This window comes from Ischnura elegans, chromosome 13 (genome assembly GCF_921293095.1).
Source record: "Ischnura elegans chromosome 13, ioIscEleg1.1, whole genome shotgun sequence".
In the NCBI taxonomy this organism is placed as follows: domain Eukaryota; kingdom Metazoa; phylum Arthropoda; class Insecta; order Odonata; family Coenagrionidae; genus Ischnura; species Ischnura elegans.
In genome coordinates this window covers 554,561-626,649 of record NC_060258.1, presented here as the reverse complement: position 1 = coordinate 626,649, position 72,089 = coordinate 554,561, and the positions used below count along the sequence as shown (strand labels likewise).

Sequence of the window (72,089 nt, the reverse complement as noted above, 5' to 3'; positions counted from 1 at the left end):
TAGTGTTATTTCTAATAGGTCGAAATTAAAAATTTTCGTGAACAATTAAAACAATGTTAGAGCAAAAATTTGAAGCTCAATATAATAGAACTTACTTATATCAAAGAATTCCTTTCCAAGTTTCCGGAGACCAAAAAAATAAGAATAAAATAAAATCATCGGTAAATTAATTACTAATGAAATAGAGGATGTTAAACAATGAATTAGTGGAGAAATATTGAAAAAATAGAAAATAGAGACATTATTTACAAAACTAACAACACAATTAAGAGAAAATTACTTCGTAAACCACAGCGCGAACTTTCGGAGGGCGCCAGTGATAGAGGATAGCTAAAAGCCAGATAAAACACGAACCGTAGATGCCTGAGAACCTACTGCCGACGTCATTGAAGATCCGAGACCACTAAGCAAAGTGAAAGCTAAGAACGGAGCTTTCAAGAATAAGGGCTCCGAGCGCAGTCAGCCGTCATCTATAGATGACGCTCGGATCTGATCGGAGTCCGGCGCGTCATTTATAGATGACACTCGGTGTCAAAGTGTTAACCGCTTGATACAGGGGGGCTATGCTCGAAATTTTAGTCGTGCACGACTTCATTGTCGTGTGCGAGTCACGTGGTACGGAGCCGAGCGCTCTGGCCATTTGGTATGCTCGAGCTCCTTGGAAACGAATGCGACTGTCCCGGGCACGACTCCAGCCGAGCGCGGACAGTCGATTGGTCGGCACTTACCCTTCGAGTGCAGAGTGAGCTCATCATAATGAATGTATAGTTGCTGCATGTGCTCGCAATTGGAGAGCTAGATGTGGCAAAATTAGATGCTTAGGATTCCACCAGGTTATATTTCCGTTTTGGAAAAATAAATTTCAATTAGAACACAAGTAATTCGTGCGTTTATACCGGTTGAACGAATAACTTACAACGGACTTAATCGACGGCTTACGAGGTTTTGTGCGGGAATCGCCAAGATCTTCGGCATTGACGTATGAAACAAAAGGAGTGCTCGTAATATATTGTAGAAGATTGTCTACATGCCATTAGCTATGACTTTGATGTGATAATTTTACTCTCCTGCAAATATTTTAATGGGGAACTTGCATGAATTTTTTTTATTCCACAGGCGGACAGAAAATTATTTTCTGAATACAACAAAGAAAACCGCATGTTTATCTGAGTTTTCCTTCGCGAGATATTTAATGATGAATATTACGAATTTTAAAGCGCGGGAAAAACTACCTCACCCCCCAAGCCACTGCCGACGAAGCCTCGATGACGTCAAAGGTGCCTAAACATCACGCGCAGCTATTGTTGTGATTGTTTGTAATAGTTGCCAGCAGTTGTGAGAGCTTCGTTTGTTAGACGTGTTGATCATTTTCTATTTAAAGATAAATATCCGACGATAGAGGCTCGAAAGCCCTCATATTTTGCATTATTTATAATATTAATATCTGAGTAAGGGCATAAAATATAAAACTGGAGCAGTTAAACCAAAAACTTTACAATACCTAAATAACATCGTTGTAGGAGTCTGAGCCACGGCCGTTGGAAGGGGGATACGTTAATTGTAAGTTGATGTTATCGACGGCATATCATTCATTTAAGTATGTAATTAGAACGATTTTGATGTTTACTAATGTCCGCTATGCTTTTATATACAATAACCTCATCCGTTTATTCGTAGGTACCGGGGAATTCGTCGTTTAGGACTGTCTTTGCTTCTATTATGGGGTGAGTTCCAGTCAATGCAACTTTTGCTCGCTGATTGGAGACATCTAGGAACATTTTTGTGCCAAAATAGTGTTATTTTCAACGTGACATCTCCCGTTAAGCTACTGCTAATAATCACAGTGCCAGTGGTTGTAATGCACAAAGTTTGACAAGGTTGAAAAATATCGGCCAAGAGTTATCAGTGTTCCATCGTGATTGAATTGTGAAAAGTGCTATTACGCTATCGATAAATGTCTAACAGTAGTGTAAAGATGGTCAGTGGCGTGTTAACCTCCGTTGCTCACCGTAGATATGACATTTCACGATCAAGCTATTGAAATAAAAACTGTGTGAAGTTTGTTATTGCATTTTATTTCAACGAATATTTCCATCATAACGAGCGATTTGCCGCCGACGTATAGAAATAATTTGTCTTAACAAATTCTATGAGGGTCGTGGCATCAATTTTTGGTGTCCTAAAAAAAAAAGCTGGTGTCCTAACACCCCATGCCACACGCCTTTTAGGCGGCATGCGGGGTATTAGGTAGATGGATTTCAGGTGTACTATTCGAACGAGTGGCAACATTATCATCAATTTTTCTGATAACTAAAACATACGAAGTGAAACGCTTGTACTTCATCATCCCGATGTCGCATTATTAATATCCCAAGTAATAATCGTGGCACAATAGCAATAGGAAAACTTGCCCAAGAATAACAGAACAAAATAAAGTGACGATGAGCGGCTAAATACTCCCTCAAAACAAATTTTACATCATGCGCTCAGCGTATTTCCCAACTCCCTACGGTTGTTTAGGCACCTATGACGTCACGCCTGGCCTCGGCAACGCTCGGGTGTCTTCGCGCAGTGGTCGGCTCAGAGAAATTTTTCTCGATTTTAAATGCAATTTTTATATTTCTTTTGATGTTGAATGGAGAAACTGAAGGTATTTTTGCGAGCTAATATATCCATTTTACTCATTCAAAATAGTTTTTAGAGCAATCTACGACCCATGCAAGTTCCTCATTGATAAAACACTATTTCTGAGTTTTGGTCAACATAATTCCAAGGCATTTTAACGCCTAAGGTTTTTACGGCGCTTCGTTTTTATGCTGGAAGACCTTACCAGTCATTCGTTGGGCAGGATGAGTACACTGCTATGCATCAATCTACGGCTGGCAGATACATTACCGAAGTGACTCATGCCATAAGGGTGCGGTTCAAGTAGTGATTATTGTTGGTGGATTGATTTTAACACATATTTATCTTTATGTATACTTGTGATGATAACACGAAAATACTGAATTTAATGCTGGGTACGATGAGTCACTTTCGACCTGACAATGAGTCTACGATTTATGGCATTTCTATGGCAGAGCGAAGTGATTACATTTAAATGGAGAAATAGTTGATCTAAATTCAACTACAGTAAAGGACAGAGGGAATTTCATTCAGCGAAGCGAAAGTCTATAAATCAATGCCTTTAAGGAATATTTTCTCGAAATATATGACAATGTTTAGAACTTTTTGGACCATGCTGACAATTTTAAATTATAATCAAAGACGCTAGAGACTTTGGAGCCACTTAATTGTATGTTCTTTATAGTTAATATGATTGAATAAATACTTGAAACGTAAAAATTACGTAGTGGGAGCAGTGCTATCTTTGCCAATATTACGATATGCATTCAAATGGTGTTGGGTATAGTACATTATCTATATTCCATCATTTTTCCGAATATAACGCATAGCTTCGCTTTTAAATTACCTATTACAAGAGTCCATAGGTATCTTCGGTTGACTCTTAAAGTTTGGTTCCGAAATCAAATTATAACATAATTAAATTTTCAACAGAAGCGAATGGGATGCTAAGTGGGATTGATGCACTATTATTGAAATATGTTCATGGACATTTTGATCACTTTCTACTTAACTTCAATACCCTTCGTGAGCAGCAGAGAATGGGATTTATAATGAAAGTAAAAAGAGGTCAAGAAAAGATAAAAAAGAAAATCTAATGAAAGTAACTTTCCTACCTTCGTAAATGCCCTTTCGAGCATTCGTTCGTGGGCACAGATAGCACCACTGCCATTGAAAATGCATCTTGCTACCACATTTCAAAAGAATGCAAATGACATCACAAATATCCTCACACTCATTGACGCCAGTAACGGTGATCACGAATTTCGTTTCAAGCAATGCTGAATTTATTTCATCATACTAACCAAACACCTTACCGGGCATAAAAATAGGTCGCTTAATTTTAAGACCATTGGGTACGCACCGTGTATTCCAACGGAAAAAAGTGGTACATAAACAGAATGATTGCTCGAAACAAGGAAACATTTAATGAATTATTCATCATAAAACTACACACATTTCATTTCAACACTGGTAAACCTTCATTCCTTCAGCGTATATCACAAATTTACACTGATCCAGTATATTTAGTCCGAGTCAAAATGCAAACATTAACACTTTCATGAACATCGAACAAGAAATTCATATTAGAAACCGTAAAGTATGTCACACGAGTTCACAATCACAACACTAGCGATGATTCCGTCTATGGCATCCGCGTAATTTACGCTTCCGTCAACGAAGGTATTATAAATGGCCATAAATGTGATTTCAAGCAAAAAAAATCCTAATTAAATAATTACCCTTTTGGAAGTCGTGGACTTACGGCGAGCAATGAGGCAAACGATGTAAACAAGCCGTGGCTGAAGATGGCCGTATATTGTTACAATATTAACAAAAATAATTTTGTCACTACTAATCACAAGGGTATAATCATTGAAGGCGTAGGAAAACAAGTAGGTAGAGCACAAAATCCTCTTCAAGACAGTTGTACTCGAACATTCCAATATATTGAGTACCAAAAGTTAGCGATATTTCTCCGTCGACGACTGTTGAACTCTTGACTATAAATGCTTATTTACTTAGGCTCGGAAACATCTAATGGAAAAACGGGAAAATCTCCAAACACGAACCACATCGCACCAACTGGAGTAAGAAATTGAGTCCGCAGTGTAATTAAACATCGTAAATATCTTACTTAACTGTCATCAACCCTTTTTAACTTCTTCCCGGGCTGCCGAGTATTCTATGGCGTTTTCGGAGTCTCATTTGTCACAGAAATTTGCTGTTGCTATTTGAAATTAGCTGTTGTTTACTTCTCGAGCGCTCGTTTCTGCGACGTTGCCACGCACCCTTCGTGTCACTCGAGAACCCTATGTCGCACTCGGCCGACTTCGTCCCAAGCATACCGATCTCCGCTCGACTCGGGATACCACTCGACATCACCACTCGCTTCGTTGCCGAGCGCTCGGATAAGTCTAGAGAAATCGAGCATAGACCCCCGGGACTCTAAGGCTACATTTTCCTCCTGTAATAATCTTATGAGCGAATCTCTTATTTTTAAACTTCACGTCTCCAATACCCGCCTACCATGACTTTACGGTCTCCCCATATACACATAAAAGATTGTCCCATGAGGCCTATTGTATCAGCCATTAACTCTCTCACATATAATATATCAAAAAGGTTTTCTAAAGAGTTTACAAAACTTCAATTTCACAGTAATTCCAACTTAAAAAGCACATACGATTTCATCTCGAAAATTCAAAACACGACCTTAGAAAGATCCGAAATTTTAGTTTCCTTTGATTTCGAATCTCTCTTTCCAAGTGTTTCTATTCCAGATACCTTTAATTTCCTAAAGAAATGGTTAAAACCTTATGTTCTCGCAAATTACATGGTTAACAAATACATCAGTCTAACCTACCTTGTCATCATTCAAAACTATTTCATTTATTACCAGACCCGTTAAAAGCAAGACTTCGGTACCATAATGGGTAAGTCACTCTCCCCCTTTCTAGTTAACATGTTCATTACCTACTTTGAAGAACACTGTCAGGAAACATTTTTCCACTTCCCCCGGGTATGGTATTGGTACGTTGATGACATCTTCACCGTTTATGACTCTGAAGCTCGCCCTATCGAGCAGTTCCTTGCACAACTTAACGATCAGTACCCATCCATTAACTTCACGTATGAAGTTGTAAAGAATCGCTTCCTTCCAATCTTAGACAATGAAGTCTTCCGAAACGAAGAAATCTCTCTCAGCATATACAGCAAACCCACTCACACCCATAACTATATCCACACCACCTCCTTCAGCCAAAAACGCGCAGCGGTCCATTCCCTTAGTCACCGAATACTCAACGTATCTATGAGCAAAACCTGAGAACTCATCCCAGACGGTCGAAAATCTCCGTGTACGAAATATGCCGCCTATTGAAGTTAACTCGCACGGAATAGAAAATGTATTGAGATCGGTCAGTCCAATTAATCACCTGGTCCAGAGAACTTTCCTTTTCGCGTACATAAGGAACTAGCCACAGAAATTGCCCCTTCTTGCAGTTAGTATTCGGTAAATCCATCAAGCAATAATAAGTACCTAATTACTGGAAATTCTAATCCAATACCAAAATTCAAAATTGGAAACAAGTAACAACCATCTAATTACAGATCGATATCTTTAACATACATCCTAATGCAAATTCCTTGAACACATCGTACCCAGCCCGGTATTGTAGCACCTAGAGGCGCAAAACTTGTTAATGCGAAGTCATCATGGATTCAGGAAAAGTTGATCATGCGAAATCCAGTTTGCGATTTTAGCTCACGATATTTTAATCTCTGAAGAGGACAACATTCCAGTGTATGTGATTTTTCTTTATTTCAAAAATTTACTTGATAAAGTACCCCGCGAAAAGTTAATAGTTAAACTGAAATCTTACGGCTTTGGTGAATATGGCATTTCCTGGATAAGAGAACTTTTGAGCAACCGCATGCAAAGAGTAGTATTTGACGGTTCAGTCTCGGTTACAGTGTCTTCTGGCGTCCCTCAGGGTAGTGTCATCGGCCAACATCTATTCCCTCTTAATAAAAACGACATTGGTGAAGTATTACACAGTAAGCTACGATTATTTGCCGACGACGCTGTAGTTTACAGGAGAATCCGCTAAAGCAAAGAGAGGGACGAACTAAGGAACGACCTACTGCTTTATAAGCGTGGTGCGATGCATGGCAGTTACAATTAAATTTGAAACAATGCGTAGTAATGAATTTCTGGATGAAGAATAACTCCCCACAACATAGCTATATCATTCAGGGGACCTAATTAAAGGCAGTTGAATCCGTGAAATACCTAGCAGTTAGACTCATTAATGATCTATCGTGGACAGAACATATTCGGGAAGTAACAGGTGAAGTTAATCGTAAATTTGTTATTTTTAATATATTAGGAAAGTGCCTCGCGGCTGAGCTTAAAGCCACCGAGTGCGTCCACCGGGTTGCGGATGGTGGGTCGACCTTTAGATATAGAGGTTAGCTGCGAGATAAGCGAGTTCTCTCGTCGAATAAGCAGTCGTGGACAAAAAGCGGCGGTGTTCTGAGGGGGTATTGGGCTACCCTTGGGTAAGGTAGGCCCTTTAAAAGATACCAAAACCTGTGAAGATACCGTGACTTGGCGATTGGGGGCCGCCAATAATTATGCCTCTCATCACCCGGGGGAGAGGGCAGCAGCTCTTCTTCACATGTGCGAAGGTGGAGACCATACTGGTCGGTACAGCGACACACATTCCACTACGGGCGTGGTAAAATTTACTTTAACGGCTGTAGTACTGCGATGTGGAAGGCAAGGGGAAACCACCACATTATCATCCCGAGGAGTCGCAGCTACTCCACTCAATTTATATAATGACATGATGGAATTCTCTCGGGTAAAATATTCCGGAGGTAAACTAGTCCCCCATTCGGATCTCCGGGCGGGGACTACTCGAGAGGGTACATCGGTCAAACGAGATAGAATGTTACGGATAGGAACATGGAACGTCAGATCACTTCGTACCTGCGGTAAGCTAGAGAACTTGAAGGTGGAGATGCGAAGAATGAACCTCGATGTATTAGGCATCAGCGAAATGAAGTGGCCCCAGGAAGGAGACTTTTGGAGTGGAAGCTACAGAATGATACACACGGGATCGCTAAATGGTAATGCTGGAGTAGGCATAATGCTTAGAAAGAGCGCCGGGATGCGTGTTAAAAGCTACCTGCAGTTTAATGAAAGGATAGTAATGGTGAAGATAGATACTAAACCCGTAGATACTGTAGTGGTACAGGTTTACATGCCTACGTCAGATTATGAAGACGAAGAAGTAGAAGATGTCTACCAAGATATAGCGGAAGTTATCAAGCAGGTAAGAGGGGAAGAAAATCTTATTATTTTAGGGGACTGGAACGCTGTCGTCGGCGAAGGTCAAGACGGAATAATAACTGGGAAATATGGGTTGGGTAACCGAAATGAAAGAGGAGAAAGGCTACTTGAATTCTGCACGGAGCACAGGCTAGTGGCTGCCAACACTTTATTCAAAAATCCCCTGCGAAGAAGATACACGTGGAAGATGCCAGGAGACCGCAGAAGATTCCAAATCGACTACATTTTAGTGAAACAAAGATTCAGGAAGGTGAAGGACTGCAAAAGCTATCCAGGGGCAGATATCGATAGCGACCATAACCTAGTTATGATGAAATGCCACCTTAAATTTAAAAAGTTGAAGAAAGCCGTGAAAAACATATGGCAGGTTGAAAAATTGAGGGAGGTTCAGCATCAACTGGCTTTTAAAGAGGCTGTAGAAAATAAAATAGGGGAGGATACGACCAACAAACCAATGGAAGAGAGTTGGAAAACTATTAGAAGTGGTCTGCAGGCGGCAGCTGAGGAAGTTCTTGGTAAAAGAAAAGTCGTTTTGAAAAAACCATGGATCACGCAGGAAGTATTAGATCTCATTGAAGAAAGAAGAAAATACAAGGCTGCGAAAACAGAGGAAGGACAGAATCGTTACAAGAGGATAAGGAACGAAATATGTCGTAAAGCGCGGAAGGCTAGAGAAACGTGGATGAAAAGCATTTGCGAAGACGTGCAAAACAATCTTCAACATGGAAAAGTAGAGGCCGCTTATAGGATAGTGAGGAACCACTTTAAGGAAAGGGGCGTAAGATGTAATACCCTTAGGGACAAAAACGGAGAACTATTGATTGAAAACGAAGAAAAAGGGAAGAGATGGAAGGAATATCTGGAAGATTTGTACAAAGGAAGTCGCCTCAGAACGAATGCTATCGAAAACGAGAGGGAAGTGGATGACGATGACATGGGAGCCCCAATTTTAAGATCGGAATTTGATGCGGCTGTAAGAGACCTCAGGATAAATAAAGCATCTGGCATTGATGACATTCCTGCAGAACTAATCAAAAATTCAGGAGAGAAGACGTTGAACCAGCTATACAAAATCATTAGTGAAATGTATACGACAGGTGAGATACCAAAGGATTTCGAGAGGAACATTATAATCCCTATTCCTAATAAGAAACGAGCGGAGAAGTGCGAAGATTTTAGGACCATAAGCCTTACTACACATGCATCAAAGATACTGACAAGGATCATCTGTAGAAGAATAGAACGAAAAGCAGAAGAGTATTTGGATGAGGACCAATTTGGATTCAGAAAAAACAAAGGCACAAGGGAAGCAATATTGGCCCTAAGACTGCTCATAGAGAAGAGAATGGAAAAGAACAAGCCAACATTCGTTGCGTTTGTGGACTTAGAGAAAGCATTTGATAACGTGGATTGGAGCACAATGCTTGGAATCCTAAAGGAAATTGGGGTTCTTTATAATGACAGAAGAATCATCCACAGTTTATACAAAAACCAAGTAGCCGTGATAAAATCAGGGCCCAGCTGTGAAGAAGCAAGAATTAAGAAAGGAGTGCGACAAGGCTGTACATTGTCACCCGTAATTTTCAACGTTTACATTGAAAAAGCCATTAAGGAAATCAAAGAAAAGGCATTGGGAGTGAATATCCATGGAGAAAAAATAAGCATGCTAAGATTTGCCGATGACATAGCCGTTATAGCAGAAACAGAGAAGGATTTGAAAAATATTCTGGTTAATATGGGTAGGGTAATGAGTAGATTTCAACTGAAAATAAGCACGAAGAAAACCAAGATCTTAGTATGCAGCAGAAGAGAAGAAGTCAAGACAAACATTAAAATAGGGAGGCAAAAACTGATAGAAGTGGATGAATTCTGTTATTTGGGAAGCAAGATAACTAGTGATGGGAGAAGCAAGAAAGAAATTATCAGCAGAATAGCCCAGGCGAAGAGAGCATTCCACCAAAAGAGAGACCTGCTTACAGCGGGAAACTTAAATATGGATGTAAAGAAACAATTTATAAGAACCTACATCTGGAGTGTGCTCCTATACGGAAGTGAGGCATGGACAATGACCGCAGCGGAGAAAGCAAGGATAGAGGCCTTTGAAATGTGGTGCTACAGAAGAATGATGAAAATCAAATGGATCGACCGAGTTAGTAACGAGGAAGTCCTAAGAAGGGTAGGAGAGAAGAGAAGCCTCATGAAAACCTTAATAAGAAGACGGAACAACCTTATAGGCCACATCTTGAGACATGATGGCCTGATGAAGACAATCATCGAAGGACAGGTGGAAGGCAAGAATGGAAAAGGAAGACCTCGAACAAAATATATGGAACAAGTAAAGAGAGATGTGAAAGAGAAGAAATACATAGGAGTGAAAAGATTAGCTGATAGGAGAACTGAGTGGAGAGCTGCGTCAAACCAATCCTAGGATTGTTGACCAGTGATGAGGAAAGTGCGACGATAACTTGGGAGAAACTCGGATGTGAATATCTGTCATACCGTAGACTGAAAGATAGACAAAACCTTTTACATAAATTCCAGAGCAGTGTCTTTTCCAACAAAGTTAGCAATATCTTACGGAAGCCAACATACGACGGAAGATCAGATCATTTAAATGAGATAAAAAAGATAGACAGTAGAACAGACAGATCCGGAATTTCTTTTTTCCACGACCAATAAAAGATAATAATGGCAGCGTTAGGACTCATATATAGATTAGATGTCTTTTACTGTAACCTATTAACTTATGTAAAACTTTATGCATATTTCCGAGTGTTATTTCTATTTCTAACAGCGTGTAAAAGTATAAATTGTTAGTATGCGTGACGTTTTTTGGACCGTGTGGTGTGCATGTGGGAGTCCAATTGCATGCTGCATGCTGGTATTGATCATCCCCAGCCAAACACCCTAGAGGTGGCTCGCAGGGTATTATGTAGATGTAGGTTAGAACAAATTTTCAAAAGGAACTGGAATACATAAATAGTATTGCCATATCGAATGGCTATTAATAACAGCTCATCAATAAGATCCTCAGGAAGCAAAAACACAAAAACGTATTCAAGACAGCAAGACACTCATCCCAGCAAAAGACCAAAAATACGAAATACTCCCATATAACCCCAGATCCACTAAAAGACTAGAAGACATTTTCAAAAACAAAACATTAAAACGTGTGATGTATTTAACAACAAACACAAATTTCTCCTTGTGAACCCCAATGACCCAATTGAACCCCTCCAGAAACCCGTAACATGTAAAGTAACTTGTCTTGAGTGAAATTATATCCAATATGGGGCAGATACGGAGGAATTTAAACACGTTTCAAGTAGAACGCTGCGTGCTTTAGACTCGACAACTACAATAAGTCGTATATTGCTCATTCAACTTAATTGGCTTATGATTCTCATTCAATATAACGGCTCTTTTCCACCCACTCCATAACATTCCTTCCCCTCCCCATACCTACACATACCAACGTCTTTCCGCCACCCCACTTCAAATCCCCCACCCCCTGGCAAAAGTCGACCCTTTCCCATTGTTGGATCCATACCTCTCCCGCCCCTGATGCTCAAACAATTGCCTCGACCCGTTCAACCGAAAGTCATTACTTGGCCTAAGTTTTCGAAATTTATTAACATTCTTCTTTGAGGAGGCATACTTGGCAGGAGAAATACCAGGTGTCGGAGATCATTGTTGGGCACATACAACCTATCTACCCATCCCTAACTCCCGAGAGTTTCACAGTCACTGTCGTAAGCGAGAATCTACCGATTCGATCGATGGATTTTTCTTCCTCATAGGAAAATTCACTAGGATTGGAAACATATAATTGCGTTTCGCTTGGTTTCGCTGTTAGTAGGGCCCGCATGCCTTTGTGTCGGTGCGGGATTCCTCGTCCCTTCCCTTCCTTCCCTATCCCCTCCCTGGAGGCGTCGTCGGGCTCTCATTGCGGCGGCGCCTCCTTCCTTGTTCCTTCCAGTCCTCCCCCTTCTGTGGTACAGAGGTAATAAGCTTCAAGCTTCAGACCTTGGCCCAGGAGTGTAACCCCGTGAGCCCACCCTTTCGAGCGTATCCATTGTCCCATTGTCGTAAGCAAGAGCTTCACAAACCTGTGTGTGTGTGTGCGTGTGTCCCACGCGTAAATTTGTTCATTGGAGCAAAACTGCAAGGAACATGAGTGTGTCCGTGAATCTCCTATTCATTTATCTTTTTCTTTGGTGTGAGTATGTCACTGGCGTAAGCGGAGGCTTCGTAAACCTCAGTGTGTGTGTGTGATTGAGAACTACGAGGAAATTTTTTCTCTAGAACAAACCTGCTAGGTTAGCAAGTGAGCATGCGTGATCGTTTTTTTCATTGTCATTCAGTTTTATTTTTGTGTATCACCTCACTGTCATCCCTCAAACCCCCGCTCCCCACCTTTTTTCTAGTGTTGCCGCGAGACTCGAGACTTTCTCGTCTCGTCTCGAAAACAAGACGAGACCGTAGGGTTCGAGACGAGACAAGACCACCTTTTCCCGAGACGACACGATACTACTTCCACGAGACTAGAAAGTCTCGAAATATAGATATACGTCCTTAATTGATATTTGGTATAGTTTGATGCCTAAAACTATATCCTTCAGTTAGAACGAAATATTTTTTTACGTTTTTCATAAGCATTATAATTTAATTACAGCTAAATAATAACTTTTTGATAGATGGTCAAACTATAAACTAGAATATTTGCTGAAAAACCAATTTCTGAATGCATAAGCGACACTTATGGAGCCAAGTAAGGGAGTGTTAATGGCTGACTACTTTTCCTTGTTTCCCGGGATAATTAACTTGGAAAATTGGAGCCTTATTTTAATGCAGAAAAGTTCTGGCTAAACTTTCGAGAGCCACAGACTTGTGTTACTAAAATGTGTTACGTTGGGTGGTCAGCCCCTCGCTCGGTGTCTTTTGTTTTGGGTATTTCCTGCATTGATTTCCTCTTGATTTCTTCAGGATTCCAAGATCTTTCTTCATTCTGCACTTGAGAAAGCATAGGTGTATCGTAAACAAAAGACTGCATTATACAAATATAAAATTAGGACGCATGACGAGACTTATTCCGCGTCGGTAAGTAATACTGTACAACATAGTAGATCCTAACTAGAACGCCAGAAATCGTATATGACTTTGGTAAAATGCAGTTTCCTATATCTTTCTACCGTTTTTTGTAGCAATCTATCGCAAAATTCACGTTTATATTACTTCAGTAATACATATTACTGCGCCCTTCATTTCTAAATTTTTCCTAAGATGGCAACGACAGTATCATTTTTATTACAGCTGAGAGGAATCCTAAATTACCTTATTTCGATCGCTTCAACTCCAATGGTGAAAGGTTTTCACACGCCTTGCAAACTCCAGGTTATACATTAAGTAGGAAAATTATATTAAAATTCTAAAATTTTTGCAATTATTAAATTTCATAAGAGACCTAATTATGTTTATTAAAATTCTTATATAGTTATCCAAACTGAACTCCCCTGAGATCATGCCAACTTCATTTTTTTCTTAGCTATGAAGTCTATGATACTGTCATCGGCACTTAAATCTCAGTAAGCTGAAGAGTCATGGTATCCTCAATTTTTTATCTCACTTATTTGAAGATACTCTGAGAAAATGAAAGCCGTGCCTCAGCATTTTATATTTTCTGGGAGAAAAAATTCGAATCGGTTCATAATTAGTAGAGGGTATTTCGAGGTGGTATTAGTACATTCTCGTATTGCGATCTCATTACCCTATTGGAGTCCCATCTCTAAGGCCATGTCCGGAAACATTTGACCCGCATGTAATTGCAAAACAATGTGGCTCGCGTGGCTGTTAGCTAATAATTATTTCAATGTATTGCATATTGTAAGAACTTATAGAGAGAAAGTCGTCCTTAAATTTGTAATCATTTCAATTAATTTTTAAAATCGGTGGTGAAAAATGTGACCAACAAAGTCATGCCACACTTGTGATAATCCGGGAAAAGCCTGTGGCAATGACAAGAGGCTGCTGTTGGCCACACCGCGATGTACAGGGATAAATATGTCACCATATTTTGTCTCCAGAAGTCGTGTGGGCATATAGAAAATTAAGGATAAATATTTGAGAGGAAAGTGTTGGTTCAAATGAAAAATCATCAACTCCGGTACAATTATTTACTATAACCTGATGCCTTCTGGAATAGTTTGCGTACCATGAAGCTCGCGTAAAACTTCTTTAATTTTACCATCATTACTTTAGCCCAAAAAGGATTTTCCCTTGCTATTCAATTAACATACCATTAAGATGCCACCAAATAAAATCACAATATTTTCATTAGACATTTCTAGCTGTCTGCACTTCGTAGAAATATCTGCTTCTTCTGCGTAGCTTATAATTGCCTTCTTTTATTTCCATGAAGGTATCTGTTATTTTCAAATTATTCTCACTTTTCCTTCCTCTTTCATCGTGGCACTGATAGTGAAGGCTTGGATTGTCCAGGCATTGTCACTTAATAGTTCTCGGAACCTCGAAGACTTGCCAGCATCTGGTAACTTATTATTGACGTTGGAAGATGAGGGTTGGAGTTTTTTTACGCTTACGTTTGCTTTGGTGGTTTTATTTTTTTCGGCCTTGGCCCCCTTCCGTATCTGAACCCCTTCTTGGTTTAGTATGCCTTCTACCTGTCGAGAGTGGTCCGATGAGCGTGTGAATGGCGCTCTGGAATAAAAGAGTGCAGAATGCTCTGATACGACTTTGGATGTTTCAATTGGATACTCCCTTGACTCCACGTTCTAAGATTTATACCATATCATTTTTCAGTGAATTTTCAAGAAAATAATTGGGAAGAGATCGGCTGTGAAGACGCGCCTCTAACCTTTGCGTGTGATTTAGTTGAAAAGAACTATCGCCTATTCGTGTAAAAAGTATCCTTGGAATTGGAGTTATTTTTCGATGATGAAATAATTACAATTATAGTGACTGAGACAAACCACTACGTGGCATAGTTTCTTTAAAATTTACAAAGAAAATTCCAAAGCAAATAAATTCTTTTTCAAAAGTGGGTTCCCACAACTCTGGTGGAAATAATGTTATTTCTAGGTTTGCTTATATCGATGAGAATAAATAAGAAACCAAGCATCAGAATGTTTTTTATCGGAAATCGACATTCAATGTTTTGTCAATGTAATGGGAAAGGAAAGGTTTTCATTGCTCACCAACTTTCTTTGTTTTGTAGATAGAAAGAGGAAGGTAGATGTAAAAAATCCTTACCACTACAGCATTTCTCCCATTAGTGAATATTTGAATCTTAGTGAACAAAATCATACCAGGACAGAATTTAGAACAGCACAAAGGACGGCTCTCGGATACCAATACGGAATGTTCTCGATCGACCAGACGGCATATTTTGTTTAAAAAAACCCAAAAATTGAAACATATAGGGTTAAATAAAGAAGTGTGTAGTGAGTGAGAAAAACATAAAGAGAAATGAGACAAGATACAGCTGTAAAACTGTCCAGGAACCTGTATAGTACCCTGCTTTGAGAAACACCCCAGACTTTTCAACTACTAAACAAGGCATACAGGGAGCAGACAAAAGTAAACGGCGCTGATAATTGTATGTACGTATTAATAATAATCAAGCTCAAACAATGTTTAAGATAACATAATTTTTTGAATTTTTTCCAGTGATCGATTACGATTATGTCTACATTCCATTTTTAGACATTTTTCGTTTTATGTTACTATTTTATTAATTGATTATCAATAAAATCAATGACTTTAGCACCAGTTTGATGCAATTGGTGTCCAGATAAATATGTTTGCAATTTTTATTAATGGCTCTCCTATTTTTAAGACTATCGATTCAGCGATTAAACACGCAATGGAAACGACGCTAAATTTATTATGGGGGAAACGAGATGAGACGAGAGTCTCGTCCGAGACTCAAGACCGAGACAAGACTGGGGTTCACGAGACGATACTCGAGACGATACCAGAGGTCAGGAAACGAGACCAGGGGGGCTATGCTCGAAATTTTAGTCGTGCACGACTTCATTGTCGTGTGCGAGTCACGTGGTACGGAGCCGAGCGCTCTGGCCATTTGGTATGCTCGAAATTTTAGTCGTGCACGACGTCATTGTCGTATGCGAGTCACGTGGTACGGAGCCGAGCGCTCGGGCCATTTGGTATGCTCGAGCTCCTTGGAGACGTATGCGACTGTCTCGTGCACGACTCCAGCCGAGCGGGGACAGTCGAGCGGTCGAAACCCCCCGAGTTACCCTTCGTGTTTGAACAGAGTGGTTCGTACTTCATATATTGCATAGGTAAAATTCTATATATCGCATCATTTTGATTTTAGACTATTGAAATGTCGTCAAACTGCACTATTATTGACTTATTTTTAATGTTTAAGGTTTAAATATGAAATTAATGTTTTTTTCTACTTGTAATTGAATAATGATTAAAGGCACAGCGGTGAAATAAAAACTACGTAAAAAACTAATGAACGTCCACAAAATTTAGCGAATGGTCACAGGTAGTACCAATGAATTTCCAAGGCATAAATTCAATGAAAATCATTACTAGGTCATAAACCAATCCTTTTTATTCAGAAGTTTAAACAACTTCGAATATTATTCAGCAAATATATATTTCTATCCTCAAAATTTCCATTAGAGAATAATTTTCAAATTTTGTGTAATATAAAATATGACATTATTATATTATGATAAGTATTGATAAGTACACAAGTTTTCTGCGCTACATCTGGATGTTATCAATCATTCATTTTATTTTTCAAAAGAATTCAATTGGCATCACAGAGATCCTCTCAGTCATTGACGCCGGTAACGGTGCTCACGAATTTCGTTTTCAAGCAATGCTGAATTTACTTCACCATATTAACCAAACACTTTACGGTACTTAAAAATAGGTTTATTAATTATAAGGCCACTCAGTACGTAACGTGTATTCCAACGGAAGAAAGGGGCAAATAAAAGGAATGATTGCAATTAACAAGGAAATATTTAATGATTTATTCATCATAAAACTACATGCATTTAATTTCAACACTGGTAGACCTTCATTCCTTCAGCGGCATATCACAAATTTACACCGATCCAGTATATTTAGTCCGAGTCATATCAAAGCTAAGTTGTTTAAAGTGTCATGCAAAAGGTAACAAAATGCAAACATTAACACTTCCATGAACATCGCACAAAAATTGATATTAGAACCCGTAAAGTATGTCACACGAGTTCACAATCACAACACTAGCGACGATTCCTTCTATGACATCCACGTAATCTATGATTTTGTCAACGAATGTATTTTAAATGGCCAAAAATGTGATTTTAAGCGACAAAAAGGTTTCCTAATTAAATAATTACCCTTTTGGAAGTCGTGAACTTACGGCGAACAATGAGGCAAATGATGTAAACAAGCCGTGGCTGAAGATGAACGTAATTTGTTACAATACAAATAAAAATAACTTTGTCACTACTAATCACGAGAGTATAATCATTACAGGCGTAGGTAAACAAGTACGTAGCACACAAAATCCTTTTCAAGACAGTTATGCTCTAAAACTGATATATTGAGCACCAAAAGTTAGCGATATTCTTCCATCGACGACTGTTGAACCCTTGAATATAATCGCTTATTTACTTATGCTATAAAAAATCCGATAGAAAAACAGAAAAATCTCCAAACACGAACCATATCGCACCAACTGGATGTAAGAAATTGAGTCCGCAGTGTAATTAAACATCGTAAATATCTTACACACCTTTGATCAACTCTTTTTAACTTCTTCCCGGGCTGCCGAGTATTCTATGGCGTTTTCGGAGTCTCATTTGTCACACAAATTTGCGGTTGCTATTTGAAATAGCTGTTGTTTACTTCTCGAGCGCTCGTTTCTGCGACGTTGCCACATACCCTTCGTGTCACTCGAGCGACCTATGTCGCGCACGGCCGACTTCGTCTCAAGCATACCGATCTCCGCTCGACTCGGGATACCACTCGACATCACCACTCGCTTCGTTGCCGAGCGCTCGGATAAGTCGAGCGGTTTCGAGCATAGCCCCCCAGGACGAGACTGGCGAAAGTTTCGTCTCATCTCGCAGCAACACTACTTTTTTCCCACAAAATAGTACGGCCTTGGAGAATTTATTTTCCTTCAACTGCTAAACGGCCGTATATCGTTCAATTACCTAAAAATAAATGGTCAAGTGAAATAGTACATGAAATAATAGGATTAACTCCAATGGAAGTCCATTTTGGACGGAGACCGTCTCGGGAGGACGAAAGTGTTTTAGAAATACCAGATGGAACTAGGTCTCGTGAGGAGGTGGCTAGGTTGGTTCTTAGGAGATTGGACGAAGCTGATCGTATAAGGAATTCAATGGAAAAGGGTAAAACGCAATCCTTTCAAGTGGATGACCAGGTGTTACTCCGAAGACCCAGGCCGTCAGATGAGTGAGCGAATCTGTTCCACTAGTCTTCAACCTATTTTTGAATGGCCTATTTCCTATTAATTGGTATTTCCTTCTCCAGAAAATTGTTTCTTAAATTTTTTCTTAGGTATTGATGAGCAGGAGAAGGATGAGGTCTTTTGCTTTTTATTTTTCGGAATTGCTTTGCTCATTGCCTCACTGATGAACTTACCGAAGGATTGGACCCTCAAGTCGAGATCGGCTTTCATTTTAGGTAAAATGGCGCGTAGGTTCTTTTCCATTTCATATTGAAATACTTGCCAGTTAGCTAGGTTGTAGAATAATCGTAATATGTTTTCAGGTGCTGAAACTGGTGTCATGCCGATTCTTATCGTGACAGGATAGATGTCACTTGTCATACTATTTACGATTTCATGTACCAGTTAATTTTTTTGCTAATAGCAAGGTCAATAACCGAGTTCGCAGATACTCGTGTTTGTCCTATCGGAGGTGTCATACGCAGGCCTCTCTCGTCAATATATTTTTAAGTTTTTCTCCTATTACGGTTTTTGCTTGGGCAATTCCATTCAGTGTGCTTACTATTAAAATGAGAGTTGGTGTATCGTCTTCAAATAATTTGTTGAAATCGCTCTCTTCGAACTTTTTCGAAGGGCTTAAATAGCACGAGTATAACTTTATGTTTCCCATTCTTTTCAATTGACGTAACTAGGAATATGCTTTAGGGGATGTGGAAGACTGGGAGGGCGACCCCCCAGGCAACGGGGGATCCGGGAAAATTTTGGAAAAATGACATACCTGGAAATACATTTCACATCATTTTGTCACTTAAAATTTAAGTTAAAGCTGGTGCAGGTATTATTTGTCAGAACTATACAATACTTTCAATTGTTTTTTTCATTTCTATGAGGCTCTAGGGGGGATTTATCCCCCTCATTCCCCCATAGTTATGCCACTGACTCCAATGCTTCTAACGATAGGAGATCGCCGTATGGTAGAAAGAACACAGGATTATATCCCATCCTCAACTAAAATTGCAACCTCTCCTGAAGCTTTGCTCCTGTGGGCATTGTCATTGTCACGTCTGTAGCCGATATAGTAGTCTATGCTGATACATGTATTGTCTTTGAGATTTTCTCTGAAATAGAATAAATATTTACATGATACCTATCCAGAAACATTTTAAGTTCGGATATTTTATTTTTTTATTCCGTCGTTTGCATTCCAAAAGGCTCTGGCTAGTGATTTATTCTGTACGGGTTCATTATCCACAGCTGGTTTTTGTTGGAAGTTGCGATCATATGATATCAGCTGCGATTATACCGATGGGTACACCATCTAGCGGCAAGTATAGGAATTGCATAGTCGCTACTGGTATCTATTTACTTTTGTAGAGAGGTAAATATAAATAAAGCATTGTTGGTTGTGCTCTTGTCAAGCAAAGGTGGTGTATTTATTTTTACTGATTCCCTGTCCCAGGAGTGCATTTCTGGTAATAAAATGGGGCGAGTTTATACCAAGAATCACGCTCTGCTAACAGGTTATGGGCCCAGACTCAGGGACGTATAGTGAAAAGTAATATTTATTTGAAAAAAAAAGAAGAAAAAAACATACACTACCTAGTGAAATCCTGTGAAGGCGAAAACTAAAGATGGAAGTAATATCGCAAAATACCATTCCACGTTTAAATAGAAGGAACTGGAATGCATGGAAGGCAAGGGTGAAAGCGGAACTTTTGGCGAAGGAGGCATGGAAGGCGATTATAGGATACGGAGATGAAGACAGTAATGTGACTAAGCAGAGTACGACGAGCGATGCAAGGAAAAGAAAAACAAAGGCAAATCTTATCGCACTAGCCATTTTAATGCGAACTGTCGGAGACGAACTTATAAACGACATCGCCGATTATGAAGTAGCGAGGGAGGCCTGGAATCATCTGGAAAGGGTTTGTTGCCAAAACACCGAATACGGAGCCGCAATGAAATTTAGAGAACTCGCAAGTTTCAGGAAGACACCAGGTATGTCTATTCAAGATTATTGCAACAGTATGATGGACATGAACCGATGTTTAACACGGAACGAATTGGGTCTCACGGATAGACAATTGGCCGCAGTTTGTCTTACCGGATTGCCGAAAGAGTACGAAATAACAGTAAAAACATTAATTGCCCAAAAAGAAAACCTCACCATGTCCGTAGTTAAACAAGTGTTAATCGAGGAAGAGGAGCAAATGGATCTTGGAGTTTCTCACGAAGCGTTGAAAGTGCAGAAGAAAAAGTTCTTCAAGCCCAGGAACAACGCTAGCGGCGACTTTGGAAGTAAAAGGGAACACCAGGAGATAAGAAAACAGGAAATGAGAAAAGAAGGCGAAGCTAAAGTTTACTGGTGTTATGCTTGTGGTCAAAAGAATGATCATATTGCAAGGTTCTGTCCTTTAAAAATTGAGGAGAGGAAGAAAGAAAAACAAGCAACCGCAGGAGTAGTGACCAGAGAACATGTAGCATTTTGTGCGCAGAGAACTGAAAAGAAAGATGATGGAATTTGGGTGGTTGATTGTGGGGCGAGTGATCACATGAGTAACAGGAGGGATTTGTTTACTAGTTTCACAGAATTAAAAGGGACTGTTGCTATGGGGGATGATGCGCCTGTACAGATTGAAGGAGAGGGAGCTATTTGTATCCATCTTTCTGATGAGTGTGGTAATATTGATATTACTCTTTCAAATGTACTGTATGTCCCAAACATGGGGCATAATTTGATATCTGTAGGACAATTGGAGGAGAAGGGCGTTAAATTCGTGACAGAAGGGGGCAAGCAGGTGGCATCTTAGGGAGAAAGGACATTGTTTAAGGCCCACAGAATTAACAGGTTGTATTATTTATCAACAGTTGGGAGCTCTAGCATTGCAGATATAAGAGGTGCTTATCGTGACAAGAGGGCGTGTAAAGTGACTTTCACTACTTGGCATGGTAGGTTGGGGCACCCAAATTTGGATGCTATGAAGAAATTACAAGTATTGACCTCTTTAACTAGTAATAAGAAAATGGATGAGGACTGCTCTGCATGTATCCAAGGAAAGATGAGGAGAGAGAGTTTTCCTACTGCAAAGGATGACAGAGTGAAGAATGTGCTAGACAGGGTTCACACAGACATCATGGGACCTATCACACCAGCCTCATTGGGACAAAAGAAATTTATCATCACATTCATTGATGAAGCGACCAGGTATGTTTCTGCCACAGCCATCAGAAGAAAGAGTGAAGCTTTGGAAGAATTCATGAAATTCAAGGCCAAAGTGGAATTGCAGCATGACAGGAAAATAAAGCAAATCCAATCTGATGGTGCAGGAGAGCTGACCAGCAAAGAATTCCAAACTTTTCTGGAGAAATGTGGCATCACGCATCGTAGGACAGTGGCCTACACACCTCAACAAAATGGATTGGCCGAGCGGATGAACTTGTCACTGTGCAACACTATCAGGTGCATGCTGATCCTGGCGGGGGTGCCTGGTGCATTTTGGGCGGAGGCTTTGAAGACTGCTTGTCATGTGAGAAATCGATGCCCATCTAAACCTCTGGGGTTCAAGACACCTTTGGAGATATGGAAAGGGAGAGCACTGAGAGAAACTGATTTTTCATACTTGCGGGTGTTTGGGTGTCGGGCGTGGGCATGGATTCCTAAACTGAGCCAAGAAGGGAAGTTTGGAGCCAGGGCAGTCGAATGTATGATGATGGGGTATGAAGACGATGTAAAGGGGTATAGACTCTGGGTATTAAAGGAGAAAAGAGTTATTGTGGCACGAGATGTAATTTTCAGGGAAGCAGTTTTTCCTATGAGGCCACAGGAGATGGAGCATCACCCAGTTGAGCCTCCACAAATGTTTGAAATGCAGAAAGATGGAACAGACCAAGTGGATAGTGAACCAAGGTTTGGACATAGGGAGACACCGAATCTAAGGGAGACGCCACTCAGGGGAGGCCGAGCAGGGGATGATGATGGAGAGGTGGTGTATCCAGGGGAGGCACCACTAATGGGAGGCCAAGGAGAGGATGATGAAGGAGAGACACCATCCAGGGAGGCGCCGGATCCAGGGGAGGCACTGCTCAGGGGAGAAATAGAGCAACAACCCGGGAACGAGCATGACCAGGAGGGTGCCAAGGTAAACGAAAACGATGGTGGCAATCCAGCCCTTGGGGGACAAGCGAGAAGGAAGCACAACCCAAGAGTACCATGCCGCCTACCATGTTGCATGATCACCAAAGGAGAGCGGAAAGGGACCCTCATTGACGTGCCAACTTCTATAGGTGAGGCCTTGAGTGGCCCACAGGCTGCTGAATGGAGGGCAGCCATGGAGGAGGAGCTGTTTATCCTCAAGAAGATGAACACCTGGAGTTTAGTTAAACGATCTGAGGCGGGAAATGTAATTGGCAGTAAGTGGGTATTTGCCCTTAAAAAGAATATCCATGGGGAAATTATAAAATTCAAAGCAAGACTTGTTGCACAGGGGTTTAGGCAAATTGCAGGGGTTGATTTTTGGGAGACATTTAGCCCAGTCATGAGGAGAAGATGTCTTAGATTACTAATGGCTATAGCAATTGAGAAACAGTGGGTAATGCATCAAGTTGATGTAATATCAGCTTACCTGAACAGCCCATTAAACATCCCTGTGTATATGGAGCAGCCAGAAATGCATTTGATGGAAGGGAAACATCCTAAAAATTTTGTTTGTAAACTAGAAAAGAGCCTGTATGGTCTCAAGCAGTCGGGTAGAAATTGGAACCGTTTCCTACATCGAATTCTTTTAGATCTGAAATTCTATCAATGCAAATATGACCAGTGTGTGTATAGGAGGGAAACTGTAATTTTAGGTATTCATGTGGATGACATATTAGTCATTGGTGAAAAACTGGCTGTTCTTAAATTTAAAGCTGAATTATCAGAACTGATAGAAATAAGAGATTTAGGGGAAGTGACAAAAATTATGTCCTTGTCAGCAAAGAAAGAGGAAAGTGGGCTAACACTGGACCAAAGTTTGTATGTAGATGAGATACTCCACGAGTTTGGTATGGGTGACTGTAGGCCAGTGGCGAGTCCTTTGGACCAAAATGCAAAGGACAGAGAGGAGCCAAGTGAGGAGGAAATTTTTGATAACTACATGTATCGCAAAGGGATTGGATGTATATTGTATCTAGCAGGAGGAACTAGACCAGATATTTCATTTGCCATTTCAAAGTTAAGTCAATATTGTGAGAAAGCTAGCCATAAGGATTGGCAAAATGTTTTACATGTACTGAGGTACTTAAAGAGTACTAGGAATTATAAGTTAAATTATGTAAGAACTGGAGAAAAAATTAAGGTATATGTGGATGCAGATTTTAATAATTCTCAAGATGGAATTTGCATCACAGGTTATGTAGTCATATTTGCAGGTGCAGCAATATCTTGGAGGAGCCACAAGCAGAGCTGTACCGGAACCTCTACAACTCACTCAGAATACATGGCTTTGTATGAAGCATGTACAGAAGTTGCATGGTTAAAGTATTTTTTCCAGGAATTAGGAGTGGGAGAGTTTGTAGAGAGTCCAATAAAAATTTGTGTTGATAACATGGGAGCAATAAAGTTAGCTGAAGGAACTAATGTCTCTGAAAGAACGAAGCACTTTAGACCTAAGTTCCATTATGTGAAGGAATTAGTACAAGAAGGGACAATAATTTTGGAGTATGTTCAGTCGTCAAATAATTTAGCTGATCTCTTGACAAAAATATTATCGGTCCAAGTCCAAGTCCAAGTATATTTCTTGTTGTTGTATCCGCAGTTCCCAGCTTTGCAGCTGTCTCCTGGGCGTTTCGTTTAGTAATGTTGCAGGCAGATTAGTTGATCACGTTTTACAGATTAAAAGAGTCATGGCATAATAATACTGGACAGGGAATTAGGGGATAGGGATATGGGAAGGGTTGAGGGCACATTTGGGGAGGCGGTGTTTTGGTTTCAGCGGAGGTTCGTAGTCCCAAAGATTTTTTAACAGTGCATTATTTGTTTTATCAAATGTAAGGGCAAATTTTTCTAGAGCAGACTTTAGTTTCGCTAGAATAGGAGTAATTTTGAGATCCTTTCTGATGTTTTGGTTCCGGATAAACCAAGGTGCGCCAATGATTTTTCTGATGATTTTATTTTCTGTGGTTTGTATTTTCTTCAAGTGAGTTGCCGCTGCATGCAGCCAAACCGGTGATGCGTAGCTTAATAATGGTTTTATCGTAGCATTATACAGGAGTAATTTTGTCTTCGTGGGCAGCGGCGATTTGGAGCGCATTAGCGGAAACAGGGATGCATTTACTCCGATGGCTTTCTTGATACTATTTTGGATGTGGATCGCCCAAGTTAGTCGTTTGTCCATTTCAACTCCCAAGTATCGGGCAGACAGGCGTTTTGGGATTCTTTTATTTCCGTAGAAGAGTTGCGGGCCATCGCCGGCTTTTGGGCGTCTGGAAAAACACACATGTTCGCACTTGGTGGCATTGACGGAAAGTTTCCAATCGGTGGCCCAGTTTTCGTACTCGTCCAGGTGGTCTTGGATTAAATCTGCAGTCTTCTCCGGGTCTGAACCCTGGGCAAGGATTGTGGTATTGTCTGCTTACAAAAATAGGCTGGTATAGGGGGAGGTAGGGGTATCGTTTACGTAAAGGTTAAATAGAGTCGGAGAAAGGATTGCGCCTTGTGGGACGCCGGAGGTGATAGGAAGGAATATTGATGCTGCGGTATTTACTTGGACAAAGAAGGAACGGCCGAAGGTAAAGGATTGGATGATTTTAAGAAGGTAGGTTGGTATCGGGAGAAAGGAGAGTTTGTGAATAAGGCCCAGGGTCCAGACTCGATCGAAAGCTGCTTCCAAATCGATGAAAACTGCATGCGAAACAAGCCTTGCATTGAATCCAGCGGTGATGTTTTCAGTGAGGCGGAGAATTTGATGGACCGTTGAAGTCTTGGGACAAAAACCAGTCTGTTCCGGGCGAATAATTTTCTCGTCGTGGATAATGACTTTTAAACGGTAGTGAATAACGGCTTCAAATAATTTTCCCAGAGTATTAAGCAGGCTCATTGGGCGATATGATGACGTTTGCGTTGGTGGCTTGTTTGGTTTGGGAAGCATGATGACTTTAGCGTGCTTCCATGAAGTAGGGAAATATGATATTGACAAAAGAAAATTGTAGAATTCTGCAAGAATTTGAATTAAAGGTTTGGGCAAGTTCTTCAACAGGCGATTTGAGATTCCGTCGGGACCAGGAGCCGATTTTTTCTTGAAGTTTTTGATTACGGTTTGAAGTTCTGCAGCGGTGATGAAATGCGGTTCTGAGATTGGAATGTATTGAAGGCTTAACCAGGTTTCCGTACATTTTTCTTCTTGGTCAGACTCGAGTGAGTTGGTGAATCTTGACGCGAGCATTTCTGCGAAAAGATTTGCCCTCTCTTGATTTGAGTGCGCTCTGCCTGTTGGAGTGATTAGAGAAGGGAATTGTCTGCGAGGTTTCCGCAGTGCCTTAGCTACCGGCCAAATGGAGCCGTCAGCAGCACTTAGGGATTTCAGCTTCTTGTCCCAGCATTCTTGCCTGTGGTCACGCAGGAGCCGCTGAACTCTGTTCCGAAGTGCATTATAGAACATGCGGTCTTCACGGAGTCTTGTATTTTGCCAAAGCTTTCGGGCGGCATTGCGGCGCTGGATGACTTCTAAGATGCTTTTTGGTAGTGCATCTGGGAGAGAATCGGCTGGCGGAATGTACTGGGATTTCTTTTCCGCATCTTGAATGAGGTTGGTAAGCTGGTGCACAAAGTGGTCTGCGTCTGTCCTGGTTTCGAAGGGAAAGTCTTGAAGTATGTGACAATTGTCTCCAAGGAGCCGGGTGAATTTGCTGAAATTTGTACGTTTCCGGGGATGAACAATGCGGTGATCCGGAGAGCAGTTGACGGTGAAAAGTACTGGAACGTGATCAGAAGCCGACGAATCTAATGTTATTGGTTGAGTCGTCGGTGGCAGGTTTAGAGCTAAGGAGATATCCAGAATGTCTGTTGATCCCGTGGTAGCAGTGTGCGTTGGACAGGACGGCGCCAAAATCTCTAAATTTCTGGATCTCTGAAGACGAAGAAGCATAGAGCCAGCCTTGTTGGTGACGTTACATCCCCATTCCGTGTGTTTGGCGTTCATGTCACCTCCAGCAATTGTACGGCCGGAAAGTAATGAATTCAGATGGTCGAAATCAGTTGTAGTTGGAGGTTTAGGTGGTCTGTAGACGGACCAAATGTTGACGTCGCCGATCTTGCAACGAATTTTGACACCAACTGCTTCCAGATTGGAGGAACGCTGATTTGATAATTGTGTGGAAGGAAGTGATGTTTTTGCTAGAAGAAGTACGCCGCCTCCTCTGGTGCTAACGCGATCAAGTCTGTATTGGTTGAAGCCGGGAATATATAAGGATTTATCGGGTTTTAGCATTGTTTCCTGTATCAGTGCAATATCAACTTGATGAGTACAGAGCAGATGACGGAGCTCTTCCTTCTTTTCCGTGATGCCGCAAACATTCCATTGGAGAATCCGGAGCTGTGAAGCTGCTGAATTAGCCATCGCTGAGAATGGTAATAGCACCTTGAATCAATTCAGTAATGATGATTTCTGTTTTTGGGGTTGATGAAGGGACAAGGAGTTTCTTGATAAGGTTTGATAGGCAGGTGGAAAGTCTTAATATTCGGAGTCAGGAAGGAGGAAATAATGGAATAAAGGTTTGAATCAGAGGATGCGGGTTGAGGAGTAGCAGGAGCAGGATTTGGTTGGCTGGGGAGAGCAGGAAATGATGAAAGAGGAGGTGGCGCTTGAGCAGCAGTGGCGCGGTTGCTACGGAGCTTATCTGCAAACGACTTGTAAGCCGGACAGCCGCGGTAATTTGCTGGGTGGCAGCCAGAGCAGTTGGCGCACTTAGCGGGTTCTGGTTTAAAAAGCTGGCATTCCGTATGTGAATGCGGTCCTCCACAGCGTACGCATCTCGTCAGCATGCCGCAGCTTTTGTTTATGTGACCATAGCGTTGGCACTTTGTGCATTGAGGTGGACCGGCAGATGGCTTGAATATTTCAATCTTCACGGCGACGCCGCAGAGATTTGTGACGCGAAGAAATTTTTCTTTGTCTTCAGAGGAAGAAAGTTTTATTTGAAAAAGCGGCAGAAGACGCGTTGGCAAGGGATCGAGAGTGGCATCAGGATTTTCAGCAATTAAATTTTCTCTGCGCTCGCGCTCGGATTTCAAAGGCCGTGTTGTTTTGAGTTGAACGATTTCGTCAACATTTAAATTTTCCTGTTGCAGAGCTTCGCGGATTTCTTCGGTCGTAGTATCATGAAATAAGCCACGTATGATTAAATACGTCTTTTTGTCTTCAGGTAATTGATATGAATAAAATTCCCAGCTTTTGTCACTGAAAAGACGCACTGAAGCTCTGTAGTCGTCGGCAGATTGAGGCTGAATGCGTACCTGCGATCCAGTAGAATGGCTAATAGGAGGGCTATTGCACACGGAGACCATGGCGCGGTGTTTAATTGACCATTGGGTCGGATCTTTAAGAAAAATCGGGGGAATTTTCGATTTTCTAGTCAAAATTGAAGGATTGCTGCTGTTCTGACGGTCCTGTAAAGGGCCATTTTCGTTTCCACGGTGTTGCGGAGACACTGCAGGCAGAGAAGCGGCAGTTGACGTTGAAGGGACGGAGATTACTACATGAAGGTCCTTAAGAGGTCCTCTTTCACTTGAAGTATTATCTAGGATGGAGTATCTGTTGGCAGTGGAGACCGATGGCGTCGGCGGCGGCGTGACTACACGTGAACGCTTCCGTGGATGGTGGAATGGTTCTTCAGCGACAATCTCTGAAGGAGTTAGCGGTTCTAGGTCAAGTATTGCGCGCACTTTTGGATCCTGAAGTTTGTCTTCCGGAATAGAAATCTGCACTAGAGGGAATGCACTGTTTGGGACCACTGGGGAGGGAGTGGGGATTATGCCATGACTCACCTGCGCAGGAACGGGGTTGTTCGGCTGGTGGCTCTCTGCTGGCGGAGTTGATGTTGTTTCAGCAGGCTGCTTGGCAGGATGTCCGTCTCGCGTTGACTCGAATTCCCAGTCGGTGTCCGGGTCCGGTGATTGCGGCGAATCGGAGTCCATGGCGCCGGGCGGCGCCGTTTACGGTTTCACCAACGCTGTCGTTGACGCTGTTCGATGCACTATGTTAAATAATACCTAAACACTAGGCAATAGTAACTGGCTTTGCGCACGCTTAATGTCAGAATAGTACACTAAGGCGAGGGCTAATACTGATTAAATTAAAATATTATCGGGTGTGAGGACTAAGATGCACACTCAGAGATTGGGTTTGATTTGAATATTTTTGTTTGTGACTGTACTTTGACTGTGATTTGAATGTACTGTTTTTTTACGTGTAAATTTTGTTCAATTACTGTATGTAATTTATCAGCTGATTTAAATGATTGAGGGGAGGTGTTGGAAGTTGCGATCATATGATATCAGCTGCGATTATACCGATGGGTACACCATCTAGCGGCAAGTATAGGAATTGCATAGTCGCTACTGGTATCTATTTACTTTTGTAGAGAGGTAAATATAAATAAAGCATTGTTGGTTGTGCTCTTGTCAAGCAAAGGTGGTGTATTTATTTTTACTGATTCCCTGTCCCAGGAGTGCATTTCTGGTAATATATTGGGCGAGTTTATACCAAGAATCACGCTCTGCTAACAGTTTTGTAGTTTAAAATTTGCATTATCTTGTTCATAAACTCCTGTACCATTTGAATTTGTTGCTGCATCACCTGTGTCAGTGTCGTCACCGTTGGCATTAAATCAGCAGTAATTTGATAATGGCTTTGTTCTGCCTCGTTGCTACTTTGTCTTACATGTGGTTATCTCCGTTTTATACGTAATTGCCTTTATTCTGGTTGTGTGCCTGCTCATAATCTTGTGTAGGGATATTGCCTTGCCTACGTTATTCTAAACTTGAGTGAATTGTGCTCTTTGGGCAACCTCGCATGTATGGCGTCTATTCTTCCAGACGTTTATTTATGTGGAGCCGGGACATAGTTATCTTGATTTTTTCATTTTATTATCTCGAAGGGAATTGATGCGCTTCCCTGCCTTCTTGTATTCAAAGCATTCTTCCACCCCTGACGCGTGATTATCAACACAGAGAAGTATTTCATGCAGTTGCGTCAGCCGTTTCCGTATCTATTACATCGGTAGAAACTTTGTGTACCTTTGTTCCTGCATGTATTAATTGTGATAGAATATTTTCACACATACTTAATGTCCTCTAGTTTCTTCAGATCAAATCCTGGTTGCTTTTGGACTGAAATGCGTCAGCCCTTGATTTGTCTGAAACTATTACTGCCAAGCATGGGATGCCTTGCGTTGTAAATTTTTCCAGGATTTAATCATAATCCATAATGTTTTCGTGTCCGTAGATGATATTTCCTAGTATTTTTCACTAATATATGTCCACTCGTGATTCTTTGTGCCACTTTCCTCTAAAAACCGTTTAACTATATTGTAGTCGTATTTTGTCTCGAGTTGAAGTTGTGACCCGTTATTTATTTTCTTGATAAAGAAGTTTTTGTCGATCAATTCGATCTTTTGAATTAGGCTCGTCGTATAATGTATGCCGTATAAAACAGTAGCAGGACGCTTTTTATTCATCGTAATTGTTTAAACATAACCTTATGGCATGGGCGTACCAAGTGAGGGGCAGGGGAGGCAGCTTCTCCCCCAGAAGCAAAAATTGCAAAAGTTCCTAAGCAAAATCAGTACTGAAATGAAGCTGAAGTATTCAACACATTTTCTTGAAACGCACGAAAAATGATATATATTAGTACATGATATGTAACGAAAATAAAACTACTCTTTCAAGGAAATAATCTCATGAATTCCATGGCTTGCCTCCCCTCCCCTAGACCATGGTTTGCTCCACCCTGGGTCATGGCTTACCTCCCCCCCCAGTTATGATCCTGGGTACGCCCTTGCCTTATGGCTTCGTTGTTGTTTTGATTCGAAACTCTCGTAAATGGATTAAATGTATTGCTGATTGCTATTTCGGGTACTACTGTGTCCTCTTTACGTATTCTCTTCCGCCTGTTCGTCGTGGCTTTAAAAGTTACGAAAAGAGATTCGTCCTGAGTAGGTGCCTGTTTGTCACAGTGACCGGTTTGAATCGATGCCATTTCTATGGTTTTGTCAACTTGGTCCTCTCGTAGCTCGTTGCCATTTTGGGTTTCTTCGCCTAATCTTCTTTCAGTCCGGTTTGAGCTTGCTGTCTCCGGAAATAAAACTTATCGCGGATTGGTACCCTTTGCCCTTGAGTCCGGCAAGTTTGCGGATCGCGGGAGATGCATGATCGGTTGACGATCGGATTATTGACTTGAGAATGTTGAAGAGGCGTCGTTGAGGACTCACTAAACGTACACGTAACTGGATAAGGAGAAAGCTATGGAGGACACACCGGGAGCCCCGGCCAATCCAACTGCCAAAGCAGCAGTGCACAGACGATCGAACCAAGATCCCCCCATACTAAGGTGGTGCGAAAAAAAACTCAAGTTAGAAATTTCGAGTCGCTGCAGTGCGGAAAAGTTGCGATACGTTAGTATAAGAAAAAAAAGAATTTATAAAATCGGACGTCTTCTTCCGATCCCGCAAAGCACCTGAAAAAAATGACAAAAATGAAAAAAAAAAATGTTTTTCTTTTGGTTGTAAAAAAATGAAATAAAATTGATATCATTTAGCGCCTTAGCAAAAAATGATTACAATAGCATAGGTTATTATTAATATATGCGTATTTATGGTTTTAAACTGTTATTACCGATCGCACCAGATCATTAAAAATGTATAAATTTTACAATTTGGCCGGTTTTTCAGAGTCGTGTAATAATTACTTAAGGTAATATTTTAATCTAAAATACATGTTTGATTATGCAGCTCTTCCTTTTTTATATATGATTTAATTATACTTAAAGAACCCAGAACTTACCGCGGAGAGGTGGCTGCACTTTGAGTTCTACCCACACCCTCCATCCATCCAACTAATGAGGGTTACTGCTATTTACAATATTTACATTTTTTATCCTTCTTTTAAATTTTAGGTTTTGAAAACTGCTTTGTACCACGACTTAGTAGTGAAGTCTGGCATAATGGACATTTATTTCATTATAGCCCTAGAATACAGCCCTATAGAATATATGAAGTTTACAATAGGTTTGCCTTTTGCTTAAGTCTGTCAGCCTTAAATACTCTTTTTAGCCCTAGCTCTCTAATGTGCCTTCTGTACTAAAACAACCGTCGCCATCAATGTGTGATCAAAGTTCAATAGCAGGGTAAACTACTTTATTTTAATATTCAGGTATTTATCGAGAGGTTTCTATTGCTTTGTTCGCACGATTCATCTAGCATGTGAAATTGGTCCAGGATCACGGTTTGCTAAGTCATTTGTAAAGTCACCACTTGTGATTGCTTCACTAATGTCATTAAGGTATTTTTTGTCCTTGCTCAACATTTATCAATCAACTTGTAGAATTTCACATTCAATTGTATGGAAATACGGTATTGGAAGCTTTCCATAACCATTCAGATTAGTCGGATTGGCCCGCTAAATGATTTTTGGCCACTTGTTTCACCATCTAAATACTGAAAAATATGACAAAAGTAATTCAATAAAATGAAGCAAACAAACTGCCCACTAGGTGTCCAATGGGTTACACGAGCTTTCTAATAGTGCAACCTTTCCATCCAATGTTGATGTTCGTGCCATCACAGAAAAATAACTCTAAGTACTCCAATGGTACTCCTTGATCAGAGAGATAAGATAATATGGAGACCACTATATATTTGGCACACCCGGAGCTTGGAAAAACATGACTCAAAAACACCAAATCCGGTTCTTTTATTAGAGAATGGTGCTCCGCTTTAACTGTCAGGCAGTACTCCTTCGATTCAATTATTTTCATTACTAGTGTATTGTATATCCTTCCGTCAAAGTATAACCATGTAGCTCACCTAAATCAAGATAGATTAGTCGTTAATAATATTTCTCTTCTCCCGTCTAATTCTACATCAGTCAATGAACTTAGAAGTATATTCTTCAATTATAACACAAATGTCTACAGGTCCACTTGATACTATAGCAGAGGCTGTACGGTGAAACACCCCGTATTGAACACAATGAAAAGCTGTAGTTTACAATTTTACCCTCATTTGCCATGGTGATTTATATTTTTTGATGTATTAGGCATGCAATTTGCCTGGTCAACAAATTTCTCTTTGATTGTTAAACTTTGCGTTGCGTCATTTAAAACTTCAACATCTTCAATTTCGGTTTCAATGGAGTTAACATGCTGCCTTTTTTAAGGGAAATTCTGCCTTTCAATTCTAGTGGCCAGTTTTATTGTAATTTTCGATCTAAAGGGCTAATTAGAACTTCACAAAATGTTTTTGCTATAGCATTTAAAGATATTAATTAAATTTTATTTTTTTACAACGAAGAAAAAACATTTTTTTTTATTTTTGTCCTTTTTTCATGTGCTTTAGGGAATCGGAAGATGACGTCCGATATAATAACTCTTTTTTGTTTTTCTCGTATTAACGTGTCGCAACTTTTCCGCACTATAGCGACGCGAAATTTGTTAATTGAGTTTTTTTCGCACTACCCTACCCCATGCCCTACTACTTAGTCCCTAACAAGTGGACCCACTCAAAACTCACTTTCCCCAAAAATACAATGAGGCATAATGTCCTCCATATTGGATACTAATTAGCGAGAAAACCCGGAGGAATTCGCTAATAGGACGCCATCTTGACGTGAGAACGTGCTGATTGGTTAGGCCCTCCGCCAAGACGTCCCTCGCGACTCAAAATGAGTCCTCAGCTGGATTTTTCACTAGCAGAAATTCGAAGTCACGATCTTTAAAAAATACGAAAATTTCGAAATGCCTACACATCGAAAAAACCCAGAACCCAGCGCAAGAATCGAAAGACAATTGACAAGGAGACGACGAGTGATCTAAAGTGCATTTTTCGGAGACAACCTGTGATTTTTAAGGTATTTTGAGGTGAAGCCGTGTGTGTAGGGAGTGGGTGATATGGGTGACGACGATGAATCTTAAGTTTTGGAGTTCATTAAATGTTATCGTAAAAATCATAATATTTTTCATAATTCAAAGGCCAGCATTTCTCATTCTTTGAGCGCATTTCTTGAGACGCTAACGCGATCATCTCGGAACCCGGGTAAACCCTATCCATGTCCTTTTAATCGAATTAAAAGTCTGATTCCAGGGGACGTCACTTGTTATTCAATTGCCCAGTCACTACAAGCCGAGGCAGTTGATTAAGAATATTAGTCGTGCCTACGGGCATCCGGATCATTCATCTTATGATAAATCCCGCGGGAAATCCAGTGAGTCGGGAGGGATTTTTTTATGGGACCAGTACAATACGAAGAGGCCATGATAGCAATGGTTGGGGCGAGGATAAGAACAGTACCCGGAAATTCACGTGTAAGTAATTGTGCACGTATTATTTACAGTTTGTAGAAAACAAATTGTTTTATACCACGATAATTGAATGATTAGCAGTAAACAACCCAAATCTCTACTAACTTCGAAAGTAATTTGGAATGAATTGAAGACAGCTGCTTATAACATTTTAATCAAATATCGCAATCGCTTTTTATTTCTAAGTCGATATTGCTTAATATTTATCTGGCTGTTTCTATACACGTACCGCCATATCCGTCATGGAAGAGGGAGGAGAAAAGAGGCGCGTGGTTGCCGCAAACTCGGCGGAATCAACAAGTGGATGATTCATGAACTGCTATGGTACCGTGCGTCACAATGCACGATATGGCAACTGCGTGCGGCTTTCAGAGACTCTCTCTTATATGTTGCTTTGTTTTCGCCTGTCTCGGTAGGCAGATCAAAAGCGACAACCAGGGCTCAAAACAAGAATAAACATAAAACGATACTGAATATACTGCTGACGTTTAACTTGCATGATCTAAATAATTCATCACTTACATTCTGCGACACACAATGGTACCAATCAATTTTCAATTGACTCTTTGGTTTCTAAGTAAGCAAATATTTCCGTTCTTTACAACAAACCGATCGACTTCAGTGGTAATAGCAATTTGTTTTCTCCACATTGTTGATAATACATTTGGATTCATCATATCAAAATTCCAAGTTATTGAATCGAAAACTGAGGGATTACTAAGCGCTGTAATTCGGGCAACTTGATGCAACGCACAAAAAACGGGTACTTTTTAGTAAAACTTAAGTAAAGGAAATAATACGAAGCGAATATTTTTAATAGCAAATAATCAAAGGCAGAAATAAGTTCTCCTCCTTATGCTCTTTGTTGGATTGAAATTGATTGCTTCATTAAGACACTAGAATTCCTCAAATTCGGGTACATTGCTTTTTTTACAGATACTAACTATGAGAAATACTTTTGGCTTCATGGCACAGTAGCAGAAACGATGTTCGCATTTTTCTGTTACGTTGATTGAATCGATATCCGGTTTGTTTCATATGTTGTTTCATCTGTGATTCTAGTCGTTCTAATATAGCATATGTTTCTTGTTTTTTTTTGATGTGGTTGAGTTTAGCGCTACCAGGATAGATGGCAATGGATCACTTTGCTTACTAAGCTTCCTTGCCTCACTGTCCATTCCGTCATCAAATTTTCCAATTCACTGGCATGTTTTCTTGATGCAGAATAAATTAGGGTATAATAAGGGAAAAATGAATGGCTATCTATTAAACTTCAGTGACAGATTCAATTTTCAGTCGATAGTTTCTTCTTTTGTCCGGAAGCTTCACGTCTACATCTAGTGCGCAGATGTAGGTATAATGTGTCATAAGCAAGGTTAGGCATTTGTTTGGGGTGGTAAGAATGCAGTCGGTTTCATATAAAAAGTAAATGCGCAAACGAAGTTCCGCCTAGAACTTTTTTAAGTACTCAAAGCAAGGACAAAATAAATTTCCAGACCTATTCGTCCCGTAAAATATCTCTCTTTATTTATAATTTCAGTTGATGTCTGGAAATATGGTGGGATTCTGATGCATATTCTGTATCGCTCTGTATGATATCTGTTCTTATTCTTAAAGGAATATTAGACTAGCGTGCAGCCTCCGAGTACATAGCGGCTTCCAGCCTTCTTTTTAACCTCATAGTCGCTTTTGAAGAATGCAGCTTTCTTTTGTAAAAATATCTTGCGTCAGTGGAGTTATTCCATTTTTAGGGAAATTTTTCATCAAAAGTATACTTAGAGATATTAATTTCAATTCAGCCATCACGCCTTCGGCTCTTTCCTCAGACCCCAACAAATAAACCAACTGATATTTAAACCATGATTTTTTCACATTTAATAATTATACTTATGACAATAATATTTATTCAGCTCTGGTCTTTGCATTGTAAAATACAGGACCAGAGTAATACACACTGAATGCATATAAGCATTGATACAATCCTCTGAAAGAATGATTCCTCAAGCAACTCACTTATTCCATAAGAGTTTATTTTCACGGAGAACTTTAAAATTTAACAAAAATGATACCCTCTGAATGGCATTTTTAATGATCGGGGCAAAGAGTATTATGTTAATGCTGCGATGTGAAAGAGGATTTATGAAATACCTGAGTACATTTCTGCTGCGATGATTGGCACGTCCTTGAACTTGAGAATTGGTGGTCAAATCTATCGTATTGCTTTCAACTGCAATGCATACGTGATATATGTACAATGAAGTTATTATAAGAAGTTTAAACTCCTTGTCAATGGCTAGGATGATATGCTTTTATAATCTACAATATAACTCATTTTTTTAAATTTAGTTGAAAACTATGTTAATCTTTTAATGTTTGTGACTCTACCACACGCATATATTGAACCAGGTACTCACGTGCATGAAATAGATGTGTGACATGGATAAGCTTGCATGTGCAGAGTATGAAAGCTCTTTCTATTGTTTCGATGTTTTTATTCCATTAGGTTCTCCTGCTGATGCTGTTCCCCTTCCTTTACCTGCTGGACATAGGAACAGATATTTACGTGGCCTATAAACACTGTAGCGAAGCCAACTACATATACTTTGGTCTAACACTCGTGTTTATATTTGGGCCTATGCTGGCTGATCTAATCGGGAACATGTACCTGTAAGTATAATGACAATCACAGTTTTGAACGGTTTAATAAGTAAAAATTTAAATAGTCGATAAAAAATGGTTCAATGTCTTATTAAACCTTTGATTCTTATGATTCACATTTAATAATTATCTTCTTATAAATCTATTGAAAAATTGTTGCTAAAATTGTTGTTAAAATTTGTTTTGTTACTAACGCCTAAAAATTAGGCAAAACGTGCATTTTGAGGTATTCAATCGGTTTATTATGCATCTCATGGCATTGTCCTTCAAGTGCTTCATTTCCATTTATTCACTTTTTCCCACAATCTGGATTTCAATGAGTGTTTCAATCTAGTACACTTGCCTACCTCTGTCACGAGTCTTGCCTACCTTGCCTACCTCACTTGTCACGAGCAATTTTTCTTACTGCCTTTCCTTAGAAATAATTCCTAAAGGACTTAACATTAAGCTTCCACTATCCGGCCTATCTCCAATTCTTTCCTTTTTTCCATTCTTTAAGATACAAACTATCAATCAACATGCGCTATTGCGTCCTTTTCCAATACAATACCCTGGTTTCACAATACAAATCCCATATTGAATCTCTATTTAATGTAATCAATCTCTGCAGCTCACAGTCGCTCTCTATCGTCCACAAAAGGCTTCTTTCTGCTCTTAATTCCCTCACTGTGAGGCGTCAAAAAGCACTGAATAAACTGTCCTCCCTCTTCTATTCCTTTTCTAAAAACGAAATATCTTTACCGCTACATACCGCGAATCCTCCGTCTGCCAGTCCTCCTCCACACATCAATAAAACTGACGTTGCACTCTCTGCTCCCCCTCCTGCTCCAGCCTCTCGAACTCCTACACAGAGGATCCCACAGCGCGATATCTCACCTCCCTCCCACTCCTGTTCCCCCATAGTGGTGAATTGGAACTCATTTCCAAAGAAAACGATTTTAGACAGTCTTCAAAGAGCTTCCCAGGTGCCTAAGGCGAGTAGATCTTTACCTGTCTACCCATATCACCACCAAGAATTGCCACGCTCCGAAACCTAGGTTCAATACATTTAAAACATAAGGGAATGCTGGCAATATGAGAGAGAAATTTAAAATCAGGGGAACGAAACTCAACTGGCTTGAAATGATCTACAGATGGGTATGCGATCGCTTCGTAATATTCAGGAGTAGGAATCAGCCGGTGATGGCCTGGGCTTTACAAAAATGGGAAATATCAGCGTTGCTTCGGAAATATCGCCAGGATTTGAATTCAGCCGCGAGTGCTTCATGGGTTCTGTCTTTCAAGAAGAGACATGAAATTGTGCAAAGTAAAAAAAACAATATAGGTGTCAACAAGTGAAAAATGTCGCAGACCAATGTAACGAACTTCTATCGCAGAAATGCTGCAATCAATAATGACGTTTCAGAAGCAAACAAAAAGCTCAATCTCCAAATATAATAGGGATTTCGTAATATATACGAAATATCAGAATCGGTGTGCGTACAGGGGTGATACACAGAGAACGCTCTCTAAGAAGGGAAAGAATTTTTTAATGGCTCTTGGGAACGTGAGCAATGTAACACATTCATACACAACGAAGTATGCTATTATTGATTCAGGAAAGCTGCTTCCTACATTTTTTGGGCATGCAAGAACCTGGAGATGATTTTGGTCCGCGTGTGCATGAAACTTAAGAAACTGGGGGCTGAAGTTTTAAATGTTTCTGTTGTGTGTTTTAAATTTGGAAAACTTACGGCTAGGTCGTATATCAAGTTTTTAAAAACCATACGTTAAGAAATATAAATTATTGCTTGTCGATTCATAGGGGGACAAACAAATAGTGTTATTTGTAATGAACTATTTATTGACTAGGAAGGAGAAACAAGTCACAACATAAAAATTAAACCACCGAAGCGCACATCTGTAAGCCAACCGAGCGATTTATATTTCTATGATCGGTAAAGCAGTTTATTATAAAGACCAGAACTGTACCTTCCTCCATCTGGGAAAAGAGAGATTTCCTTACGTGAAAATGGAATAAAATCATTAGTGCATCATCGATTGTAATCAAAAATAATTTTTCGGCTCCGAAGTATTTTTCATGTTCCTCCATCCGCTGCCGTTTATTTACTTTCTTTAGAAGGTTAAGCACAGGGCCTATTCTCTCGGAATAGCCTCGACAAAAACTAGAATAATAATTACAGACTCCCGAAACCCCACAGACATCCCTCACGATTTATGGCTGTTGGCATTGTGCGATCGCTGCAATCTTACCTGGGCTGGCAAAAGTACCATAGACAATAGTGACATAAGCCATAAAATTGATTTGTTTTTCAAAGAAATGTCATTTTGATAAATTTTATCTTAAATTAGCATTTTGCAAACGTTCAAAGGCATTTATTAAATGGGAAAAATGATAATTGAAGGATCACGAGAATACCACAACATCATGTACATAATTTGTGGCATACTTTTACATGTCGCTTCCAAGGTTTTCGTCTACACACCGTGTCAAGGTCACGCAATTATTTTATAATCCAAATGGAACTCTGCGAAACACGTAGATCCTGGGATTTATGCAGGAAGGCAGTGTACTTTTGGCCATACTGTGAAATTTAAGTTGCCAATAGTGATGATATGAAATCCATATTAAGAAACCAAACAGCTCGGTTAAAAGGGCACAAAAATTCCTCAACTCCTGGCGGACGGTCGTTCTCCGTAATTGCGTTCGAGTTGAGCTATCTTGTATCTAGGCATATTCGCACCTGACCAGTTTTCTAATTTTTACAATGATTACTAAGGGGTTTACGATAGGTCTTGTGGCTTCTGAATAATGCTGAGATGCACCATCCTGTCAATCTCTGCTGTTGCGGCCTATTCATACTCTACAGGGATAGAAAAAGTTATCGTTGCATCCATAATTCAACTTTATGCGGAATGTGAACTTTTAGGATCGGTTAATGATGGTATACGCAAAGTGCGAAATGAGACCAAAACAATTCTCCAAACTCATTTGTTCCTCTTCCCGGAAACCCGTAAGTGAAACACACTCCTTCATCTTCATATCCAAGGGAATACTGTTCGTTCTTAGTAAGCCCACGTATACATTTATCGCCCCCTCTTCAATTTCCTTTACCACTATGCTATCATAATTGCATGGAATTTAGTGGTATATAAATAATGGCTTTGAATGATTTCAAAAAATCAATTCCTAATATTATAAGGCATATCAACTTCTTTATCGCCAAACACACTACGTCCCATTCTCGGGCACCCAGATCACATCTACATCTACATAATGCGAGCCTTCGAGCCACCTCCAGGGTGTTTGGCAGGAGTGGTTAATCACCAGCATACGACATGCAAAGGGATTTCTACATGCACATTATATGGTCCACAGTAACGTTTAATAATTTCGTTACAGGCGACCTCCTATGCTGCTCGTATCCTGTAATACGAGTTCGATTGATGGGAAGCGGGGGTATCTCCATTCCTTGACTCTGCATAGACATCAGTTTTTCCTCGGAAATCATGGATATTAGGCTCCCTGTGTCGATCAAAGAGGTCGTCGTTTGCCCAGCGCATGATATGCAAACCTTGGGAAATACCATACACTCAAGATCTCCATCCCGGGAAGGTTCTGTCGCTGAGGGCTCGTCCACTTGACGGATAGAAAAAAAGGGACCTCCATTATTATGCTTAATAGGTTTGGGCAGGGGAGATCGGTTGGCTCAAACTCCATGCGTTTCCCGACGGAGGTAGAGGTGGTAGTAAGGAAGGAGGTGTAGCGTGTCGCCCATTCACGGTATTTACCCCGTTCATGGCCTCGTTTCTTTCATTAAAAGCAACCTCTCTGATCCGATTACAATCTCGAGTCTCGTTCTCCATGCGTCCCGCCCACGGACCTAGGATAATCAGGACTGGGCACTTAAAGCTTCATCTTTCGTCGCTATTGTCGCTGACGAGAAATTATTCTCATAGATTGCAGCACTGTTGCTCGCCCGAAACATCTAGGGAGTTTTATGGTGATTGTACGGGAGTGATCTTTTTTCAGCAAACTTTCGAATACAGAAGCTACTTAAGAACGATCAATTTTCTTTAGATACCAAGTGCGATGTGTAAGGAAATTTTTCTCGATGAAGTTTTTTGACTCTTTCGAGGGAAAGGACGAATTCCTTGCAGTAGAATTGACTTAGTTGACATTTCCATATTTATCCCTTAAGATTTTCAGCCTCAAACTTTTCGGCCACAACACAGCGGAAATGTTAATTGGAAGCCGCTATTTCTGTTGAAATAAGGCACTTTAAGCTAGCATATTAGATAGGGTCTTATCATTTTATCCTGTTCCTTCCGCCTCGATTAGTAAAACAACTATGACGTGTAATTATTTCCAGTCTAGCATTCACTTTCATACCATCATATATGCTATGAAACGGAGTTACATGTTCACCACTAAGAAGCTGAATTTCACTGATAAACTGTTGAGATAAGTACTGTTTATCCATGCAGTTTGTGTATAATTTTACAATCTTGATTGACCTAATGAAATCGTAGCAGATGATATTCAATGATACGCAAAATGCGAAGTTCGGGGGCCTACACTTAGGTTTTTCCACATTTCTATCGCAGGAAAGAAATAAAGTGTGTTAAAAATGCTATTCAGGGCTTGATTCGACATTTATGGGATTTAAATTTGTTGTTTCGAACCTCTTTTATAACATACGTTGATAAAATACTATCACTTCTAGTCTGGGACTGTTTCATAGCATGATACAATCTCCTTGAATCGGAATTACGTGCTTATAACTCAGGAAGTTGAATTACACTGATAAGCTGTTGCAATAAGTATTAGCTATAATCCCATTCTTTAGAGTTTGTGCTTGATTAACACCGATGATTGATCTGTTTGAAGCCTAGCGGACGGAATGCAATGAGGCAGAGAATGTCATATTCGGGGGCTTATTTCATGGTTCTCCACGCATTTATTTCATAGAACAAAGGTTTTTATTTGTAAAAATAAGTTTCAGTGCTTAAGTCAGTATTTAAAAGATAGAAATTCATATTGAGAGCCTTTTCCGCTAAGTCATAACAAGGTAATTGAATAGGAGCACAGGGGCGAGCTTTAGTGCTGCCATCTATGTTTGAAACCATCGCCTGGCGACAATAAGGACGACATCGGTTGGCATTGTCAGGGTTCGGGAGTTGCACTGGGCTGGTCCCGCCGGACCGAACCTACTGCGTGCCCCTGTTAGAACAGCGTTTGCATTTGGTGTCCTCTCGCCTGGTTTCCCTCTGTGGCCCAGGGACTGATCTAATTACCCTATCATAAGAACATAACATTAGTCTTTCGAACGATGAGATATCGGCCCCACGCAACAAGTCTTGGGCATACGGAGGAAATTGGCGAAATAAGGGAGAAAGCGTTTCTTCCTCGTCCACGGTTGGTTCACAGAGCCTGATGGCCGCTATTTTCCTAGTCGCATTGTCTTGCATACCATTACCGGGCGCGCGTCTTTATTACCCCGTCATCACCCTTAGCCCTTTCGGAGTGGACGTCGGATGGAACCGACGGGCATTTTCATACGCAGAAGACTAGACGTCGGGCTTGGCCGTCGCGGATGTTTCAACGCAAACGAACGGACATCGGCTCAGGCCGATGGGAGGGAAGGGAAATGGCTGCTGAGGTAGCAACTGTCGGATGCATTTAGGGTTGGCCTGACAACCAGCTTAGCGAGTCCTTATGCCCACTCCTCGGCAATTAAGCTTGACCCTCGCACGCATTTATGACATCCTCACCGCCGGAATCCATTCGGAAGTGGTTATATTGTAAATAGTTTTTTTTAACGTCATGTATTGTTGCATATCACATTTTTTATAATTTTATATGAATTCCTCATTTTGTTCTGTGCGTAAGCAATGTTTAAACGAAATTTTAGCGCTAACATTAACGAACTTCCGGACTTAAAACCTTTTTACCATGTAATTATTAACTTTGTTGTTATTAACGCTAGAAAGACGTTTAAAATTCCACAATGCTTAAAACATGTTAATAATTCTATGATAGCTGTAAATTATTGAAAATTAATTCAACGACATTTCTTTGAAAAAACACTGGCAAAGGACTAAGTTGACTGTCGATTGGTGCTATAAGATGGTAAGAGGGTGTAGTCTGGTGGCCGGGGTAAGGGACGTGCGTCCTATTTACTTGCGTCCCAAATCTTAGAGATGAAAATACCAGTGTAACTCTACCCCAAGAAACACCTTCGTACAGAGAGGCTTAAAATATTCTCATGCTACTCGTACCACGGAAAACGTTTTCCAATCGCTGGCACCTACAGGAAAGACTTAATTGGTAATTGACTTGATGTTCTTTACTCCATACCGATCGTAGAATAACCTTTACAACTCCTCTATATCCCTTGGAAAAGGGAAAATGGCGTCGCCCCATTCTTTCGCAGAGTCGTCCAACATCTGATAGAATTTAGTGATTTCAACCACGAAGGAATGGCATAAATAATGAGTTCTACTTTTCGTTTTAAAAAAGCCTACTGTTCACAATTATTTCCATGATGTTCACATGAAATTAAATTTTGTCTGCGTGGAAATCATTTTCTGCGATACAGCAGCGTCAGATGCTTTTCCATTTTTTCACACAGAATCCTAGTTTCAATTATGTGAAGTCCGTGTCGCAAAAACATTTTCTCTTTCTTCTAACCTTTGCCATTACTTATGTTGGTGAGTGGAGAGGTGTCCCAGTGCCATCATTTAGTTACTCTTGTGAGCCAAAGAAAAGGGAGTTTTCTGAGCATAATTCCCTGCCGAAAACATAGTAAATATATGCCTCCTGATAACGCAACTGTTATGCACCACTAACAAGTTGGATTGTATGTAATACTCACTACCAGTCGACCCGCGAGTTGGGTGCCATTCATTTTAGGTTTTGTAATACTGAGCTTACCAGTGGCGCAGCAAAGGCTAGATGACTTTCCCAATAAACCCTTCCCCAGACCTTAAAGAATTCCTTTTATGAAAATATTTCAGTGTGACAAATTTTGTAACCTATGAATATTTAAAATGATGGAAGTGACATAATGTTTTTCGTGGATATAGCATTAAACTTCTGTAAATAATAAATATGTGGGGAAATTTTATTAATATTCGGCCCCTTATCATGCCCTTTAACCCCTACCATGATTTTTAGTCTTTATGCGCCTCGGCGTCTTCATACAAGAATTGGAATTAAAACATCGTATGAGTGAGTGTGACTAGGCAATTAAATTGACTTTAACATATTTGGGGACGTATTTTTTCTACTTCCACGAATAGCAATCCATGAAAACCACGCAATGTCATTTTTCTTGTGTTTTTTACCATTTTATTCATCTGTTCTTTGTGTTTTCTTACGTTAACCTTTTTCTAGATGATTTCTACTCTTATTGCAATGGTATTTAATCAATTAGTCTTAAATTTGGCTCACAAAACCTCCTTCTTCTTTTAGGAAGTGGCGTGGTGCCTGGAAAACCTGGAAGGCAGTATTCTCTAATCTCGAATCTTTGAAACTACTACCTCGGTAAGAATACAAGCCTTTTTTACATAATGTTTCTATTGCTGTGTGTCAATTTAGTCATTCACACCATTTGAATAAATGCCATGGATTTGGGCTAGTTTGGAATGGTGCAATGCGTAAGCAATATAAGAGGCAGGTTTTAATGATACATGTGGGAGACGGTGCGCGTGTGTTGTATCAAAATTAGATTCAAAAATCTATATACAATTTTGAGCGTGGGACACTGGCTTAATAATCATGAGTATTCCAACCAAGTTACTATACAGTATTTTGAACGGTGTATTAAATGATGGAAATTCCTCCGGAAGTCGTAATTCTCAAATGATCTATAGCACGGGTGCATTTCAGTATTCTGGGCAGAGAATTGCACCTGGCAGCGTCGGAATTCCACGGTTTCCAAGACTGCAATATCCGTATCATGACCCGCAGCAACAAGCACATTGCGACGGTAAATTTTTTTAAAGGTTATATTAACCACATAATGCACTTGAAAATTAAATAACTGCTACCTATGAAGTCATTGTTAAAAATTATATTGTAACGACTAATCATAGTGAACTAATAATTGCAAATGTGCTGATTTTTGACTAGTTAAACAAATTGTGTAGCATTTATTATTCCAGCTTTAATATGCAGAGATAAAACTTTAAACTCTTCAACAGAACTTAATAATAATAATGAAAAATGCAAATAATGCATACGATTAGCAAAAAGTTTCCGCCATTCATTCATATAGGCTAGGGATGCGCGAGTACTCGAAAATCCGAGTCGAGCCGAGTAGTTGGTATTCAACTCAAGTGTTTTCAGTAGCATTACGAATGTCGAGTCGAGTCCAGTAGTTTCGGTTACAGAGCTGTCGATGCCAGTACGGCCGGAAATCTGCCGACAGGAAGCGCTATCATTAATCTTAGGTAACACTATAATTTTTAAAGTCGTTAATAATTCCTAATGCCTAGGCCCGGGAGTTTCATCTTGCTATGTACACTTCAGGGGGGTGTTTCAGAGTCTCATAGGATTGGCGGCGTCGGAAACGGATTCATTCCGAGTCTATCGGGAACCTATCCTACGCTCGTCTTCCGTGCGTTTCACACATACTATCGGAAAGCGTTCCGCTTTTGGTATGACGTCAACAAACGGGAAAAGAGAAAAACGTCACAATTTTCAAGAGACAAGTGAGCAGCGAAAATAACCTCCCGCAAGATTTGATACTTCACAAGGAAGGCGAAAGGTATGTGCGGGCATAAATAAGTACTAATTGGTACAGTGTCACATAATCGACGCTGTTGCCGGGTAAAATTATTTTAGAATTGTTCGTATGTAGTTTTTTTAACGTAATACACTGTCGTTTTGAGCAAATTACGGGAATGAAGGAAAATTTTGAACGAGTTTGTTCTGTCATTCTCGTGAGAGCATAGTTGATTGTTCTTAGGAACTAAATTACAGGCAGTCACGAAATCCATAATTTTTTCCAACAACATATGGTTTACTTACTAAATTGTTTAACCAAATTGTCATATTTTCATTCTGTATCTCAATTAAATATTAATATTGACCATCATAAATAATGTTATGGCCTTCATGATATGCCGTAAGCGTCTTAAAAATTTTCCGTGAAAGTGGAGGTACGCTGGAAGAAAATATAGCGATTACATTAGGTTGAATAGCGTACATTAATAGTAATGGCTCGAGTTATGTACGTTAAAATAACGCAAAATAATTTTGTTAGTTTGTTATCTGTTTTGAACGTTCTTGGTTATTTCTATGACACCATTTTATTTGGTACGAAAATGACAAATTGTGTCTACTGATGCAACTTGAAATACATCTTCTAAATTATATTTTAGTGAGCAATAATTCCACAGAGAAAGAAATATTCGCTGCAAAAGGGAATCAAACCTATAACCTTTACCTCGCTGCATATTGCCTTAACCCGCTGCGCCACCGTCAATTGATACTAAAAGCCGAAATTTGTAACCTATAAATAGAAGGATGGTATGAGGGAGCTTCGGTATAGTTGTTATCGTGGCTATTCCCGTTATGCTTGAACTAGTATTTCATATTGAAATGAATGTTTAGAATGTACATGGAATGTACTGAAACCATGTACCATGGAATCAGCTGAATTAGGTACATAACCACGTCTAATTTCGATGTGACTACGATGTCAAGTCACACACACAATCATTTCAAACTATACAAATTGTTATACTTCCTAACCCACGGACACGTATTCAATGCATTATGCTACCTGCATATTTGTAAGTCATTACGCCATGCATTCCAACTTGTTTCACGTTCTTTTTGCCAAATTACTCGTCCAAATAACAACGCAAACGAACTTGTACCGTCAGTGATACAGTCTGCCTATTTATCGCCTAATTTACACGAGAATTAAAGTCACTTACACTTATATTACTGTATCAGAATATCCACATATATCAGCACTCATGAAATAAAGTGGTATGATTTTATTATAGCCAAATACTTATTAAAAAACAGCAATATAAAATATCTCCACTCTCCACCGGAATGAGTTTCCGGCACCTCTAACCCACTCGACTTCTATCCGATCGGAAAGCCGGCCTTGAGTCGATAGGAAGCCAGTCTGAAACGCGCGGATTGCCTGGCCGATAGTAAGTGACGTAGAATCCGCGTCAAGTCTCCCGATCCGCTATGAAAGGGAGACTCTGAAACACCCCCAAGTAGTCGCCGTGGGCTCAAATTTCCTTTTCGTCATCCGCGGCGGCCGATCGTCTTCCTACCCGGCGGCGTGATCGGAGTAATCGAAGCGGACCACTGCATCGCTCATACTTTCTTTTGCAATACCTTGTAAACTACCCATTTTTCTTCAATCAAACGCCGAGAGAATTCGTAACAAATTGTTGAGATCTCTGAAAGAAATAGCCCGGTCAAATTTGCCCAAAACATAGGGGTACTCTTACATAAGTTTCCTTCAAGCTGAAATTTTGCATGAACCTTAAGGATACCACTTTGATGAAATACTGAAAAGTCTCCATCGATGCCGTTTGTGCTAAAAATTTTATTCAAGGTCAAAGGTCAAAAAATGGGTTTCTTGCATTTTTTGGCCAAAATGTTTGTTTTATGAAAACAATTGCTCCGTACAAAATTGTAGATAAAAAAATTACCTAGAAAATTATTATCATACTTTTTTCCCTTATATTTTCCGTTTCTGAGAAAAGCCATTCGACAGTTAGCTGCAGCTGTATTTTACGTAATATGCATTGCTGTATTGTTGCGCTCTGCAAACATATTTGTACGCGCAACACGAATATTGGCTACCAGCTCTCATCTGTCCCTTCGCCAACAATATGCTCATACTTTCCTTTGCGATAACTCTGTACGCTACCCATTTTCATTCACTCAAACGCCGAGAGAATGCTTAAAATGTTATTACGATTTCTGAAAGAAATATGTAACTTTAATGTTGTATCGGACAATGCCAGTTTTTTCCGGTGTTTTAAGTCACAAGCTTTTAGCCTTTTTGATTACTGCGTACGTCCGATACTAATTTTCTTTTCATTCATTTGCTGCGAGTTTTTTTCTGAGAAATTAAAAAACAAGAGTCACTCTGGTTGATTTTATGACGTGAGAGATGCATATATTTTGCCTTACAAATTTAAAATTAAGTTCTGCAGTTCGTTCACCTCGTGCACTTAAACTCCATGAAGATTCAAGACCCATAACAATCATTGATATATTTTTCAAAGGTATTTCCAATGTTCCAGAATCTTAAAATTATGGATAGTAAGTATGTACTTGTGCGGAAATGGCTTTGCCTTGAATTCTACTAGCCTTTACTTGCAGAAATTTGCCATGAAAGGCAATTTTCAGCAGGCAGTAATATGGAGACGTCAAAATCTGCTGCCTGATCAAGTAGAAAATTTGTTTTTCCAGCGTGAGAATTGAAGGGCTCAAAGATTACATGGTTCATTTCTAAAGGTTAATTCATTTCAATTGTGCCTATGGAACTCTTTAAGACAAGTTAAGGTTCATTTATCTCCTAATTCTGACACAATTACCCTCAAAGTTCCTCATTATCCTTTCCGTTTTACATCAAGTTAAGCATTTAGAATAAAAAACTCTTTATGGGATCGGAAAAATAAGAATAAATTAGAGCATGCATGGTTGTCTTGTCTGGTCCTGAAATTACCATAATCGACTCGATACCCGCGAGTAGTTTTCAACTTGACTCGAGATCAAAAAGTGCTACTCACACATCCCTAATATTTACTACCTATAATTTTATTGATATATTTTACGTTCGACGAAAGCAGCCTAAGGGTAGCCTTTCAAGTCTATTCAGTTTCGAGTTTTTCTAATCTTTGTTTCCTCACTGACACAGCTTCTCGCAAAAAAAGTGACTATAAATTAAAACTAAAAATTCCACATATTGGAACAGTTGTTCAAGTGGACTGTACGTAAATATACAAACTTTGAGTCGAAAATTCTTTTACTCAAATAATTCCCTAATTTCTACAAAACCATAATTAACTAAAATATAACACGAGTATTCGTGTTATTGTATACTTGCTTGAAAAAAGAGGAAAAGTCCTTACATTAATTCAGTTTCCCAATACATACTTTCTCCACAGAAGATTAATGCAATATCCATGAACAAAATAATGCAATACTTACCATGTGGACTTCCATACAAATCGCAACCCTTAAGCAAATAGTTAAAAAAAATTATGATTCAGTTTATCGGCTCAGATGAGGGTCTATTACAATTTTCATTGAGTATCAGTAATTATAAGCGATGACTGTAAGAAACATGGTAAATGAGATGGCTGCCGGTCATTTTGGCGTAGATTTCAAAATACGATTTTTAACCGTTATATCTTAATATGTAAGTAATATAATGGGTAATTTTTCATTTGCTTAATACAATTTGTATCGTCGTCAGGTATTTTTCTCAGGAAAATTTTCTATTGCACAAAACGCCGTTGTGGAAGCGAGTAGAGGAAAAGACAGATTAGAGGAAAGAGGAGGGTGGAGAGGGGTAACAATGGGGGCTTGGAGAGTAAAAGTTCTGAGCGCTGCGGTTTCATGGAAGAGGAATGGAAGATGGAAAACGTCGGCCACCTTTAACCATTTAATTGTATATTTTTAATAGTGTAGAATCTTCTTTTGCCTGTGTATAGAATATATTTTGGTCCTGTTTGGAATAGAATTAATTTGAATAAAAGCTAGTGACAGGCACTCAGACTAACTGATGTTATGATAAATTGGTTGTTAGTGTATCTTTCTTTTTCATTCAGAGCATTGAGGAGCGTGAACTTCGCCAAGAACTCCAGGAAAGAGTTTGACTCAGACCTGTGTGAGTTCTACGCAGAGCTAAACAGCTTACGTGGAACTCACTCCGAAGAATTGGCGGAGAAGTTAAGGTAAATACCGTAGTCGTTGGCATACTTCATGTTAAGTTTTATGATGGAAATATATGTATCGCTATTTAATGTGGTTATTCAATAGGCTATTGAATAATTATTTGAACTAATTTATCTACGAAAGCTTTACCTTCCATATCCTTATGGTATTGCAAAATTTAATCAGTTTATGAGTAAATTTGAACTATGTAGCCTATGGTTCTATGAAATGAATGGAAATCCGGGGGTTCGACTGTCAAACTAATTATTATTAAAATGCTCCATTCTCATGAGTCCACTTTGGAACTTATTGGCAGAGAATGTCAGACGCAATGATAAAATACAAAAATATTAATTTAGTATTTGAAGTTAGTTGTCATTATTTATTCCACATCAAGTTGAGCATACACAAGTGTTGCATTTGAGCTTACGTTAATTTGGTAATGGAACCATTTCGCTCATTGATATAAATAAATAACTATGGATTGGTCCCAGGTAAAGGAGACAGAAGTGATGTTCGAATAATTAAGAGGCTAAAGGGATCAAATAGATTGTCTCCCTGTATGCAGTGGATTGACAAAACAATTTCACATTAATTCTCTCTCATACCTTTGCTATATCAAAATTCCGTGAATACTCACTTAACAATGAGCTCGAAAAACGATCTTAGCTAATAATTGGATTGCTTGCGTGTCATTAAGTTTCACCTTAAATTTCCAATTTGTTCAAAATCGATGAAATGCCTTCACGGAAATTTTCCCATTAGTTTCACCATTTTCCGCGTGTACTGCTTCTTTCTTTGAGCGCCACCATTGACGTAGAGCTACTGCTACCTCCGAGAAAAAGTTCCCTACCGAGAACATATTCCTATCATGTTCTTAAATGTGGCCTTTAGGCTGACAAGTAGGTTGAAGGTGTTGCGGTATTGCTGACAGGTTACTATTGTCCATCAATGACAAAAGGAGTGCTGGTCGATAGAGACGTTTCCTTAGCTTTTGACTCGAAAGTAAATTAGTTCTACTCCATGCCGAACTAAATCGAAACTAGATGGTCGTACGTGGCGCAAGGGCTCCATACTATCAATAATAAACACTTCGTTACTTCCAAAAAACATAAAATTTCTATTTAATGACCGTTTTCAGCTATTACATAATTATCAAGTACAGAGAATATAAAACATATGTTGGGGACATATTAATATACACTATGTTTGTTGATGAGGTGGGGTTGGTATCGAGCTGGGATTGGTAATTCCTGGAGGGGAAGGGGGTCGAAACAAAGTTTGTAAAGAGTAGTACCTTAACGGCAACTATTGTCACATGACGTCACAGCATCATGTGCCTTAAATATCTTCCACGTTTTAATAGGTAAATTTTTCAAATAAACGGTATAGATATTAGCATTTTATTTTCCTTCGAATCCAATCATTAGATTTTCTAAGACTCATTCAATGTCCCTAGTAAGGGTACCAGGGTATCTTATTTATAGAGTTAGCGTTTAGACTGTTATTACAAAAAATGTTTATCCTTCAACGTTATACACGAATCACTTATTATATTTTATGAAGTCAACACGTAAGTCTCCAAACGTGAATGGCGACTGGCGCATGACGTTACAGCATCATTTACTTTTAACATCTTCCACATTTCAATAGACAAATGTTTGATTTAAACGGCATAGCTGGAGGCCTTTTATTTTCCTTAGAATTTAACCATCTGATTTCCTAAGACTCATTCAATTTCCCTAGTAACGGTACAAGGGTACCATTAATTGAAAAGTTAGCGTTTTGTCAGTTACTACAAAAAATGTTCCTCTTCGTCGTAATGTACGAATTACTGATTTTTTTACGTATTCAACTCCTAAGCATCCGAGAGTGCATGCTTAAGTTAGTACATGACGTCAAAGCATCATCTACCTTAAATATATTCCACATTTCTATAGGTAAATGTATGCTTTATACGGTATAGCCGTTTGCATTTTATTATCGCTCGGTTGAAACGATTAAATTCCCTTGAGGGTCCATTGCCAGGGTGCAAGAGTACCTCTATTTGACGATATATCGTTTTGCCTTCTGTTACAGAAAATGTTCATCATTCAAGCTAACAATAGAAACCGTGATTTATGTTAACATTTATATTCTCTAACATCAATTTATATATTTTAATATTCCAAATTAGTGTTGAACTCTCACTGTTTATGAAAATTAGATCTCCATCCCCCTAATGCAATTTCTAACATAATTCATGGTCATAGTTCTGGGCAACTAAATTAAAAAAGAAATAATATATTTTCGGTCCATTTTTAATTTTTTTTAAATTAGTTTATGTACATTAAACTTTTCATCCTCATTTCAATTGTAAAGACATCATCCCCCCATCAGTCATCATGAACATCCGAGGATAGTACATTTTTCTCTCTCCCCATCATCATTAATTTGGGTCAACTCCCCGTATCGGAGACTAATCATCTCCATTCGATACTTCCCCTACCATCAACATCCATTATACCCCCTCCTACAACTCTTACTTCTTGAGGAAGGTAAACTTCTCCAGTACATCTGGGAATCTTCTCCATAATAATCGCTGCCAGAATAAATGGATAGACAAAATATCAGATGCTTGATAAATTAGATACATTATAATACATGTCATAACGAATATTCCGAATAACCAATGGAAAATTTGATGGCTGTATTCGAAGGATGATAAAATGCTAACAGCTATGCCGTTTATATGAAAAATTTATCTATTCAAATCTGGAAGATATGTAAGGTACATGATGATGTGACGTCATGTGCCAGAGTCGCCAAATACGGTACTACTGCCAAGAAGGGGGTTTGGGAGTGTGATGAGTAATAAGGGGGTGGATTGGGAAAGGATTGGATTTAAAGTGGAATGGATTGGATTACGTCGTTGACAAGGTGTTCTTCGGTTGCTATCTTTTGAATTTCTAAGTCAACCACCATCCTTCCTTTCCCAGTAAAATGCATTGTTTTTGTATCTCAACTGCTTTGCTTCCCCATTTCCAAGAGGTTCCCGGCAAAAGCTGACTTGTCATTCGTGTTCCTCCAGCATGCCTCGTGTTTCTTCATCATTGACTTGATGTTTGGTCCCGTTTGGCCGATAAAACATGAATCACAATTATTACCTTTTAATTCGTACATACCAAATTTTAATGTGTGTTCAATTACATCTTTTGTATTATTGAACAATATTCCCAAGGTTTTGTCATTATAACAAGTGACCTTGTTTTTAGTTTAAGGGATTGCTTGGGTTACAAAATTGGATAAAAAGCCGATAAAAGGTATTATTTTTCGACGGGTAGCGAGGAACTTGACTTTGAGTAAAATAAATTGCTGAAGGTGGGCATTAGGCCTTAATGTGAATGTTTTATAGAATAACAGTTTTTATTCTTGTCCCTCTTTCACAGACAAAGTCATATGTCCTTGATAAACGCGCATTCCTTCGCGGCGATGGTGAAAAACGAAGAGGAGCAGCTCCATTGGAAGTTGAATGAGGCGCTAAATGAGTCTGCCCCTCAGCTCCTCCTGCAATTAGTGATCGTGCTCATGCAACTAGGCAACGGCGAGACGGTCGGTGAGTGGATGTGCATGCATGATCAGGGTTCGCTCTGGTCGATGGAATTGAAAGAAACTCTCCTGAAAGCCTAAACACCCTGAAAATGGAGAATGGGAAGTTAGAAATGGAAATGGAATGCTTACGTAATATTTATTTTCTCTGCTTCTTCTCCCTGTGTCAACTGTAAATGAGAAATGAAAAATGTATGAGTATGCGGGAATAACTGGTCGGCTGCAATTGAGTCATTTCTCATTACACGCTTCTGACGGAGGTATGGGCAAAGAGATGGAAGTTTTTAGGGTTGAATTGGTCACCCTGGGTAAAAACATGGCTGTCGACAAAGCACTGAGGTCACAATGACAATTGCAGGCACTGTTCATTCACTGAATCGGAACACGATCCATGTATTACTGGTATACTCATTTTGAGGTACATTAATAAAGTATGCCAGACGATATTTGCAATTTGCAACTCGGCATCGATCATCTAGTATTTGCCTCGTCACATTGAAAGCTAATTTTCAGGAAATTTAACGTAAATAATCAGGGTAACAAAGTTTTCTCCTTTTTAAAAGTGGGCTGTTTACTGGTTAAAACTATTAACCTTTTCTAGAAGACACTTCTTTTTACCTGAGGAAAATATGTTTTCCTTCCAAATCTCAATCAAGGGAGTTCATAGGAAGCATATCCTATCATTCTAATAACTTTGTCTCAAACTGATTAAAATTGAGGAATGTGCAGATTTTGGCTCATTGGGCATTCCCGTCACAGTTAGGCTTTGCCAGAAGGTAGGCAACTTGCCACACAATTGTTAGATTAGAAAGAATTAAGTCATCATTAACTGCCTATTTACAATAATTATTGATACTAACAAAACATTGGAGCATCCCTGTTAAAATTTTCTCTTCCATTAAATATGTCAGTGCGCAATGTGGAAATCATTAATAATACCATTACAATCAAACTGCAGCAGGCAGCATAAAATAATATGCTAGAAAAAAGTATTTTCCTAAAAGCAAAGAACAATCCATCCATAATAACGTGTCTGAGGAAATTAGGCTTCTTTGTCAAATAACTTTGGAGACTGTTAAAAATTGTAATCAAACACTAATTATAAACTGGATGCTTTATGCGCTAGAAATGATATATCTACAATTCTTTTTCAAACACAAGTAAACATTGCATTTTGTAAAACTTTGAAAACATTTCTGAAGCACTCTAGGACTCATCAGGTGATTCTGATTTCAAAAATTCATTGCTGTAGATTTCACAAGGTTCCTTGGGTGCAAAATCACATTTTGAACAACGTCCTTACTCCTTTTCTTATAAAAAGTTACGGGAGTCATTTTTGAAATGCCAGCTGAGTAAAAATTATCTAATACTCCCTTGCTCTCCCTGTCACGTATAATTGTAAGAACTTAGTCATGTAATTGCTTTTTACACTCATAAATACGACGATATCATGAAGTAAATTTGTGAAATATTAGACATCTGGTTTTGATAGAAATGTATTGTCCTACATTGATTTATTGCCGTATTAGTACCGGGGGACAAATTCTTCCCATACCTATTCTTCCTTCAATTTCAAATGATTTGAAATATCATCATGTCAAGATTACATATTCAATATTGAAAAACCAAAAGGAATAAGAACATATTAGAAACAAATAAACTTAGCTATGATAGCATAAAAAGGAAAAACACAGCAAATAGACGTTGTTCAACGTCGTTAGCCTCGACTTTTCTATCAAAGTCGGATTTCCATCTTTCCTCGCATGGTGTCAACACTTTTTACTGTCGGCAGATACGAACGTGCTGAAAACGTCCCAATAGAAAATAGTGGAAAAATGTACTTGACTAAAGATAAAAATGATTCTGAAGGTATGACCTGAAATCGGCACATCTGTCGTTAAAGGTTTAAACTGGAGTAACTAATTACTGAAGCATAATTACACGGTTTGAAAATGTTCTCAATACAGAAGATAAAACATGAAAAGGAACCTGGTCCCTCTCCTTTTCGCGTCCTGCGCGGCAGTAATGAGGGATCCTCTTTGCGCCAAGCAAATAAGCGTAGATCAATATTCCGAAAATTCTACCGTAATACATTTGCACTGGAGACATTTTGTGTAGGATGAAGAAAGATATCTAACCTAAAGCACGCTTTAAAATGGGTATGAAGAAAGAAAGCATTTTTCAAGTAGCCATTCGCATAGATTCCATTTCAATTGTTTCGTGTTGTTCAATTACCTCCCCTTCCAAATGAAAGATATGCTATTCCCCCCACGAAATATAAGCTTTACCATCTATTGATTGAAATTTCTACGTCCACATGGACGAATAAAAAACTTAATAAAGGGAATAGTTACTCTTAGGAAAAATTATTTATCTTGCTTAACAGGAGACTCGAAAATTGACACATTTTGAGTATTTTTATAAATATCGAAATACTTATTAAATGTCATTATAATCTCACTAAAAATCAGTTTACACTTATTTTTATCGAAAAAAGTGGATTCTACATAAATAAAAGTCAATTGAAACATTTTTTTTGATTTTTCTCAAAAATGTTGCATTTTCGCAGCGTTGGCCGTAAATGGGTTAAGAGGAGTATCAATGTGCTGAAACTGGGACAAGGTCAAATTAAGCGTTCCCTTTCACTCCCAGGAATTCCAGACGCGTGCCGAGGCCATAGCTTCTCCCACTCGAGTTGGATATGTTCCCATTGATAGCAAGATCTCCCCATACGTGGAGGTAACGTGAATCGTATTTCCCCGTCTACGCATCGGAAATAACCGAAATTGCACCTCTTACTACTTTGTTATTGAACATTTTTGAAAATAAATGCTTTTATGAGAAAACGGGGACAATCCAAGGTCAGTTCCGCGTAGCAATCGCGGGGAAAGGCGTCTCGCTGTACAAGTCCCCATTAGACTTCCATCTAGGGGATTTCCATCCTTCCATAACAAAATGAAGCGAATAAATTAACATCATATTGAACAATGAGATTTAAGAACTCCGACTCATTCTTCCATTTTCTGAATTATTTTTTTGTTGAAGAAGCAGATCTCATTAATTATTTCTTTGATTATTATAGCAATAAATTATACTTTTTTTCCTCCCAACTCGTGAAATTCCGTATATTTCACTCATAATAAACTTAAAGTTGAATCTTCACGTTTACAACACTCATAAATAACACTTTTCACCCATTTCCACGAAACACCGCATGGAAACGGTAGAGTACATTTCTTCTTCTTTATTTTAGGTATTCTAGTTGACATTTTTTCCATTTCCTTTCCTTTCTTATTTCTGCAACTTTTTCTAGTGAGATTTAGGGGTAGGGGGTATCACTGGGGTCATGACTCCGTAACTATCTATGCAGTTATGCCTTTAATTGTTGAAATACAAGTGTCCTCCATATTAGATGAGTATTATTATTTTTTTAATTAGACGAACTATCACTTCACAATATTGCGTCAAACTCGGGTTCTTATACTTATGACGTGGGAAGTCAATGAAGATGACAAATATGCGTCGAAAAGTCGGAAAAGATGTTAAAAAATTGACAACACCTCAAAATAAAACAGAAGCATTAGTAATAACTATATATACGTGTAATTAGCACTTTCATTTTAATTTTATAGCACCTTCAATTATAGTTTATAGCATTGAGTAGCGTCTATCTTTTTTTTTTCATTATACATTATCAGTAGATGACGACAAAATGCGGTGAAACACAGTTATTTGAAAAATACGGAAAAGTTTTATTAATAATGTGTTGGAAATAATTAATTAAGGAACTAGATATATACTAAACTAGATCTCCCCAGGGAACTTCGTACCACCTGATAATCAATGAACGGTTTCAAAACATCATTTATAAATCAAGAACGGTTGTACTGATTTTAATAATTTTTGAATTATTATAAAAATATTAGTAAAAAATCTGCACTCAAGAAAACTACAAGAATAAGTATTACAATGGCATGTTAGAAAGACATTTTTATTTATTCTATCTACGATTTTTACGAATTTACGATTTTTCTATTACGAAATTTACGAATTTTACCATCAAAAAGACAAATTTGCTGATTAAACATCATAAAAGTCCAGTCATCGCGCCTATGTCGCATTTATTCACGTGCATCGCATCAGTATCGCATTTATCACATTAGCAATTTTTACGTATCACTACAAATAACTTATTGGTCATGAAGCACCCTCGTTGGTTCAGACAGGAGATACCCATTTCCTCTCGTTTCTCATTGTTCTCTAAGCTCTCATGCTTTCACCTATTCTGTTTTTATTTTGCTAACTATGTCAAAAAATTGAAGTATTTTCTCAATTATCATTAGGATACATCTATGCTGGTAATCACTTATTTATTCGAAAATTCAATGGTCTTCATTACAAAAGTAAGCACAATCTTCTACCATAATCAACGTATTTTAATGCGCATCATCCTAATGAGATTTTTTTATTTTGATATTTCGCACAGATAATTTTCGATCACAATTTTTGTTACGTATCTCCAGCTTAATTTAGCTAATTCCACAAGCAATATAAGTGTTATGCGTCATCAAAATTGTATGTGAGAGTAGTTTCCATTGAGGCAAAGGTGTTTCCTGCTCCGAATTCAATCATTATTATGTAAAATTTTGGAACTCAGGTCTACAAGCTCCTAACATGACTTATGATCCCACAAATCCATACAAATATATTTTAGACGTCAATTTATGGGAAGAAAAATCTTTCACATTCATTTATAGCGATTAATTTACCCACTGGAGGCACTCCAAGCCCCTCCCCCCCCCCTCTTGCCCCCCAAAGTTTTTATTTCTCAGCTTACCATGATCTAACCTTTATGTGATCCGGATGCGTCATGCGTCTTTCAAAAAAAAAATTTTTAGAATGTGTTAGCTTTATTTGAGTGATGGAGTCACAGATGGATACCACTTATTTATCTCTAATAGTCAGAAAAATATGGTTCAAACTGGAGGAAAAATATCAATAAAGTTCAAAGCTCATGCCCTAGAGACATAGGAGTAGGAATAATTAACATATTTGAGTAATTATCAAGGATTCTGACTATGGAAAACATAAGTGACTTTTATTCATCTAATCAATGAACAGGTAACATAAATTTTTGTAGTTTATATATTTCAAGCCGTCATGAATCATATGTTGATATCTGCACTGTTTGATGTCCATTTCTTCAATCAAATTAAATAATTATCTCCAAACTTCTTTGCAATACTCTGTGATTAGAATTTTTTGGTAAATATTGTTGTATCCGTAAACGTCCAGTCGCTCTCGTTGCGGCTCGTGAGAGAACAGGATGCGTTCCAAGTGTAAAAGGACGAGTATTCTGCTCCACAATTGTCAGTTTTTGGTCCAAAGCCGAATCTTAACCTACGGAGCACTAGCCTCCCAGTGAACTAGAGAGAGGGAGACTAACTCAGACGGTTATAAATTCGTTAAGTGCTTTGACGTCTTGACCCTGATTTCTCCCAAGCTCCTCCGCTTGTAGCCCGGACGGTCCACAACCCCGATTTTCAGGGTCCTGTCCTGATCGTCGTAGGGATGCGACAATATTTTATTCCAATAGATCAGCATTTCTTAGAAAAACAATCTTCTTCAGACGGCTTCGGATTCAATATTTTTCATACCTATCTGCTCTTCCTATCCGATACTGAGAATTAGAGTTTTCTCCGGTAGCGGCCAGGAACTGATCTTTTCTCCGCCAAGTTACAGACTTCAGTCGAGAGAAAACTACGGTAGTAAACAGTTTCTCCGGAGAAAAGAGATATCAAGTTGCAGACTTAGGCCCCTGGGGGTATAGTAGTATCCAAATCCATGCGTGTAAGCCTTCTCAAGCGCCTTCCTTTGCCCTAGATGGGCCCCTAAGTTTCATCCCACTCCAGAGCCCGACGTAGGTATCTCTTCTTCCCTTGAGACACTGCGCACCTCGACATCCAGTTATGGTTGGTGTCAACAAATGCGAATTTTCTCGATGATGTCTTTGTTTTGGTGATAGGAGGGAGCAGCACGACGAACGCCTCAAAGCTGTGTAATGAGGCTTCAGGAAGCATGAATTTCGCTAAATTAGAATAAATGCCAATGTAGAGCAAGCTTATGTCGATATTTTGGGAAAATAATCTCGGCAGAAGAAGGGAATACTTCCTCACCCGGAGATCGAAGAAGCCATCCGCGAGACAGAAAGGCCAAAGGCAAAAGAAGCGGTGCGACGATTCCTGTGTATGGTTCATTACCACTTACATTTTTTGGATCACCTCACTCACATGACTCGATTATTACGAGAATTAATATCTTCCGAATGAGAACTTGCTTGAGCTAAAGTTTACGAAAAATCGTTTGCTAAAATAAAGAAGAGGCTCACCAAAGCACCAAACCTGGGTGATTTTTGACCCAAATAGAAAATTTAGTTTCTCAGCAGATGTTTAAGTCTATGGTTTGAGGGCAGTTTTGGAGCAGAAGAAAAACAACGGGAATGTGAAAGTCGTCAACGTAGCGTCCCGATCTCTCACTGAATCGGAACAGGAGTACGCGCAAATGGAATAGAAAGAATAATTAGCTTTGACTTCGGCGTGTGAGAAATTCACCCCATATATCCAAGGATCTCATTTAATTTTAAGTACGGACCATAAATAATTAGTGCCCTTATAGAGTATGAAAACATTAAGTGATTTATCCACGAGGTTGCTAAGATTTCGCATGAGAGATCTAGGTTACCAGTACACTATATAGTACGTTCCTGGAAAAATTTTTTCACCCCATATTTTTTTAGAGCACCACTGACCAGGAACACGGGTTGAGGACATAATTATGGCACAAAAGATGAAGCTAAGGATGAAAAACTAATTAAAGCTCTCCCAATGTCAGAAAAAAGGCTGGAAGAAGTCAAAGAAAAGCCAGATGAAAGCGACGCATGAAAATAAATAAGCTGATACGTTCGTTATGGCTGGCCTGCGCACAACGAAAACCTTGAGCTGCTATTGCGGAAGTAACATAAAGACAAAGGATATCTCAATGAGGGAGAATGGTTACTTATGCATGAACACAGAGCTCTTTTCTGAAGGGTTTAACGAAGTGGATTATTGACAGGTTACCTATGGGGCATATATGAATGGGGAATTGCAGTGAAAGAGCGCGAGATTCATTTTGATGGCTGGGGATATCGGCAGTCATACACAATGCAGTAGAAAAATGAAAGGACATCCTAGAGAGGCGTCCACTGCGCGTTAAACCCCAGATACCATTTTCAATCTCGGAAAAACCATGGATGATGGTAGGAATAGGTATCGTAACCGTACGCATTAAAAACTTTAGCTGTGGAAGATTAATTTTCGAGATAGCTGTAGTTCATGAGGCTGTCAAGCACTCCCGCAGCAACATTAATTGAAACAAAAACAATGCAAATTCCTCTAGGTTAGGAATTCCAGAAGTTGTTCCAACAATGGGCCACAGTTTGGAGGGCATTTTTTTGGCATTTAATAAAGAATATATATTCTGTCTAGTAACGAGCAGTCCCTTATTATCGAGAAGTATTTACCAAGGAAAATGAGCTGTTATAATAGAAACAAATATTCTACTGAGGGAGAAGGACCCAAATTTAGGGTTACTCGTCTACTGTTCAATAATCCTGGAAGCCGAGTATAGCCAACAGAGCTGTGAATGGAAAGAAATTAATTACAAATCTTCCTACTTCTTCGGACTCCTTGACGCCATTGTGGTCCTACCTGAGGGAGCACGGGGAGAAAAAAGAACTAAAAAAGCAAAGGCCAACAAGAATGGGCAACATAAAAAGACATATCACTCGAGCTTTGCCCGAGCTAAAACCACTGACGTAGTTTGGGCAAGTTGCCGCAGACACTACGAAAAAAATTAATAGACGCAACTAACCGAGGTCATACGACGTGGAAATTGACGTCTGCGTAACTCGGCGAATTCGAGCGTTCATCGTAGCGGCCCAACCGGCGGTGCAGATCTACCTGTCCGGAGCAGGAGAATTCCAGTGGGGTGAAATAAGATAAAAAAGCTGTCTGTTGGCTAGTAAAACATATGCATTTTGAGAGATAAGAGAATAACACTTTTCTTTCTTGTAGAGAGGGGAGGGTGTTTGGATCCATGGGCCGGCCTACGCAGTTGAGTGACAGCAGGTGGATGGCTCATGCAGTGCTTCATTGCCGGCCAGAATGTTCTAGAAGAACCCAGCTATAAGAAGTCCCGTGCCGAGATGGCTTCGCGCCAACGTGGCTCGCGTCCAGACGGCCCACAGTGAGCAGAAATCGAAAAAAGCTGGTCCAAACCTCAAAATAGATTTTTTTGAATGCGGAATTTGAAACTTTGCACAGTTTTTTTCAATACATTTGTGCGTTTTTTTGACGCAAACTGTTTTTCATAGGTTATTTTTTAAGCAGTTTCCTTGGCCTCAAAGTTAATCAAATTTCAAAAAAATTACCCGCATTGAATTTTTTTCGAAATCCATCATGTTAACACTAATGCCACACATTCTGCAGTTATTCAATAGAAACAAAAATTAACAATATTATTACGACGTTTATTATTATAAATTATTGGTTACTTTCACGACTCCTTTGTATTGCTTGTGGCCGATACGGTAAAAAACGGTGGACCCTGTTTTTCGTCGAAATTTTGTGTTAATTTAGGAGTATAAAAAAATGATCACCGAGATACCTCGAGATATTTACAACAAAACACGCGTAAAACTACACGTTTACAACAAAACCTTTAGATTATGATACCAAAAGGAGAATATCGACCACCTGCGATGCTGAAATTCAGATCGATTTTTTGAACGTGCGGCACAGTTCGGAGCTTGCTGCTGGCCACGAGGAATACCGTGCTCGACGGACGTTGGAAAGTGAATATTCTAGCTAGTGAATTGTGTATAAGATATCATTTTCTTTTCCACTATTGTGCTTTTTATATAGCCTAATTTTTGTCGCTGTCTTGCGGTATTTTTCGTCGATACGATAGAAATTGGAAGACCCCGTTTTTCGTTGAAATTTTGTGTTCATTTGGGATTATAAGAAATGGATTACCGAGATACTTTGAGATATTGACGTTAAACTACATCAAAAGTTTAAGAGTGTCTATCCAAAGAAATCAACCATGACCGTAAGTATAAAGAAAAAGAAAAATAGTTATTTTTCCGAGCGCGCAGTCCGCGGCAGCTCCCTGATGGTATGGAATGCCGTGACGCGGCGTACTTTACAATTTCCTACGTAAAGTCATAAAAGGCTTTTTGCGTACATCGTCAGTTATATTATTTACTTAATAAGATACACATACTTTAGCCTTTTTTCTCTGTTTCTCCATTTAAATAAAGGATTAGCATTAGTTAGGTTGATAGCTGTTGGACACCGCACACGTAATTGCATGACTTGGATTCGGTATTAGTACTGTCCCTTCTAACTCCATGCTGCAGAATGTTCGATCAAGAGTCTAATAATTAGATTTAGTTCATCAGTCCATTCTACAAGCCTCGGGATTTGTTTGTAATTGTCTTTGGGGTGTTCGATATAAATTGAATCGAATTAGGTGGAGCTTTCGAAATAAGTCTTAATTGGTTGTTATTCTCGTGTGGTTTCTGATGACGCTTCCCATTTATTTTGATATCAACTTTTTATAAAATATCGCTTGAAGATGAAACTGAGACCCTTGCTATCTTATACGTTTCCTAATGAGTGAATTTTTCTGTCATATAATTCGCATAATATCAACCGCAGCAAAATAATCGCATCTTACGACGATCGATTGAATTCCGGATTCAACAATTTTTACAAAGCATTGGAAGAGTAACCTCGAGTCCAGGAATTTTATTTATTGTTTCCAAACACTATTGTTTCATTTTTCAAATCACTTCTGGTTCCATGTCAGGCAAACGAGTTACCAATAAAACAAAATATACGTCGTAATTGAATGAAGGGTAAATTTGAGAGGCGCCCATGTTACCTTAAAAGAAAGAAATATGCCAGCTCCACGTATATATAACAAGACAAATTATTGAGTACTCCAAATACAAAATATTTCACCAGGTAAAATGATAGATATTTAGTAATATATCGTTTCTACAAGTGTTTTTATTTGCTCTCAATATTAGGGCAAGGGCCGTCGTCCAAAGATCAGAGTCGCCCTTCAAAATTTTCATACTACGACATTTATCTCATCCGGTCAGGAGAAACTGCTTCCGCTACCCAGGTACAGACTCGGGTCAGGAGGAACCTTTGAAAGAGAACTCTTTCTCCAAAACGCAACGTCTAAAGTCACAGACTTACCCCACTGAATGCTTCACCGTGAGCTAACACGACACATAACTGGAAAACAGAAATTATAAATATGAAACATGGCGTCAACATGTCAATAATATTTGGCTCAAAATTTCCCGTAACTATGCATCTGTTACCGACGTGTATATTCCCATATCCTATCAGTTTGAAAATCTATAATTTCATTGGTATGTAAAAGTGATACAGGAGTTTTTTTTTACAAAGACTATATGAGTTTGACTTGAGGACATTCAGTTGCTACTAGACGGTTTAATGGCTCACTATCATGAGCATCGATGGTTGATTTGAGGGAACACATCGTAGATCATCTTACTCACCCAAATAAGAGAAAATTTGGAGGGACAAGCCTGCTCTCCCGATTGGGCCCCTTGTGCTTTCTCTCTCAGGCGATCTTGAATCCCATGTTAATGAGAACAATTCAAGGACGTGATGAGATTTGAAGACCAAAATCCTTGTAGATATCGACAAATATACCTATGCTACGCTAGCAAGAGTCGTCGCAAACGACATGTATCAGTTTACTCAACCTACGGGGAGTGGGGAATGTCTTCAACCTGATTTTGTGTTCAAAACTGTATATAAAAGAAATTAAAATACATGCGTTCATTATTTTTTTTAAATTATGGGTCACATAATGGGGTTCATTAAGTTTTGAAGAATGGGAGTTATGTTGCCGTACCCTGATTCTCAACGTGATGAATTTATTGCCAAATAGGTGCTATTTCCCAGCATATGTGCTTTCCTTATTGGCAGGGTACGCGACTTGCAACATTATTGTGGGTGATGTGATCATTTAAGTATCATTTTTAAGTTTAGGAGGAATAAATGCCATGTGTGAAAATGACTTTTTCGCTGTTATACAAAGATGTTAATGTGTGACGTTTGTGACATTTCCAGGGCTCTTCACTTACATAGGAATCCTGGCATCACTAGCATCTTTTTCTTGGACCCTCCATTTGATCCACTACATGCTTCACTACGATGGACTCGTGAACAACTTGAAGTGGTTTCACAGAGCCACTGAATTTCTGGCTCATTTCTTAATCGTGGGTAAGCACTGCCTTTACACATTTTACAGTACATTTTACTTATTATTTTCTGAATGAGCTCCCAATTTTATCACAATTTATTATACCCTCATATTTGTTTTTCCTTCCGGGAAAAACCTTGCAACTCCAATTAAGACCAATTCTTGATTAGCTAAAGGGCTAAAATCTTCGGGATTGCTCAAAATTGGATTACAATGCAATGTTCTTATACTTTTTCTACCATTGGAAATGTACCTCGAGTAATATTTCGAAGTGAACATTACATATGGTGTTCTAAGCATGGCCCATAAAATCCAGTGAAGGCGCTGACATCTCAGTATGTGCAATAAATAATCTGCTTTTTAAACGTAAAGTACCTCTATCTTTTTTTTTAAGTTTATCTTGAACAGAAAGCTACAATCAACGATTCCTATAATGACTTTTTCTGAAAATTATGCAATCACTTTCAAAAGTCTTAGGACAAAGGTTGGGGTGACAATTCTGCTTCTCGAGAAGTTTTTAGCTTCCCTTACTCTTTTTGTTTTCCGTGGTAACTCAACGGAAATATTTCATTTGCGCGTGGAGAAACATGCTCTTAGAGCGATATTTACATGAAAATTGATTATTCTGTTTCCTTTAATGCCGGATTTAATGATTATTTCGTGTGCATGTACTACGTACTTGACCCGGTTTCAGTTGGTTTCTTTTTTACGCATTATAATGCCTTCTATGCAAAGAGTTACGGTGGCCTAGTGGAGTAGATGAGCGGCTGAGATTGTGGTGTGTGCCAGATTGAATCCTCAAATTAGAATTTTATGGTCATTTTTTTCAGGTCCTCCACTTGTTTTCTGTTTTTTTTATATATATTAAAAGCCATTTTAAATTTCCTGTAAGAGTATCACATACTTTTCCTTACCGTAAGGCGCCATACACAAGTTAAGCTATGGGCTAGTGTGGCCTTATCCTTTTTAAGATTGGCCACATTTAAAAAGAAGGTATTCGAAAAAGAGTGTCAGCCGGTGGTTAAGAGCGGATTAAAACCCGGCGTAAGCGTTATTGAACAGTTCAAAGATTTGCGCGAGGAGTCAGACATTTTGTTTCATTAGTAGAAATATGCATATTTTTTGACAATATTGATCTTGATTATTTCTCATAATTCATTTACTTCGCATTACCCTCGGTTGTTTTGATTGTACTATCAGATTTGAAAACTTTCTTGAACCTTTGTGGAATGTGCGCATTTTGAGATCATCGCTATTGGTTAACCTACCTTTTTGTGCGTCATTATGTGATGTCTTATTTGAGTAAAATAGCGTAATAGCCTTTCTTATTCTCACATATTACTTCACTAGGGTTTCGTGCTAAATGCGTTCTATGGTTTTCAATCAATGCAACAATCCAACTTATCTCCCAGGACGGATTCGTCCAATTAATCGGTGGGCTGAAAAAGAAAACTTGTTGAAATCATTCCCAATTGTGAATGCAAAACCGGGAAGGCCAACAAATCTAACCATTTATTGTAGTGGCACCCTTTTATATCGTAACTGCGTTAGGTCGGGCCCATTTTTAGTATTTCCGGTATCACTATTTTTATAACGATCTTTAACTAATACATACGTTTCTTTTGTACTTGATAACATGTTTCTGACATTATTTTTAAATTCATAACATTTACTTTATCAATGTTGATCAGTTAAAAGACTTCTCATACGAGTCCTATATAGATTTTAATCATAGGTGCTGGCATATTTTTTATAAAATAACCTCAATTCTTCTTTTCAGTGAGCAAATTAGAAATTAGAGCAAATTAGAGCGATGTAATTCCCTGAAACTATATAAGTAAAGTAGAAAAGTTGTCACGGCCTTCGTCCACATAGGCCCACGTTCGAGAAGTGTTGGATTGTAAAGATTTTGCGCACGGTGACTTCGCTTGAGTAATTTACACATCTCAATCACCCCTCAGGTGAACTTTCTCAGGGACTCTTAATGCGATCCTCCCGGGTTATAGTGTTGGTGTAGGCTGATATTTTTCTCTCTCTCTTAGAAATCAGTGTCACAACTCATCCCCATTCGTTTAATCCGTGTTTTTTTTCTGTTCATATAAGTTTATGGATTAGAAATGAAACTCCAAATTGTGCCTCACCACGCAAATTTTGAGGTCGCATATAACTACCTACACGAGATTTTCCGGGTAAAGTAATCATCATTGCTGGGGTTTTAAAACTTTTATTTCTTAATTTGTATCTCCTGTGTCATTTTTTTACAATTCGTCCACATTGCACCGCCTGTCTGCCCTCCATGGTGAATCTACTTTAAGTAAAGAAATCACGCCACATAAGGTATTAGGGCCATTTGTAAGCAAACTAAATGGAGCTGTGAGTTTTTCAGATTTAGAGCATATCACCAGACAAAATTTACTTGCTGGATCTCTCATACACAAAAACACTTTTGGCAGTATTTTTCTGGACGCAGTTATCGCATACTACGTAATGTAGGAGTGGGTGAGTTTTTTAATACTCCCAATTACCATCTGCACAGAATTTTTCCCTTTTTAGGCTAGCACTCTCTTCATGTCTACTCTATATGAGCACCTAGTTTGATCAGTGATGATGAAATCGCCATTTTATTTCGTCATTAAATTTTTCTTATGCATAAATCTCCGCGGATTTTAATAATCTCTCTCGAGTGAGCAATGCCCTTTTTTCATTTATAGTAGTTTTTATTTGCACAATACGAAATTTCTTTACTTTGTAATTAAAAACGTCCTGAAGTTCGCGTGGTCAGGCATAATTCAAAGTTCCATTTAAAATCCACAAACTAATATGAAAATTATAAAATATGAAATTCGAAGTAATTAATCTAAACGAATGGGGTGGAGTTAAAACAGTGATTTCTAAAATTAAGAGAGAGAAAATACGTGTCAAGTGTACTAAACAAGTATCCTATGCCGTTACATTACCGAAGTCGTATTCCTTTCCTTTCCTATGAGCTTTCTTATTACAGAATCCCTGCATCTAACTTTGTCTCTCACACCGTTGCTCATGCACATCTATTTGTGTTTCTGGTTCTAACTGGTATGATAAGTGGTGATAATCGGAACCTAGATCTCATGAAGCGAGTAAGCGAAGATTACTCGAACTAAGTCATGGTGTACGAAAATCTATCGAACCTGCCTATGTGTAAGAGAGCCGTGATATTTTTTCTACCTTACCTATTTAGTTTCAGAAAATAACATCGGCAACCAGATCCCGAGCATCACTTCAACTTCTCCCGGAAAAAGGCATTCACCATTATTATACTTGTGCCCATCGGCACTCCTTGGCATTAAAAATCGGTGTTGTTTTCGAACTGAAAGTCAATCTTGCTTATGGGGATCTCGGTCAGTCGGGTAATACAGCTGGTAGATAGGGAATGCGGTGTAGGTCCCCGCGAAAGGAAATGGTGAAGAAAGTCGAATGTCTTCCTCGTGGGGGATAGATGTGTAAGGGGACACAGCATAAGAATGTCTCTGCCGCTGGGAATGTGGGAAAAATTATGAGTATGAAGAAAGTAATGGTCTTTAATCAAAGAAGGATCAGCATTCCATATCCACTCACAAGGTATTATACCATATTAGTATCTCTTAACATCCACTTCTGTGTTCGTATCAGGAATACTTTAACTTATCTTAAATAATTGCAGATAGGAAGATAAGAAGGTAAGTTCACCGGGTCATCTAATCACCAATAAAATTGCCAATCTGCCCGAAAATGGGTCGACTTGCGTCTGAGTCATTGCGCAAGTCCAGTCAGGTTGCAACATATAAAGATCAAACTTGTGTTGGAAGTGGGTGGTTGTGCTGCATCAAACATCAATTTACCGATTCGACCGATAGATTTTTCTTCCTTATAGGAAAATCTACTAGAATTGGTAGAATATTAATAGCGTATCGCTTGGTTTCGCTGATAGTAGGGCCCGCCCGCCCTTGTGACGGTGCGGGACTCCTCGTCCCCGCCCTTTCTTCCCCGTCCTTTCCCTGGAGGCGTCGTCGGGCTCTCATCGCGGCGGCGCCTCCTTTCCTTGATCCTTCCCGTCTTTCCCCTTCTGGTGGCAGAGGAGAAAAGCTAGCGCTTACAGTCCCTGCCCCAGGAGTGTATCCCCGCGAGCCCGCCCTAGGGTTTCGTTGCCACTGCATCAAACATCAATTGCGCATTATTTTATTCAGCGACATGGGGAAAAGGTATTTTCATGTTTTTCATCGTCGCACGTGTTTCCGCCGGGGAACGAGGTTACCTCGGAATTTGCTCTGGCTGGGTTGTTTCTTAACAATCCGCACGTATTGTCGTCGGTCGGACCTTGTGCTAGGACGACCTTTCATCCTCTTTCTTTGTTCTTATGGCAAACGATAGTGATTATATTGTTGAGCATTAAATGTGTTATAATAACGAATTTACAGAATTTTCACTTTCTCTTCCTGCATTTACCTGTGATTTTCCTCCGTATCCATAGGTTGCAGGTTCATCGCAATATCGATTGTCATGGCCCTCTTTCCAGGGTGGTTCTCTCTGGCTGCACTTTTCTACTTTGGGTTCCTCTTCCTTTATCTCTACAAATACAGTTCCGACCGAGATGATTACAGGTAAAGTAATGTTTTTCAAATTTAAATCATAATAAAAGTCAGAATAATTTAGTTTCTATTTCTCGTTATACGGTCAATCCTTCATTTAGTGGCATGAATAGTAAAATTTAGATTAGCATTCAATGTCTAGTATTAGATGATTATATTAGTATTAGATCAAATTTTGATAAAATGAAAATCTATCCTTTCCCACGGTGATTTTTGTACCTTGAATAATCGAGGCAAACTATTTTGTGTCCACACATTGGTATCAAATTCGATGTGGCTCAACAGGGTTAAGCAGGTACTACATTTCCATCAAAATGGATTAAACCAACGAATGAAATAAGGCCTCTTGTCTCTTAGACCATGAAACAATTATCGCTTTTTTCGTCGCGTTGTGTGGTCCTGAAACTGGAAATGAGCTAATATTGATCGCAAGATGCTATGAAAACTCTCATTAAGGCAAGCCGTATTTATAAGTTCTTATAAATTACGTAGGAAATTATATTTTAAAATCAAAATGCAAGAACAGGTATTTCCGAAAAATAAATGAATTCCTTAAGGAATCGAGACCGAATGCTACAGGCTACCTGTTCCTTACAAAATATTCACTTCATTTCATAATATTCATGGTTATTTCCTTTCGTAGATGTCCATTACCGTGTTAAAAGGTTTCAGTCGATAAAAAAAGAAAAAGCACTGCTAATGGCTACCATGGAATTTCACGCAGATAGAATGCATCTGACCCTACGGTAATTTTTGCTGTTATTTCACTAGGTTTCCTTCCATATTTTTCTATGAGCGTTCAATAAAACGTCAGGGCACTGTAATGTCATCATTATTTTTAGAAAAGTAAGAAGTGCGGTAGCTTGAGTAGTCAACAATAATGACATAACGCTTTTTAATTGTGCACGATCCGATTTGGTACGACGTAACTGCATCCCAGTTTAAGCTTCGTTAACTTATAATGTTTGACTGGGAAAGCAAGAGATGCCACAAAAAATGCATGTACATTCATAGTTTCATCTGTTAAATCTCTATAATATCCTCAATATTTCTTTAGCCTGTACCTAGTGTGTTACATGAAACTAAGTAACAAGAAAACCGAGAAGGTCTACTTGCATGGAATGGTTTAAAATATTCGTGCGTAATCCCCTTTTTTTCCTAATCATCTCTAAAAGAAAAATTTTCCATTTTTTCAAATTTTCTGCTAGCCGCATTGATGGAAAATAAATGTTAAAATTTATATTTATCACTGAATTCTTTATGTTTCGGTCATTTTAGTAACTTTGTATTTCCCCAACGTTTCATTTGATAGCCCAGCTTCCTCTTTGCCACAATGTGGAAAAGCATTTAGGCAGTATATTGATTAATAATCTGTCAAAACCTAGTACTTGATTCCCAATTTGTCTGGTTTATTTGGCATGTACCTCATAAAAGGGCAGCGACGTTTCATTGGATAGAGCTATGCATTGGCTGCTACGCCGAAGTCTCCATCGAATTCATTATCTTGAACTTTGCTACTGGAATTGTCGCTTCCATCACACGCAGATGGTAATAGAATAGGCGGTCTTTGGACTGATGTTTCCGATTTACTTCCAGAATTCTCATATCACCAATAAAACAGCGAATCCAATTTTCCTACGGGCTTTAGGTGGCATCAACCTAGCCCATCTTTGGAGGAATCGGCCCAGATAAGACAACATTTGTTTTACATCTGTATTACATCAATAATATACAAAAAATACGTGACCAAATGCATATGTATAAAATGGAATACGATCGTATTACGTCTGAATATTTCAAGTAAGAGTAGCTCAAAAGTCCCTCAGGATGTATGTATACGTGCGTATTACAAATTGGAAATCTGAATACCCATACATGTAATATACATATGTATACGATGGAAAATTACCATATTATTTCTGTATATTTCACGTAAAAGTGCTTCAAAATTTCCTCAGAATGTATATATGTGCGTATTACAATTTGGAAATCTGAATACCCGTACGTGTTATGTTCATATATATCTGCAGACCCTCGTACATGAATTATGCATATTGATTTTCTGACCCACATCCACTTATATGCAGCAGCAGCAGCAGCGGAGTTTTCTTTAATAGCAGCAGTACTAGCTCCCAGCCAATCAGCTGTCTTCTAGTTGATTCAGGAACGGGATGGTTTCTTATATTATATTTGGCTTCTTTTCTTGAGGTTTCAGTCTAAGCATTGCATTGGGTTAGGTGGGGAAAGGAATATGGGAAGGTTTTAGGGCAAATTTGGGAGTTTTATGTCTGGGTTTATTTGGAATAATGTAATCCCAAAGATTCATTAACAGTTCGTTATTGGTTTTGCCAAAAGAATGCTGAAATTTTTCTATTGCGGTTTTAAGAAATGATAAAATTGGTGTTATTTTGAGATCATTTCGGATTTGGCGGTTGCTAATGAACCATGGTGCTCCAATTATTTTCCTAATAATTTTATTTTCACAAGTCTGTATGCGCTTCAGATGGGTTGCTGCGGCGTGTAGCCAAACTGGAGAGGCGTACGTTAATAGCGGTTTGATCGATGAGTTGTAGAGTAAAAGCTTAGTTTTTAAAGCCAGAGGAGAATTTGACTTCATCAGTGGAAATAAAGCGGCGTAGATTCCCTGCGATTTCTTAATTGATGACAGGATGTGACAAGACCAGGTGAGGCGTTTATCTAGCGTAACTCCGAGGTATTTTACAGTAGAGCATTTCGGAATACGCGTATTTCCGTAGTAAACATTATGGCCTTCGCCGGCTTTCGGTCGTCTGGAGAAAACTATATGATTGCATTTATCTGCGTTGACGCTGAGTTTCCATTCGGCCGCCCAATCTTCATATTCGTCCAGGTGGTCTTGGAGAATGTCGGTTGTTTTATGCGGATCGGATCCCTGGGCCATTAAGGTTGTATCATCGGCATACTGATAAAG

At 39.1% G+C, this 72,089-nt stretch overlaps 1 protein-coding gene across 1 annotated transcript; it reads left to right on the top strand.

Moving 5' to 3' along the window:
- The first annotated feature begins 33,958 nt into the window (after positions 1-33,958).
- LOC124170362 lies at positions 33,959-69,155 on the top strand. The gene is made up of 7 exons (XM_046549085.1): positions 33,959-34,009; positions 36,510-36,673; positions 44,142-44,213; positions 49,490-49,615; positions 53,024-53,190; positions 64,403-64,555; positions 69,022-69,155. Exons 1-7 carry the CDS (start codon positions 33,959-33,961, stop codon positions 69,153-69,155), a joined length of 867 nt encoding a protein of 288 aa, XP_046405041.1.
- The last annotated feature ends 2,934 nt before the right edge of the window (positions 69,156-72,089 follow it).

Coding starts and splice junctions, on each gene's coding strand:
- LOC124170362 (XM_046549085.1), top strand. CDS start 33,959: ATGATAGCAATGGTTGGGGCGAGGATAAGAACAGTACCCGGAAATTCA. Junction 34,010..36,509: donor CAGTACCCGGAAATTCACGT/GTAAGTAATTGT, acceptor TTATTCCATTAG/GTTCTCCTGCTGATGCTGTT. Junction 36,674..44,141: donor CTAATCGGGAACATGTACCT/GTAAGTATAATG, acceptor TTCTTCTTTTAG/GAAGTGGCGTGGTGCCTGGA.